Here is a 72,089-nt window from a genome sequence, read left to right as displayed (position 1 = left end):
TATTAAAGGCCATTGTGCTTCCTAATACCTCTAAGTGAGAGGTCAATTTGTTTCTCTGGACCAACTTTGCATCCAGATTCCAGACTGAACAACTCTCATTTTTCACCCAGCACTATCTTTAGTAACTGAGCCACATCTGCCTTTGTCAATATCTTTTACTCAAGAGTGTCTTTCCTCCTTGATGGCATGCTTCTAATGTGCTGTGCCTTACACAGCAAACAGCCTAAAGGGATACCTCTCAGCAGGAAAGTTAAACATGCTACTCTCACTGGTTTGCTTGTTTAATTTTGCTTCACTAGGAGTACCACAGCATATGTTCACATTAACAAAGAGCCAAGGAGCTCTTTGAGATGGTCCCAGACAGAAGCCTATGGAAATTTCTCAGGCTTTATTCTCAACAAGAGAGCTGGAAAGTGCCAAGATAAAATCTGGCTACCATTCCACCTTTTACAAGGTTATTAATTCTGAAGGAAATGAGAATGGTAAATCTTGAAAGAGAAAGGTGGAAAATATATCTAGGTCACTGTCTTGTCCCCATCAGTACTGGAGCTGTAAGGCTCAGAGTCTTCACTGTTAAGACTGGGGACATGTCTACCTGAGTAAAGAGCAAGTTTCAGGAAAAGATTGCTGACAGTAGGGGAGCTGTCCAGCCAGGTATCAGAGCTGGAGTCTGGTGCCAAGGAGCTGGTCCAAAGAGCTATGGCACCCTTCCTAGAGTCTTGGTAGATATCCACACACTACTTGGACCCATGATTCTTTCTCTTGAGTTGGGCTTAGGGACAGAAAGTCTCAAAAAGCCAGTGTGACTAAATGGTATTTTATTTTTTCTTGTTTAGCTGCATATTTGAATGTTTATTTGCACACTCAATGTACTTTGGCATATCATTTCTCTTAAAGGTAATAATAAGCTGTTGTTGTTGGTTGTGGCAGGGGTGAAGTTAGATATTTAATTTTGAATGGTATCTCCTGATATCTCCTGAATGGTATCTACCATTGGCTGTTCTGTTTTCAGTTGGGGAACAGAGAAGAAATAACAGCCACTCTGTTTTCTTTGAAGGAGTTAGATAAGGACTGGCATTCAGAGGAGTGGGATTAGGGCAATTGGGCTCTAGCTTGGAGGGTGATGGTTAGATTTCCCTGGGAGGTGGAGGGAGGGATATTTATTTTACTTTAAAGTATTAATATTAGAAGGGATTGAGTAGATAAGGAAATAATGCAAACTTGAAACCTCAACTGAACAATAACAAACTTGAGCTGTATTGAAACATCACAAACCTTGTAAATAAAGTTTTATTTTTGTTTGGTTCTTTCAAACCATGCCATTCTCAGTCTCATCCTTTACCAACAAAGGGTTACATAAAATTACAGAAGAAATAAGCCAAGTACTATAAATCTGCACCCATACACATACAGGAATGGGAGGTTATCTCTTCATAAAGAGGAGGGTGGTGGCAACATCAAAGTATACAAAAGGTTGAAGATGATGCATACCTTCCACTCACACTTGCTGTAAGATATTACCTCAAGGGGGAGGTAGAGTTTGTACCTGGTGCTGTATTAAAGAGGAGTGGTGGTGATAAAATTGTGGGAAGGGGGATATGTCACAGCCAGCTATTCATTGTGCCTTCTGATCTGAGCTTCAGCTTAGGCTCATTGCTAGATCAACCCTTGCTATCCCCTGGGATGATTGTGGGGAATATGAGATGGAGGACATGACCAGCCATGGTGCATCAAATCCCCCAGCTCTGCAAACACCCCAGGTGGGTTCTTCCCTGGGTCCAGTACCCAGCACATCAGGATGTGTTGACTCCTCCTGGTCCTGCCAGCAAGTGGTCCTCACAGTAACCCCATTAAAATAACCCCATTGATTTAGCCTTTGTTGGGGACATCCTCATGGATGCTCTGTTCCCTGAGGATCCTCTGTTGGGATATGGCACTGACCAACAATATAGTTTCACATAGTTCCAATATAGTTACATGTAGTTTCTGTGTATATAGTTTCAGTATAGTCTCACATAGTGCCTGTGTATATAGTTTCAATTTATTTTTTTATTTTATTAATTAAATTTATTAATCGCCCATCTGGCCAGTCACCCAGCCACTCTGGGCAACGTACAACAATAAAAACAGTTCATACAATAAAATTCAACATTAAAAACATCACATTTCTAAAATTACCCTAGCCCACCCCAAATGCCTGCCTGAACAACCATGTTTTTAATGCGTAGTGGAAGCTCATTAAAGAGGAGGCATGGTGGAGTTCCCTAGGGAGGGAGTTCCACAGAGTGGGGGCCACCACAGAGAAGGCCCTCTCCCTCGTTCTTACCAGCCTAGCTATTGGCTATTGGTTGATGGGACAGAGAGAAGGCCATCTGAGGCTGATCTTGTTGAATTGTATACTGAAACAATATAGTTTCGATATAGTCTCACATAGTTTCTGTGTATATAGTTTCAGTATAGTTTCAATTTAGTTTCACATAGTTTCTGTGTAGTGGCTCAACCATAGCCTAGTCACATCAAAGGAATTGAGGAAGAGGAAACCCTTCTGGGGGTCTGGATCTGACTCCTGAATTGTACGTTACTTATCTCTGTTATTTCATAGAATTAAAACTATAGCCTCCAGAGAAGACAAATGTAATTGCTTGATGAAATCTGTAATCTGTTTCTGTTAACTGTGCAAGTGATATCTAGGCTTGAAAAAGAGTTCTGTCAGATGCAAAAGCTTGTTTTTCAGCATTTAATTCTTAGTTTGTGCCTAAATATTGTCTGTTTTGCCCTACGTGGATTTATTTTTCTACATTCCCTGCAGTCCACATTTTACTCCACTTTTTTTTCTTTTCTTTTTTTGCAATCAGCTTGCTAGTTTTGATTGTTCTCTATGATGGAACATTACAGCAATGGAAATCACCTTCAAAACAAGTTTTGACAACAATTGATCACAGCCTTATCTTTAGCCATTTCTTATTGGACTTTCTGCCAACATGTTGCAGGTGTTTGTTTATCTTGATGAGATAATACTCCATGGACACCATCACACAGGTCTCGCAAATTGGAAGATTGTGTAATTTTCCAAAGAATTCCCCCCTCGAGGCAAACTGCACCAAAACCTGATGGCAAACAGAAACAACTTTAGATGGTTTGATCTATTTTTGGGATTATAAAGAAGCAGTTATGTCTTTCATGTTGCCTATTGAAACAGACTTGCGTTTTTTTTCTTGTTTGTATCTAGGGATGTACGGAAGTGACTTACCTGTTTGCAGATTATGTTGATGGTGGGGGGGGAGGCGTTCCGTTCCTCCCCCCTGGAATCCTCAAATGGCCGGCTGTGCTCCGCGGCAGCTCCGCGGAGCAGCCGGCCAGGCCCAGCCAGCCCAGAGCCGTCCGCAGCCAGATTTCCGGCCGCATAGGGCTCTGGGTAAAAAAAACACAAAAAAACCCTGCGTACACAAATGGTGGCGGCTACGGCCACTGCCATTTGCGTTCCTTATTTTTGGCCATCTTAATCTACATAAATATTTATGTAGACTATGACGGCGAAAATCAAGGGGAACACAAATAGCGTAGCGGGTGCTAAAACGTAGACTAAAACGGAGAATCAAAAGGGACGCAAATACCTTAGCGGACACTATTTGTGTTCCCCTTTATTTTGGCCATCATAGTCTATGTAAATATTTACGTAGACTAAGATGGCCAAAAATAAGGAACGCAAATGGTGGCGGCCGTAGCCGCCGCCATTTGTGTACATGGGTTTTTTTAAAAAAACCCACCCAGCCATGATAGGCTGTGTAAATCTTTATGTAGCGTTTTTTTTTGTTTTTTTTTACCAAGACTGGAAATGGCGGTGGCGGCAGCCAGTCGGAAGACCAGCTGCCGCCGCCGGAGCCACTGCCAGAGCCTCCGCCACCAGGAAGATCCGCCCCAGGTAGGTCTCAACCTGGTGCGGATCCGCGGGGTGGCGGGGGGGTGGCAGGCCGTTCCAACACAGATTTTTAAAAGTAAAATTTCCTTATTTTGGCATGTCTAGTCTACGTAAACATTTACGTAGACTACGGCGAAAATATGGGAAAATAAGGCCACCGCTGCTGCCATTTCCAAGTTTTTTGTTTTTTTTTTGATAAAAGAGTAAATCCATAAAGATTTACGTAGCCTATCATGGCTAGATTTTTAAAAAATACCATGATAGGCTACGTAAATGTTTACGTAGCCTATCACGGCTGAGTTAAAAAAAAAAAAAAATGCACGTCCCTCCACCCTCGAATCCTGGCCGTCCGGGCCGTAAATGGCGGCAGCCGTAGCCGCTGCTGTTTGTGTCCCTGCAGTTAGCTGTGATAGCTACGTAAATGTTTATGGAGCCTATCACAGCTGAGTGGAAAAAACAAAAACTGTGTGTACGCAAATGGCGGTGCCCATGGGCACCGCCATTTGCGTTTCTTATTTTGGCATGTCTAGTTGGCATGTCTAGTCTAAAAAAAATCAGCCGTCCCTGCAGTTCGCGTCCCTGCAGTCAACTGTGATAGGCTACGTAAATGTTTATGTAGCCTATCATGGCTGACTTAAAAAACAACAACAACGTGTGTATGCAAATGGCAGCGCCAGTGGGCGCCACCACTTGCGTTCCTTATTTTGGCATGTCTTAGTCTACGTAAAAATTTACGTAGATTAAAACAATGAAAATAAGGGGAACGCAAATAGCATAGCCGCCATTTGCGTACGCACGTTGTTTTTTTTTAAGTCAGCCATGATTAGGGATGTCAGAGAATTTTGCCACGAATCCTGGGAAGGCTGAATACCAGCACATTCGGCCCCCCTGAAATCGGTAGCGAAACGGTATTCCCCCTGCCCCCCCAGGATGGGACTTACCTTGGGCGAATCTCCCTGGCGACGGTGGCGGTTCGGCGGTGGTTCGGTGGCGGTTCGGCGGCGGTTCAGCGGCCATTCGGCCGCGGTTCGGCGGCGGTTCAGCTGCCACCGCCATTTCCAAGTTTTAAAAAAAAAGTGATAGGCTACGTAAAGATTTACATAGCCTATCACGGCTGAGTTAAAAAAAAAAAAAACTGCACGTCCCTACACCCCCAAATCCTGGCTGTCCGGGCAACAAATGACGGCAGCCGTAGCCGCCGCCATTTGAGTCCCTGCAGTTAGCCGTGATAGGCTATGTAAATGGTTACGGAGCATCTACGCTATTTGTGTTCCCCTTATTTTCGCCGTAGTCTATGCAAATGTTTACGTAGACTAGACGTGCCAAAATAAGGAACTCAAATGGCGGTGCCCATGGGCCGCCGCCATTTGCATACACGCAGTTTTTGTTTTTGTTTTTAACTCAGCCGTGATAGGCTATGTAAACATTAACATAGCCTATCACGGCTGACTGCAGGGACAGAAACAGTGGCGGGTACGGCCGCCACCATTTGCACACCCGGTCGGCCAGAATTTGCAGCGGGAGGGATGGGGCGCCTCCCCCCAGGCCAGAATTTTGGGGGGAGGGATGGAGCACCTCCCCCCACACCGCTAATCAAATTTCGTAAAAGGTAAGTGACTTTTGTACATCCCTAGCCGTGATAGGCTACATAAACATTTACGTAGCCTATCACGGTGTTTTTTTAAAAAGTAAATCTTTAAGTAGCCTATCACTTTTTTTTTTTTTAACTTGGAAATGGCGGCGGTGGTAGCTGGTTGGAAGACCGGCCGCCGAACCGCCGCCGGAGCCGCCGCCGCCAGAAAGATCCGCCCAAGGTAAGTCCCGTCCCGGGGGGGCAGGGGGCGGGCCATTCCGCCACCGATTTCGGGGGGGGCAAATGCACTGGCATTCGGCCTCCCCGAGATCTGTGGTGGAACTTTCATACATCCCTAGTCAATGGCAGCTTTATTCCAAGTCTTCCAATTGATCTGCGGGAGCATTGAGGACCACGGTATGGCTACTTCCAGCCAGGTATGCTGGTCCACCTGCAAATTAACCAAGGCCTGTTTTATCAGGTCTTTGCCAGGCTTATGGCCCATGTTATTCCCTCCAATGTGCAGCACCTGGCCCTGCAGAGGAAGACTGACCAAACCTCGGTGGAACAGGGTGAGGAGTAGGGATGTATGAAAGTCACTTACCTTTTTGATGGGGTGATTCACAGTGTTGGGGATGAGCTCCGCCCTCCCCCCAAAATCCTTATCCGGCCGGCTCCGCTCTGCAGAGATTCCACAGAGCCACCGGCCTGGGCTGCCCGCATCTGGACATTTGGCCACTGGGCAGCCTTCCGGGGGGGGGGAAACGCTTATGCAAATGGCGGCGGCTACAGCGGCCGCCATTTGTGTTCCCTTTTTTTTGCTGTTCTAGCCTTTGCAAATATTTACGTAGGCTAAAACGGCTGAAAACAGGGAATGCAAATGGCAGCCGCCGTAGCCACCGCCATTTGCATACGCTTTTTTTGGGTGGGGGGCTTGCCGTGATAGGCTACGTAAATACTTACGTAGCCTAACATGGCCTCTGCAGGGATGCAAAAGGCGTCCCTGTGTTAGCCGTGATAGGCTACGTAAGTATTTATGTAGCCTATCACGGCTATTATGAAGAAGTGAATGGCGGCTGCAGGGTGGCCGCCATTTGCAAGTCAGCATGGACGGCAGCAGGTAAGTGCTCCATTTCACATGCCTTTCATGGGGGGAGAGCGTGGGCTTCATTCCACCATAGATTTTGGGGGGAATTCTCTGACATCCCTAGTGAGGAGGAAGGACTCCCATCGCATACCCCATCTACCAAGTCACTGGATCGTAATGTGTTGCACTAACTGAAGCTGAGATCCGAAGGCTGATGTAGAAGCCCTTCGTGTATCCCGAAACACCATACTGTGCCCACATAAGAGCACCTGTACCAGGGTACATTGGGTCCGATGGTCTAAGGATTAAGAACATTAGGGCAAGCGAAGGAAAAATTGTATCAGGAAGAAGCAGACAAATTGCAAATGCAAGGCTGTGATGCTTCGAAGCCCCATCTTCCCGCCGCCATAACGTGCCCATGACGGAAACCTAAAGCAGCCGTGGAGACTGCTCCAATGTGAAAAGGGGGGTTCCGAATCAAACATTACCTAGGCCTAGCACACTAGAGCTGATGTGGTGACTGCACAAATTGAAATTTTGTCAATGGTGAATTGTCAGAGTGACAAAACAGGGGTCCCTCCCCAGACCGGTGGCATTCCAGTAAATAACCCATAAGGACCATGATGAGGCACAACCCATCGTCTTTTGCTTGTCCGTGGGCCACTACTATACCCTTGCCGTACTGATCAGTTTTTGACCTCTGAATGCGTATGTGGATTACAGTGGGACAGACCTGTACATCGGAGTATCTCAAGGCCCTCCCTGACAAGTCAGACTTGGGAGCCTGAAACAACCCTGAAATCCCAAGAGCCCTGAAGAAGGCTGTTAAGGCAGCTGCATGGAACAGGGAAATGTCATACTGGGAAGCAAAAATGGAGGTTCATAATCTTGGAACCCAAGAAGGGTGTCTGGAAAGAGAAGGCACGTAGAATCTGTTAAAGCAGGAGACATCCGTGGCAGAACCCTATACTGCACTCCAAACCCTGAATCTGACATGGAGGCAGTAACTCCCCTCGTTGTGGCCCAAAAGGCTAAAATGGCCAGCTTGCCACTTATGGTCCCTGCAGATAGCCCCTTGTTCCTTAAAGAAAAGCAAAATTGCAGCAAACGATCTATAGGTAAGGGCCACGAATTCTGTAACTGAAGTTCACTCCTAAGGCGCAGAACTCCCTAACTGTTCTGTCGTAGGTAGGGATGTCAGAGAATTCTGCTGCAGATTCCAGTGAGGCCGGATTCTTTAGAATCTGCCCCCCCCAAGATTCCATGGCAGAATGGCCTTCTGCCCCCCGCCACTCTGTGGAATGCCCCTGGGACAGAACTTACCTGGGGCGGATGCAGCAGCGGCGGTTCCGGAGGCGGCGGCAGCAGCTCTGGCTGGTCTCCTGGCCAGCTGCGGCTGGGCTGCTGTGGCCACCATTTGCAGCCTTGCAGCCGTGATAGGCTATGTAAGTATTTACGTAACCTACATATCACGGCAAAGAGCAGGGTTGCAAATGGTGGCCACTACACTATTTGCGCCCCTGCTCTTTGCCGTGATAGGCTATGTAAGTATTTACATAGCCAATCACGGTAAAGGCAGCCACACAAATGGCGGCTGCTACTCCATTTACGTGGCTGCCTTTACTGTGATAGGCTACGTAAATATTCATGTAGCCTATCATGGCAAAGAACAGGGGTGCAAATGGCGTAGTGGCCGCCATTTGCATCCCTGCTTTTTCCCATGATAGGCTACGTAAATAGTTACGTAGCCTATCACGGCTGCTTGCAAGGATGCAAATGGCAGCTGCTACGACAGCCGCTATTTGCGGCCACAGCAGCCCAGAGCAGAGTGCTACGCTATTTCTGTTCCCCTTCTTTTTTGCCCTAATAGCCTACGTAAATATTTATGTAGACTTAAACGGTGAAAAATAGAGAACGCAAATGGTGGCCACCATAGCCGCCGCCATTTGCGTATGCCTTTTTTGTGTGTGTTTTTTTAATTGGCTTGCCATGATAGGCTATGTAAATACTTATGTAGCCTATCACGACAAAGACCAGGATGCAAATGGCAGCCACGGCAGCCAGTCGAAAGACCAGCCACTGCTGCCACCACTGCCGCTGGAGCCGCTGCCATCCGGAACATCCGCCCCAGGTAAGCCTCGTCCTGGGGGGAATCCGTGTGGAGTGGGGGGGTGGGGGGCAGGCCGTTCCACCACGGATTTCAGGGGGCCGAATGCCAGTGCATTCAGCCTCACTGAAATCCCTGGCGGAATTCTCCACCATCCCTAATACCTGCAGATCCATGAGCACAGCAGAAGTGACCCTGGTTTGAAGGTATGGCAGTCGCAGTCCCTGCATTACCCAATAGAGCCGGTGCAGGAAGGCACGGCCAAGGGCCACTGCCCTGCATGGGAAATTGAAAAATGCTCTACAACTTCTTGCAGGGCCTCCAAGGGAGACCTTAGGAAGATGTAAAAAACTGTCTGGAGCTGTGCCCGAAGGACCAGACATTTGTCCAGTGGGAGGTGAGAACATTGCTAATTCAATACCCTGGAATGTTAATGTGGTAGATGGGCCCTCTGTCTTTTCATGAGCCAAAGGGACACCGAGGTCAAAGGAAAGGGAAACAAATGCTTGCATTAAGTCAGAACACTGACTACCGTCTTTGGACTCTATTTAGTACATGCTCATCAGGGACCCATGGCTGGGATCCCGGACTGAGACAACTGCCACATCGAAAGTAGTGTATCTAGGGATGGCAGAGAATTCCACCATGGACTCCTGTGATGTTGGATTCTTTAGAATCTGGGCCCCCGGAGTAGGGATGTACGAATCCCTTACCTTGCTCCGCTGAGGGTCTTCCGCGGTGGGGGGGAGGCGCTCTGTCCCTCCCCCTGGAATCCTGCCCGGCTGGCTCCACTCTGCGGCCAAGCCGCAGAGCTACCGGCCGGCTTTGGCCGCCCACAGCCGGACATCTGGCCACTGGGCAGCCCTGCAGGGACGCAAATGGCGGCTTTTGTAGCTGCCACCATTTGCGTCCCTGTATTGAGCTGTGATAGGCTACGTAAATATTTACATACCCTATCATGGCAGAGGGAATTTTTTCCCCCTGCTGTGATAGGCTATGTAAATACTTACGTAGCCGATCACAGCGGGGGGGGGGGAAGCCAGTGTACGCAAATGGCGGTAGCCACCGCCATTTGCGTATGCTGGGTTCCCCTCCCCCGCCATGATAGGCTACGTAAATACTTACATAGTCTCACGGCCTCCACAGGGACACAAATGGCATCCCTGCATTAGCCGTGATAGGCTACGTAAGTATTTACATAGCCTATCACGGCTTGAAGAGGAGAAAGCGAACGGTGGCCGCAGGACGGCCACCATTTGCAAAGTAGCGTGGATGGGAGCAGGTAAGTGCTCCGTTTTGCACGCCTTTCGTGGGGTGGGGGCGGTGAGGACTTCGTCCCATGCACCTTTTGTGTGTGTGGGGGCGGGGGCTTCATTTCACGATGGGTTTCGGGAGGCCAAATGCACTGGCATTTGGCCTCACCGAGATCCGTCACAGAATTCTCTGACATCCCTATCCCGGAGTCCGTGGCGGAAAGGAGCAATCCCTGCTGCCACCCCGTGAAGTCCCCATGGACCGGATCCTACCTGCCTCCGGCGGTCTGGATCCAGCCACTGCTGGATGCTGCTCTGGTGTGCTGACACAAATGCTGTCCTGCATAGGGGACATCATGTGCATCGCTGCTGTAGCCGTGATAGGCTACGTAAATATTTACATATCCTATCACGGATAAAGCAGGGATGCAAATCGTGGCTAAAGCAGGGAGCAGAGCCAGCCGGGGTGGATTCCAGGGAGGAGAATGGATTGCCTCCCCCCCATCAAGGATTCCAGGGGGAGGACCAGATCACCTCCCCCCCATGGACCCCAGTGGAGCAAGGTAAGTGGGGTTTCGTACACCCCTAGGTGTATCGCACTGAGCACCGATGATCAGGGGTCTCATCATTAATGGACTGGGCTTTGAGGAAGGGAGGTTATGAATTAGCCTAAACTCCCCAGATGATTTCTTGGGCCCTATTCTGAGAGGAGAAATCCTTAGATTAGCTATCAGGGGTGTGGAAAAGGTGGGGGCTATAACCTGTCCTGCCAGTATTTCCTTGTCAATTTTTTGTGAACCCGTCTATGGATGGCAAGGACGGATTTTGGACTGTGAGCTAAGTATAGCCAATGCTGACCGAGGAAAAGGGTCCCAAAACCTAGTGTGAAGCCATGTTCCAAGTAGAAAGCGTTCTCCCTGTCAAGGTAGCAACTTAAAAGCCAGAAGAGCAGCAGCATCCTACTTGCGCTGGGGGCCTCTAGGAGGGGGCTGTAGCCCATCACTGGGCTTCCTACTGCCTTGGCCTTCCCTAGGGGGACCCCGCCATACCCAGGCTCTTGGACAAGAGGTGCATGAGTCCGCTACAAAGGGAGCACTCATGATGGAAATGGCACGGGTTCTGGGAGCATGCGCCCTTGGAGCTGTACTCCCAGCACAGCCAGCAGTGTTGAACCAGTGGACCTGCAATAGGCCGAGGGAGAAGAGGCGCAAGACACGTGTGCTGCCTGAGTGAGTGCAAGCACCCCTCCGGCTCAGTGAGCACCAGCGGCTGCAAGGACAGGGTGAGCCTGGGCCGACCACCACATCCGACACATCCCAGCAGAAGGAGCAGTTTCAGGCAGGTCAAGGAGAGGTAGGAGGTGAGGTTGCTGGTTCTCTCTCACTCAGGACAGCAGCGAGAATGAGAGAGTTGGTTTGGGAGGGGGCACAGAGCTTAAAAGGGCTCCACTGGCCTCCCCTCCCCTGGGCCACCTCCCCTGGGCCACCAGCCACCTCTTCTTACCCCACCTGCCCACAATGCCCCCCCTTTGCCAGACAAGCTGGCGCCAGGGTTAGAGCATTTTTAGAGGTTTGGGGGAAAAGAAGGATGAAAGTAATTTCTTTTCAGATAGAAGAGAAGAAGGGTTGAGGATGTTGATGGTGGTGGTTACATTGTAAGAGGGACAAGAGCTCTCTATATGGGGAGCCCTTGAAGCCAAGTAAATATGTCCAGTTGGGTCATATGATGAAGACCATTCTTAGATATGGAAATAGGGACGAACATACATCTAAATAAAATTAGTAAATGGGTTTACCCACCATCAACAACTGCCAACTTATATTTCAATGCAACGTAATATTGGGACGTTTTTGTTGTCATTGTTTTAATATGCAATATATTTGAATGACCCTATATATCAGTTGAAAAGAGGAATCCTGTAATGATGGGTGTGGTTTTGAGATATACATTGAAAATGCACAGCAACAGCACAGTGTGATTGTCAGCTGATCGGTGTTGAGAGCTGATGGGAGTTAGGATGGGATCATAGCTAAAAGCAGGGCCAGAGGCATACTAGGCAATTCATTGTCAATCCCTGGAGCCTTCTGGTCCTGCCCCTCCTTCTTTCTATTTTGGCCTGTTCACCTGCCTTCTCTGAGTGAGTAAGCATTGAGAATAATGAGCAGAAAGAACAATAACCTCTGCATGTCTTGTCCTCTCTCACCAGGAAGTGGTGCAGTCAAGCCTGGAGAGAGAGGCTAGCAAATGTGGAGTGGCAAGGAAGAGCAGGTGGGCGCTAGAGATGGCTGAATTGGTCAATTTGGATTATCTCCATTTCTCTTCTTCTTCCCCCCCCCCAATCTTAAGTGCAGTCCACCCCAAACTTTGAGGTGTGTGTGTATTTAAATTTGCATGAAAATTCATGCATCTTTGCTTGCATTTCTCCTAATACACCCATTTTTGTAGGCAACTTTTCCTAATGTACATATTTTGCAAGCTACTTTCCTAATATAATGCATTTTAATGTTATTTCATGAGCATACACATGTTGTGTTCACTTTTTCCTAATATGCACATTTCTCTATACATTTTCCCCCATTGACAACTCCATTACAAAATCTGAAGAAGTGTGAATTATAAAGGATGGATACGTTTTGCACATATTGATTCAACAATGCAAAATTAGGTAAGCTCACTTTAAAATGAAAGCCTAAATCATGTATTGGCCATTCCTTGGTGCACTCAGGTCCTCCCCAAACTGGAACCGACATTGGCTGGAGGTGTGTGTTGGGGGGGAGGGATTGGTATGAAGTATTTAGTGGGGAAAAAAAATAGGTATTCCGGTTTCTGTCAGTCAGTGGAAATGTTCAAGGACTAACACAGTGGGATTCTGGTTCTCTTAACAGTTCCTCTATGTACCACTGTAGTTTTGCTGACAACTGACTGCTATCTTTGGGAAAACCACGGAACACAGATTTTGGCAGCTGCTTCAGTTTGTCACTTCAAGTGTTGTAAGGATGAAAAAAAGTGGCACCTGACAGAAATGCCCCCATCCATACAACAATTTGAAAACTATAGAAGCCCTCTGTTCTCTCACATCTGGCCACCTTCAGGGCAATTACTTATTGACTTTGTTTCTTGTAGATGAGTGTCTTCACATTAAATAAAAGTTTGTGTTTGCTTGTGTGTGCCCCCCCCCCAGCATTTGAGCTGATTGCATTGTAGGACTTCGCTTAACATTGCTTTCTTTTCTTTTCTTTTCTTTTCTCACAATTAATTTCATGTTGAACCACTGTATCTTAACATTTACAGCTCGTTTCAAGACCTCTCTCTCTCCAGTAACACTCAACATTCTCGGGTTGATGTGAGTGTCCATGTCCCAGCATTTCATCTTGTTTTCACAACCTCCACTACAAAGCCAAGAGCAAATCTTCTGCAACAGCATCTCAACAAAACAAAATTAGAAATCTTCAGAAGCTGAATAGTCAGCATGCAGGGGGCATTTTACTTGTCCTCCATTAGCTAGAGTGTGAAAATAATTGTCTAAGAAATGTCAATTATTTCTTTATGTGATAGCAACTGTGAAATTCTGACTCTTGCCAAACTGCTTTTGTAGAATGTCCTACAGAAGTATTATTAGCGCAAGTATCAGGCTAGGTTTCCGTGTCTTCAAGCCTAAGGATGCATTTTAAATGTTCATCAAGCATGGGCTGAACATAACCTGTAGACATGGTCAAAGACACAACAGAACATGTGGACGGAGTAGTTTCTGATAGCACATCATGACATGTTCAAGCCAGGTAGCTTTTATAATGATCATCTTGATTCAGATGCATATAATGTGTGCGTGTGTGTGTGTGTGTGTGTATACTATATATACATACACACACACACACACACACACACATACACACACACACACACACACACACATATACAGGGTGGCCCAAAAGTAGGTATACAGTTGTTCAGAATGTTGATGGGAGGGGGAGAGAATTTTCAGTCTTCCAGTACTGCTTTAGAATCCATTTTCTTTGTTCTTGACTCAAGTTCTCTGGCATCATTCATAATATCAGTGAAAAAACACACACTAAAGAACTGTGTACTTATTTAAGGGCCTCACTCCCCTCACTCTCTACACTTAACTGATTTAACTGTCACTCCTTGTCACTCACTCTTCCCAACTGTCATTCTGACTCCACCCACACATCTTCTACTCACACATTCTCTGCCCCTCCCATAAACATTCTAAACAACTGGATACCTACTTCTGGGCCAACCTGTATGTGTGTGTGTGTGTGTGTGTGTGTGTGTGTGTATATATATATATATATATATATATATATATATATATATATATAAAAGGTGTCCCCAACCAGTTGTGTCCGACTCTAGGGTGCGGTGCTCATCCCCGTTTCTAAGCCGAAGAGCCAGCGCTGTCCGAAGACGCTTCCGTGGTCATGTGGCCGGCATGACTGAACACCGAGGTGCACGGAACGCTGCTACCTTTCCTGCCGAGGCGGTACCTATTTATCTACTTGCAATTTCTTGCTTTCGAACTGCTAGGTTGGCAGGAGCTGGGACTGAAGATGGGAGCTCACTCCGTCATGCAGCACTCAGGTCTCGAACTGCTGACCTGCTGACCTTCCAGTCTGCAGTTCAGCATCTTAACCACTAAGCCACCACAGCCCCTCATATATATATATATATAACCACTAGTACATTACTTACTAAAAGTTCCAAGAAAATTGCACTTGAAATTTCTCTCTGCTACAGCCAAAGAATCTGCCACAGAGAACAGAACAAGAAAGAGTGTTCCAATTTATTTATAGACAAGCAAATGGCTCTGGGTATTATTATTATGAATGATAAGAAGCAAGTAGTGTGGTGATAGTAGGTCAGTGGTAGAGCACATCCTTTGCATGCAGAACATACCAGGTTCAATTGATGGCATCTCCAGGAAGGTTTTGGAAAGACCTCATCCTGAGACCATGGAATACCACTGTCAGTCGGAGGAGACAACGTATTTGCCTACTTCACATGCACCATTGTTTCGTTTCCCCAACAAATTTAGATGGATCAGTGGTCTGGCTCTGCGTGGAGCAGCTTCATATAGACCTGGTTGCATAAAGGTGGAGGTGTAAACATCTCCCCAATGTGTCTCAGGTGTATGGGGTGCAGTTAGGGATGTCAGAGAATTCTGCCACAGACCCCAGTGAGGCTGGATTCAAAAGAATCTGGCCTTCAGAGTCGGTGGCAGAAAGGACCCCTTACCTCCGCCTCCCTGCGGAATCCTCCCTGGCCAGATCCTCCCTGCCAGTGGCTCTGGAACACCAGCAATACAGCCGCCATTGCCATGCCATATCACTGGCTGAGGCGGACTCTGGATGCAAATGGCATCCACTACACCATTTGCAGCCGTAAAGCTCTTAGATTAAGCTAAATGCAGCTGTAAATGGTTGCATTTAGCTTAAACTAAGGGCTTTAGGGCCACAAATGGCATCTGCTATGCCATTTGTGTCTGTGGTTTTTCATGTGATAGGCTAGCCTATCTATTTAATTTTAATTACAATTTTAATTACGGGCTAGCCTATCGCGTGAAAACCCACAGACGTAAATGGTGTAGCATATGCCATTTGCGACCGTAGAGCCCTTAGTTTAAGCTAAATGCAGCCATTTATGGCCGGAGTCAGCCTCAGCCAGTGATACAGCATGGCAATGGCGGCCGTATTTCTGGTGCTCCAGAGCCAGTGAGGGCTCCGCAGAATCGATGTGGAGCAGAGCTGGCCAGTAAGGATTCTGAGCAGAGGGACTAATCGCCTCCCCCCAAGGGCAGATTCCCCAGTGGAGCAGAAGGTAGGGAATCTGCCCACCCCTAGCTGAAGTACCAATCAAAGCTTGAGAGGTGGGGATGGGGTGGCTGTGTCCTTCAGAAAGATTCCATCTCCTTGATTAGATAACCCCTTTCAGCAATGTTCAGTTCTGTACCTGGTGTTGGGTAACAGAGACAAGCTGGCGATTCTGTTGGTGTACTGCCAACCTGCTCCCTAGCAACCTCCCTACCTGAGCTGAGGGATTTGGTCTTGGAGTTGTTGTTGAGAACCCCCTGCTGTGACCACCTTGAATGGAGTGGCTCCAGACTTCATGGCCATCATGACAACTACAGGCCTGTCTCAAATAGTATCTGCCCCAACAGATGTGGCAAGACACTAGGGATGTCAGAGAATTCCGCCACGAATCTCGGGGAGGGAGAATGCCAGCACATTCGGCCCGCCGAAATCGGTGGTGGAACGGTCTGCCACCCCCCGCGCCCCCCTTGGGACAAGACCTACCTTGAGTGGATCTTCCTGGCAGCGGCGGCAGCGGTTCGGTGGCAGTTCGGCAGCGGCAGCTGCAGAGGCCGGGTCTTCTGACTGGCTGCCGCTGCCGCCATTACCAGTTAAAAAAAAAAAAGTCATAGGCTACGTAAAGATTTACATAGACTATCATGGCTAGTTTTTTAAAAAACACCGTGATAGGCTATGTAAATCTTTATGTAGCCTATCACGGCTGATCTAAAAAATAAATAAATGCGTGTATGCAAATGGCGGCGCCCATGGGCACCGCCATTTGCGTTCCTTATTTTGGCACGTCTTAGTCTACGTAAACATTTACGTAGACTAAGATGGCGAAAATAAGGGGAATGCAAATAGTGTAGATGATACGCTATTTGCGTTCCCCTTATTTTCACCGTCTTAGTCTATGTAAACATTTACGTAAATATTTACGTAGGCTAAAATGGGGAATCAAAAAGGGACGCAAATAGCTCCCACTACGCTATTTGCGTTCCCCTTGATTTTCGCCGTCATAGCCTATGTAAATATTTACGTAGATTAAGAGGGCAAAAAGAATGAACACAAATGGTGGCGGCCGTAGCCGCCGCCAATTTGCATATGCGTTTTTTTTTACCCAGAGCCCTCCGCGGCCGGAAATCCGGCTGAGGAAGCCTCTGGCCTGGCCGGGCCTGGCCGGCTGCTCCACGGAGCTGCTGTGAAGCACAGCCAGCCATGGAGGATTCTGGGGGGGAGGAATGGAGCGCCTCCCCCCTGGCGAGGATTCTGGGGGGAGGGACGGAACGCCTACCCACCACCATCAACGTAATCTGTAAACAGGTAAGTGACTTTCGTACATCCCTGTGCCTTACCTTGTTCCATTGCGGGGCATCCGCGGTGGGGGGGAGGCGCTCCGTCCCTCCCCCTGGAATCCTCTCTGGCCAGCTGCGCTCCACGGCGGCTCCATGGAGCCGCCGGCCAGGGATGTCCACAGCTGGAGTTCCAGCTGCGGCTGGGCTGCTGCGGACGCAAATGGTGGCCGCCGTAGCAGCCGCCATTTGTGTCCAGCCCGGCTGTCATGATAGGCTACATAAGTATTTACGTAGCCTATCATGGCAAAGAGCAGGGACGCAGACAGCGGCCGCTACGCCATTTGCGCCGCTGCTCTTTCTGTGATAGGCTACGTAAGTGTTTACGTAGCCTATCACAGTAAAGGCAGCCATGCAAATGGCGCAGTGGCTGCCATTTGCATGGCTGCCTTTACCGTGATAGGCTATGTAAATAATTGCGTAGCCTATCACGGAAAGAGCAGCAGCAGAAATAGCATAGCGGCCACCATTTGTGTCCCTGCTCTTTGCCGTGATAGGCTACGTAAATACTTACATAGCCTATCACAGCAGCTTGGCAGGATACAAATGGCAGCCGCAGCAGCCAGCCGAAAGACCAGCTGCCTCCGCCACCACCACCGCCGCTGCCGCTGCCACCAGAGCCCCAGGTAAGTTTTGTTCCGGGGGGATTCCATAGGGTGGCGTGGGAGGGGAGGCCGTTCCGCCATGGATTTTGGGGAGCCGAATGCCAGTGCATTCAGCCTCACTGAAATCTGTGGCGAAATTCTCCGCCATCCCTAGCCATTGCAAGGGTAAAGAACTAACTTCAATGGTCTTTCCTCAGTGACTCAAGGATCTGGATGGTTTCCTTACATCACCTGGGGGTTTCTCACTGAACTAATACTGGTCCTGATGAAGTCCTGGTCAACTCCTAGAATCAGGAGGTCTCTAGGGCTATTGATATGATAAGACCTAAATGTTCTATGGCCACACCATAGAATCATATTGTCTCCTTGGTGTTCTGAGGAGCTGAGAGTGATGAAATGGCAAGGTCTATGACTAGTATGCAAATGGTGTAAGACTCAAAGTGAATATGACCAAACTTAGATCGGAGCCCAAAAAAATTGCCTTGATCACTCTGGTTGATGACTGGGGAATGGGTAGGAGGAGGGTGACACTATTAGTTCTTCTGAACATCTCAGTGGGTTTTGATATCATTTACCGTGTTATCCTTTTGGACCATCTCTAGGGATGTCAGAGGATTCTGTCACGGATCTCAGTGAGGCTGAATGCCAGTGCATTCGCCCCCCCCTGAAATCTGTGGCGGAACAAAGCCCCCCTGCCCCACCGCCCCGCGAAAGGCACACGAATCGGAGCACTTACCTGGTGCTGTTTGTGCTGCTTTGCAAATGGCAGCTGCGTCTGCGGCCACCATTCGCTTCCCCATTTTTGCCGTGATAGGCTACGTAAATACTTACGTAGCCTATCACGGCTAACGCAGGGACGCCATTTGTGTCCCTGCAGAGGCCGTGATAGGCTACATAAATATTTACGTAGCCTATCACAGCAAGAAAAGGGAACGCAAATGGTGGCTGTCATAGCCGCCGCCATTTGCGCCCCTGTTTTTTTGCCATGATAGGCTACGTAAATATTCACGTAGCCTATCACGGCAAAAAACCAGGAACACATATGGCAGCCACCGTAGCTGCCATTTGCATCTGCAGGCTCCACACGCCTGTGAATGCACCTGGCTGGCAGCTCCACGGAGTTGCCACGGAGTGGAACTGGCCGAGTTAGGATTTGAGGGGAGATGTGGAGCGCCTCCCCCACACCGCGAATCACCCCTTCGAAAAGGTAAGTGACTTTCACACATCCCTAACTATCTCTGGGATGGGACTTGAGGGTCTGGGCATAGTGGAGCAGTGGCTCCAGTTGTTCCTGTGTGGGGGTTGGACTAAGGTCATGCTATGGAACTTTTGTTCCACCGCTTGGCCACTGACATTTGGGATGCCTCAGTGTTTTCTCTTGTCCCCCCATGCTTTTCAACATCTAAATGAAATCACTAGGAGAAGTCATCCAGGGGTTTGGTCTGAAGTGTCATCAATATGCTGCTGATGACAGGTAGTTCTACCTCTCTTTCCCACCATCTCATCCCAGGGAGGCAGTTGAAACAATGGACAGATGTCTGGGAGCTGTATTGGAATCGATGAGGATTAATCTGGATGATATGCAACAACTGTGGTTTGGGAAATCCACTAACCTGGACAGATATTTAGATTTGACTCTAGATAGAGTCACACTCCCCCTGAAAGGCCAAATTCACAGTCTAGGGGTGCTCCTGGACTCAGCACTCTCTGTGGAGGTGCAAGTATTGTAATATAATGAGTCACCTTGTGACAGCAGTACACCCAAAAGGTAGGTTAAAAATCTTTTAAATATTTAATATGTTCATATATGTACTCATTGCCTTGAAAGAGTTTGGATGGACTGGTGCTATTCAGGAAACACAAGTCTAAAACAAAAGTGTTTGCGGAAATATAGATGCATGATTATTTGGGTCCATCCTCAACCTTTTATGCACACCCTTCTCTTAAGAATTTGTGTGCTGATCACCTGGGATCCAGAAGGCTTTCCTAAAACCAAGTCCCACAGATGAAGATCCACTAATTCCCTGATACAGTGATCCTGTTGGAGATGTGGCAGCTTTCATATGCTGGTAGAGCTTCAAAGCCATCCCTATTCAGTTCAATAGAAAGCTGGCTGCACAACAACAAAAGGATGTGCTCAAGGGACTGTCTTCTTCATGGCACTGAATGGGGACAGTCCACATACTTATAAATCATCTGGGAATATTAGACTTGCAAGCAGGCAATGTGGTGTAGTGGCTAAAGATCCAAACTGTGAGCTGGGAAATCTTAAGTGCAAATCTCACCTCGGCAATTCATTTGTCAGATGGGCTTAGGTTATCCATTTCTTCCAGCCACAGACCTGCCTTCTACCATCTGAAATATGGGGAGAATAATGCCAACCTTCTCGACATGGTTGTTACAATGATACTGAACTACTTGCTGGGGCTCTCAGGATGCTTTGTTGGGCTAGGAATAGTTTTAACAATTGGAAAACCATAAAATTATTTTTATCTTCTTAGTACATTTTTGTTTTACTTTCAGCCACACATACACACATACACACACATACAAAGCCCACACCATGACCCCCCCCTCCCCAACCATGATTATTTGCTTTGGGTATGAATCCAGACTTGTTTTTGACTTGTTATATGATTGCAAGTTATGTAAACAATAAAACTGAAAGTGGAGAGAAGATATGCAACGCCTCAGTGTTATCCATTGTGTGGCTGTTGCCTGAAGACATGGGGAATCTTATTCATTCATTCATTTAAATATTTCTAAGACTCCCCAGAATTGAAGAAGACTGTAATATATTGTAGTTTTTTAATTTAATTTGTTTGGAGAGTATTTATGTCAATAAAGAATGAAATGGCATTTCAGATGCAGCATTGGTTGACTAAGACTGCTCAGATTTAAGTAATTTTCATCACATTGACAAAGAGTACAATTAAACCTAAAATCCATGACTAAATTACCATTGGCTCTAAGTAGAGTGAATCAAATTATGTATTACATTGCATTATACTGTAGGTTTATGTCTGTTTTAACAGCTTGGCTCTTACCCGTTCATCATCAATAGACAATCAGGAGATAAATATGTCATCAACCTACAATGTGCACAATATAAAATTAGCAACCATAGGAGGAAAAAATCTCATTGCTTGGTCAGAAGAAGATTGGGATGATTGCAAATCCATGAATGCTTTAGTTTTCCTTTATGATTTGTTATTCTGCGTATACTCCAGCAGTGCAGTAAGAATGGCAAGGGAGCCTCACAGCCAAACTCATCTGCCAGGAGAAATAAGCCATGCAATCACACCTCGAACAAGGCTCTAACCAGGTGATTCTTTTCTCCTCCCCCCTCTCCTCAATCCTCATTTGAGGAACATTAGTACAATTAATTACAATTATACCCCACCTTTTCTTCAAGAAGGTCAGTGTGCTATGAATGGCTCTCTTCAACCCCATTTTATCCTCACAACAACCCTGTGAGGTAGGTTAGGCTGAGAGAGATTGACTGCTCCAAGCTCACACAGTGAGCTTCATTGCTGATAGGGATGTCAGAGAATTCCGCCACGGATCTCGGTGAGGCCGAATGCCAGTGCATTCGGCCCCCCAAAATCTGTGGCGGAATGGCCTGATGCCCCTCGCCCCCTGCGGTTCCCCCCCGGGACGAGACTTACTTGGGGCTGATCTTCCGGGCGGCGGCGGCTCCGGCGGCGGTGGGCGGTCTTCCGACCGGCTGCCACCGCCACCATTTCCAGGCTTGTGAAAGAAAAAAAAAAAGACATGATAGGCTACGTAAATCTTTACATAGCCTATCATGGTTGGGGGTGGGTTTAAAAAAAAAAACGAGTACGCAAATGGCGGTGGCTATGGCCACCGCCATTTGCATTCCTTCTTTTTACCATCTTAATCTATGTAAATATTTACGTAGACTATGACAGCGAACATCAAGGGGAATGCAAATAGCGTAGCGGGCGCTATTTGCGTCCCCTTTTGATTCGCTGTTTTAGCCTACATAAAGATTTACGTAGGCTAAAACGGTGAATGAAAAAGGGACGCAAATAGCGCTCGCTATGCTATTTGCATTCCCCTTGATTTTCCCCATCATAATCTATGTAAATATTTATGAAGATTAAGACAGCCAAAAAGAAGGAACGCAAATGGTGGTGGCCGTAGCTGCCGCCATTTGCGTAAGTGGGGTTTTTTTGGGTTTTTTTACCCAGAGCCCTCCGCGGCCAGAAATCTGGCTGTGGACGACTCTGGCCTGGCCGGGCTGGGCATGGCCGGCTGCTCCGCGGAGCTGCCGCGGAGCACAGCCAGCCGTTTGAGGATTCCAGGGGGAGGAACAGAGCGCCTCCCCCCCAGCCAGGATTCCAGGGGGAGGGACGGAACACCTCCCCCCTCACCATCAATATAATCCGTGAAAGGTAAGTCACTTTCGTACATTCCTAATTGCTGAGTGGGAGTTCGTCATCTGGCATTCTTACTATGATGCCACACTAGCTCATTGTGAATTCCATATATATATATATATATATATATATATATATATATATATACATACACACACACACACATGTCATATGTATTTCTTTACAAGTTTATTTATTTACTTTTTATTATTCTACTAACCACCCATTTCTAGCCCTCCTAGTGGGGAGCAAATGCATACACAAATCAAAAGCATGAATTGCTGATACCCTGGATTGCTGATACACCTGTACATTTATGTCAATAGGCTCTTTATAGCTACCATTTCCACAAAATGGGCCTTAGCATAAAAGGCCAAGCTGCCATTTTTACACAAAATGGTGTCTTAGCAAGGGATCGGGGATCCCCACGCTTGCCCGATTCGGCATGCTCCGAGTTGGGCAAGCGTGGGGATCCACAGACTGGAATCTGGGGGGCAGAGCTGATGAGACATCGCCAAGCTTCGAGCCCCAACCAGATGCCCGCAACATCCTTAAATGTAACTGGGCTCAGAAATAGTTAAGCTATTTTCTGACTGTTTACAGAAATAGCTCAGCCAGTCCCAATTATGTGTCTATCCCAGGGAGGAGTCCAGGGGAATTCCATCACTATATTTAAGGAAAATCAGCAAGAAGTGGGAAGAAGCAAGAAATTACACCACAAATGTTTAATTTATTCACTCATGGAATTGGAGATAAACCCACCTATTTAACAGACACAAACTATTACAAAGCAAATAGCTGTCTGCACTGGTAAACAGAATTAAGATTTTAAAGAATCTTTCACCATTTTTTTTCTCCTCCTAAGTGTTTGACTTGTTTATGATTATATTATGATTACATTGAGAGCTGAAGAAAAATCTGTTATGCAATTTGTATACCACATCATCAAGCAATTTATGTCTCTCCTTGCTTTTCATTCATTTCTTTGTGACACTGATATCTTGGCACTACACAGAGAAAGAGAAAGAGAAAGAGAAAGAGAAAGAGAAAGAGAAAGAGAGAGAGAGAGAGAGAGAGCACTATGGGAAAAGTGTAATTTCAAACATTTTTTTTAATGAAAATAGCTAGGGAAAGATGATTGCGAGTTTGAAACAGAACCTATGTAGGCACTCCTGGAATTCTCCTTTCTGACCCATCACTTTAAATTCTTTGTTGCATGATCCTGAGCTGTGTTTCAGTTTCTTGCGTTAGAACAGGGTGAGCAGCTTTAGTAACATAATATTCTACAAAGCCATTTGACTGAAACCAACTGGTATGTGAAATCTCAGATGCATCGGGCTTTTTTCTATTACATTTTATTGAAATGTGTGGATGTTGTGAATTCTCTGTTGATTGTACCTATTATCATAATATTTCTGCCTAATGTTTACACTGCAGAGACAAAGGAACAAAAATGGATATTACATGTTTGAACAAAGTCTGCAAAACATATCCTGAGAGACAATCCACCAGGCACATCTCCCATACAAGCTCTCACATCCTCTCAAAATGAATTTTACTCTTACACAGCTTCCATTTCTTGCAATTCTGTATGTAGGGGGTGATAACTTAGTGGACTGTACCCCAAACCTATTTGCACTACTCTCCACAAAGTTACGATTTGTGCAGAATAGCTTTTCAAGCATGGACTTTGCTATACGCTCATTCCCACAGATCTCATGTCATGTGCATTTTCTTATTAGGATGCACAGATGAAAAGCTTGATGAATTTGATCCTTGCCAGTTCCAATATGAAATGTCCTAAATTGCATTCCTTGGGACTAATGTGTAGATCATAATGTAGGGCTCAATCCTACGGGGATAGTCGGCCACCTCTGAACTCGGTGGCAGCCGACTCTCCAATGAAGGGCGGGCAGAGTGTGGAGTGGATCTCTGCACTCTGGCCACCCTGCATTTGTGGCTAGATTTTGGCTGTCTAGCCAGGGTGCCTTAAAGTGGGCAGGTTGGGAGGCCGGATGGCACATAGGAAGCGTCATAGGTACTTCCGCAGTCCCCTCCCCACCCTGAACCCAGGAACACCACCTTTTCAGCTGCTCTGTGCTGCTCTTCTGAGTGGGAGCCATGGATGACCCTGTCAGGATTGATTCTGAGTACAGGGAGATAGTTAGCAGCTCAGATTCAGAAGATGAAGAGCCAGAACCAGGGGACGCATTTTCCCAGGCCAGTTCAGATATGGGTAGGCATGCTTCTCAGGTTACTAACTCCCAGATGGCTGGGCCTGAACCTTCTCCCCACTCTCTGTGAGAAGCAAGGAGGAGGAGGAGGATGACGAGAGTGGGGGCTGTGACCTAAGAGATGTTGTGGTGCAGAGCTAAGAGGGAAATGTCAGGGGAAGAGCTCAGATGGTCGACCCAGTTAGCGATGCATGAGAAGCGACATAGAGAAGCATCATTGGAAGGGCGGGACATCCCTCCCTAAGTTAGTCCAGCCAGCAAGCCTCATTTCAAACTGCAGGTAACATGGGTGTTCCTATTTGAATCCTCTGGAAGCCTTCCTTTGTAGCCTGAGAGTCTTTGAGGATTTGCATTTGTAATGAACTTGTTGATAATGAATTAAAGGCATGAGATTGAAGCCTCTCTATTTGTGTGTGAATGCATAAGGAAAGAGGGGGCCCAAGGGAAACATGACAGACCCATGCCAGGGATGAACCACAAGGTGGTGGGAGAGGGGAGTCAGATTTCTGTGAACCGGGCTTCAGTGCTGGCTCCGAGCTCAGTTGACAGAAAGCGAAAAATCCTATGCCCATCTAGATGCTGTCTAGAGGCCATAGGATTGCACCTTTACCTACCTAATAGATTTTGCACTTCTCTAAATATTGCAATGGAATTCTTGGCAAATGGGCAGAATGAGCCAAATCGGGCAGGAGAGGAAGAATCCATGGCAGAAGAACTGCCAGATCAAAGCCTGCTGGGCTTGTGCTGACAGAAAGGAAGATGGGGTGGATCTTGCCCAATTTCTTTACTTCCTCTTTTTTCTTTCTTTCTTGCAGGTTGCTCCTCTTTAAAAACAAACAAACAAACAACTCTCACATTGGTTTAAATGGAAGGGAAAATAAGTACACCAGCTCCAAAGATGGCATATCCCCTTCACCCCATTCCAGCAGTCTGCCCAGAAAAGGAGAGGACTTTGGATCCAATAGTCATGCCATCTAAATGGCTCCTTTGGGCTCTTACCTCTGTCACTCTTACCTCTAGGGATGTATGGATTGTGTAAATTCCTCTCCATCTGTGTTTTGCATATTGTCAGGTGCCTTTTGCTCCATCGTCCATTCACGGACGGATTCAAATTCCTTTTTCGTTATGTGGAAAAATATGAAAATACTCCTATGAGATAGTTCTCAACGATTTACATAATTTACCTTAGTACGTAACATTGCGAGCAGAGATGGGTTAAAGAAGACACAGACAACAAGCTTGGGTTGAAAACTGGGCCACATTTATTGAAATACCTGCAAAGGGGTAACTAGGATGGGCATCTAACTGTGACAGCAGCTAGCTGGCACTTCTTGGGCGAAAACACACCCAGCCTGAGGGGTGGTGGTGATCTCGCCATCCCTCCGGACTGCCCCTTCTGGGGGAGGTAGACCTTCTGGTATCACCCCCAACCCAGTGCCACACAACACCTGGGTAAGTGAGTAGGGTTGGTCTCCCAGGCAACCCTTATCCCCCTGCCGAGCTGCACAACCCGTTCAGGGGGCCTCAGGCGTCACCTGTCACCATAATATGCCTCTGCATGCACACCATCCCTACTTTCCTGTTTTGCCCGTCCTAGCCGCCAACTGGAATGTGACCGATGATATAGACCGTATTCCCTTACAGGACACACTCGACCCGCACAAAACAGTGTGATGTAGGCAAAAAAGACTCACAGTAATAGGCCAATCGAACTGTGAGCCAAAAAATTCCTACGTGGCTCCCGAAGGGCAGCCGGCAAGAAACCCACACTGCTTAGGGGAGGGTAGGAGGGAGCTGCGTCGAGCCAGAGAGCTGAGATTGGGAGGGGGGCTGAGTTTAAGGCAACTCAGCCTGCCCCTCTTTGCATGGTGGTGCCACTGGGATGCACCAATCAGAGGCCCCTACGTCTTGTCACCCCACCCACCCGCAATGCCCCCCCCTTTCAGCCAGACAAGCTGGTGTCGGGTAGGGCATTTTAGCATATAGTTCCCCTATTCCATTTGATTTTCCCCTGCATATATTTACCAATCTCAGCAGAAATGTGTGCATTTTCCTAACAATAAGTATGCATAAATTTCAGGAAAGTAAAAAAAAAAAAAAAGGGGGGGGGAGAGAGAGAGAGAGAGAGAGAGAGATCTGAAAGTCCACAGTCTCTGCACAACCTGAGAAGTTCAGTCTGCAGTGGATTCCACAGGTCAGATTCTTAGAAATCCAAGCTCATTTTAGTCCATCTCAAATTTCTCCAGCATCCCTACTTACCTCTGTTGGAGCACTGACAACAGGGAAATGATGGCAGGGGAGGTTTCTGCTGTTGCAATGAGGAGGCATCCAAGAGCAGACCTCCCTCTCCATGGGCCATCCTTCCTCTCTACCTCTGTAGCGAGAGATCCACTCTGTGGAGGTTGGTGGCTCCAATTTCAGTGGGGCTGTGAATTCGTTTTGGGTTTCAGTAAGGACCAGCCAGAACCATATTCCCAAAATAGGCTCAGCACCTTGGATAGCTCATTAGAGTTCTGGCTGGTTCCAGCTGAAACCCTGAATGGATTCCCAGCCCCACTGAAATCAGAGCCACCAGGCTCAACTGAGTCCACTGTATCCTTTGATCCCTAGGACACCGCCCCAGGGTCCACAGATTTTCAGCACTGATATTTAAAAATAAGTATTTTAAAATCTAGCTGCTATGGAGTGCTAAAAGAGTCAGATCTCAGACTAATGCAGAAACAGAATGGAATGGAATGGAAATATCAGTAAAAATGACAAGGACTGAAAGGGGTACATTTACCCATCTCTGACTAAACCATGCCCTTGGAGACTGTGCTATACTTCAGAGTGTGCGGGTGAGGTTTCCTTGGACTTTTATGAGAGTTGCAATATTTAATAGATTAATCGATCAGACAAACTGATTAAAAACATTTTAATCAACTAGAAAGGTGTCCCTCATTAATCATTCAGCAAACAGTTTCACAGTTTTGAATCCAAGCATTTCTAAAAAATCTAAAGATGGCAAGTGTCATCTTAAAGGGAGAATCCCTTTTAAAAGGGACAGTTGGTCTGCACATGCAGCAGAATAGTGTGGCAAAGGTGTTTGTTTTTGTGGGGGGGAGCAGGGGCTGTACTACACCAGACAGGTGGGAAATCATATAGGAAAATATGAAGAGCCATGATTGATTAGACCAAAGGTCCATCTAGTCTGGCTTTCTGTTCACACAGTGGCCAACCAGCTGCCACAGGAAACCAAACAAGCAGGACATGAGTCCAATGGCACCCTCTCACCCATGTTCCCCAGGAACTGGTACATAGGCATACTGCCTCTGATACATACAGCCAGCAGGACAAGTAGCCATACATAGCTTTCTCCTCCAGGAATTTGTCTAACCCCCTTTTAAAGTAATCCAAACTAATGGCCATCACTATTTCTTGTGGTAACAAATTTCACAGTTTAACTGTGGTGGTTAAGACGCTGAACTGAAGACGAGAAGGTCGGCAGGACAGCAGTTCGAGACCAGAATGCTGCGTTACAGAGTGAGCTCCCGTCTTCATTCCCAGCTCCTGCCAACCTAGCAGTTCGAAAGCAAGAAATTGCAAGTAGATAAATAGGTACCGCTTCAGCGGGAAAGGTAACAGTGTTCCGTGCACCTCGGTGTTCAGTCATGCCGGCCACATGACCATGGAAGCGTCTTCGGACAGCGCTGGCTCTTCGGCTTAGAAATGGAGATGAGCACCACCCCCTAGAGTCGGACACGACTGGTTGGGGACACCTTTACCTTTTTGTGTGAAGAAGTACTTCATTTTATTTGTCCTGAATCTCCCACTAATCAGCTACTTGGGATGACCCCAAGGTCTTGTATTATGAGAGAGGGAGAAAAAATTACTCCTTATCCTCATTCTTTATGCTATGCATCATTTTGTACACTTCTGACATATCTCTCCTTACTTGCCTTTTTTTCTAAGCTAGACAGTCCCAGATGTTGTAACCTTCCCTCTTAGAGGAGTCACTCCAGTCCCTTGATCATTTTAGTTGCCACTTCCAGCACTTTTCAACTTTTCAATATCATTTATACGAGTGGTGACCAGAACTGTATACAATTTTCCAAGTGTGGTTGTACAATAGATTTATATGACAGCAGTATCATATCGGCAACTCTATTTTCAATTCCTTTCCTAATTATGCCTAAGATGGACCTTGCCTGTTTCACAGCAGCCACATACTATTTTGACATTTTCACCAAGCTTTCCACCACAGCCCAAAGATCTCTTTCTTGATCAGTAACCACTAGCACAGATCCCATTAGCAAATATGTGATATCTAGGAATGTATAATGGAATTTGCTTCAGTTTGCTTTTTTGTTTTGTTTTTTTATTTGAATTACTCAGTTTGCATGGACTCAGACACACTCTGTCATCAAAGTCCATACATTTCCAAACTTGGAATGTGATTTGCAGACCCCACCCCCACCTCCCAAGTGTTCAACAGCATGCATACATTTGAAAAATATGCATGAAAAATACATACTTTTTTGGGGGGAGGGAGTGCACAAAAATGCACTTTATTCAATGGGAGAAGAATGTGTACATTTCAAAAATATGCACAATTAATGCATACATTTGGAAAAAAATGCACATACGGATGGATTTTCATGAAACACACACACACACACACACATACAGCTCACAATCTGTTATGGGCTTGAGTCAGAAAGCGCTTCAGACTGAAATTCTGAGACCTTCAGTGAGCTCACGTTTCACTGATTTGCACATACCAAGTCATGTCACGTCTCTGAATCCACTCCACTAACTTGGAATTGCCTCATCCTGCTGCATGTGTACACAGGTCTAGCTGACCCAACATTCTGTCATTTAGAGATTAGAGAGATGAAGTAGACGTATTAACCACTTAGAGCTATTTCAAAATATAGTGGGCAGTTTCTAAATCAATTAAATGCAGACGGGCACAATCCTATGCATGTTTAGGCAGAAAAAAGTCCTACAGCTCACAGCATTCCACAGCTAGCCACTGGGGAATGTGGCTGGCTGGGGGTCCAGAACTAGGCTATAGACAGAGGCAGACTTGATTCTCATTGGTTAGGCTCAGAAGTTGATGCCTCCATGGTTCCTCAAGTGAATACCATCTGGTACTAAGGACAAAAGAAAAACACAACACTTGGCAACACTACAATGGTGGGTGTGACCAGATGGCCTCATTTTAAACTTCAGTCCTCTTCGAGATCGGGTGCCTTTATTTGTCTGGAATCTTTCCAGGATTCCAGCCGCACAACTCCGAAATGTTGTTGTTGTTGTTTTTCCTTGCTGTGCTCAGGGCTTGTTAGCTTTTGCGTGGCATCAGCTCTACACACCATCAGGTACTAGGGTGGAGGAGGCATAGGGGAAGAGGCGGAGTCAGTGAACAAGTGCTCTCTCAGTAAGCGCAAGGAGCCACAGTCAGAGAAGAGAGCATTGTGGCAGACCACGAAGAAAGCTGCTGCAGTTTTATCCAAACTTTCTTTTGTCTCACAGTTTTTGGCACAGAACAGCAGCAGTGGCCCTTGCTTACTTATCTTTAGGGGTGGACGAAAGTCACTTACCTGTCGTCGAAGCTCGTTCGTGGTGGGGGGAAGGCGCTTTGCTGCTCCCCCTGTGAAGTTCAGGCTGGGGGGGGAGGCTTCCCGCCTCGCCCAGCCGAAATTTAGGCTGGGGGGGAGGCTTCCCGCCTCGCCCGGCCAAAATTCAGGCCGGGGAGGAGGCTTCCCGCCTCGCCCGGCCGCGAACTCCAAAGTTTTTTTTTTTAAAAAAACACACCCCCGTGATAGGCTACGTGACGATTAACGTAGCCTATCACGGCTAGATCTGCAAACTCAGCCGTGATAGGCTACGGTAATCGTCACATAGCCTATCACGGGTGACTTTTTTTAAAAAAAAGCGCGTACGCAAATGGCGGCCCCCATGGGGAGCCGCCATTCGCGTTCCTTATTTGGTCGCTGTAGTCTACGTAAAGATTTACGTAGACTAGAGCGACCAAATAAGGAACGCGAATGGCGGCTCCCTATGGGGGCCGCCATTTGCGTACGTGCTTTTTTTTTTTTTTTAAGTCACCCGTGATAGGCTACGTGACGATTGACGTAGCCTATCACAGCTGACTTTGCAAATCTAGCCGTGATAGGCTACGTTACTTGTCACGTAGCCTATCACGGGGGCGTTTTTTTTTTCTTTTATTGGAATTGCGGCGGCGGCAGCCGGCCCCGCACGAACACCCGCCGAACCGCCGGCTGGAACGGGCAGGACATTCGGCAAAGGTAAGTCCCGTCCCGGGGGGGTGGGGGGCGGGTGTGTGTGGAGAATTTCTCCCCGAAACTTGTTCGGGGGGCCAAACACGTTGGCCCTCGGCCCCCCGAAGTTTCGGGGAGAAATTCTCCGCCATCCCTACTTATCTTGAAAACCAAACCAAACTCAGACCTGTGCTCACACAGGTGCTTACAGACAGTGGCTGGCAAAACAAAAAACAAAAAAAGGAAGAGAGGAAGAAAAAGCCTGTGGTGCAAAGGAGGGTGTGTGCATGTGTGTTGTAGGGGGAGTTTGGAGGCTGGCAGGAGATCAGGAAGCCTAAAGTTGGTTATTTGATTGTAGGGATGGAGGAGAATTCTGCCACGGACCCCAATGAGGCTAAAGAATTCAGGCCCCCAGAGTCCATGGCGGACTGGCACCACTCACCTCCGCCTCCCTGAGGACCCATCCAGAGCAGGAGCCTCCTTGCGGCGATCCTGCAGAGCCACCGGCCAGCTCTGGAGCACCAGCGATACGGCCACCATTGCCATATCACTGGCCGAGCAGGACTGTCTCCGGACACTGTGGTGCTGGAGAAGACTCTAACGAGTCCCCTGGACTGCAGTGAGGTCAAATCAGTCAATCCTAAAGGAAATCAACCCTGACTGCTCATTGAAAGGACAGATACTGAAGCTGAAGCTTAAATATTTTGGCCACCTAATGCGAAGAGAAAACTCTCTGGAAAAGACCCTGATGCTGGGAAGGACTGAAGGCAAAAGGAGACGGGGACGGCAGAGGATGAGATGGCTAGATAGCATCACTTATGCAATGAATACGGACTTGAGCACGCTCCGGGAGAGAGCGCAGGACAGGAAGGCCTGGTGTGCTATGGTCCATTGGGTCACGAAAAGTCGGACACGACTGAACGACTGAACAACAACAATGCCATTTGTGGCTGTAATGGTCTTAGATTAGGGTAAATGCAGCCATAGTGGACACCATTTGCATCCCTGCTTTTTTATCTCATGAAAAAGCAGGGATGCAAATGGCATCCAGTATGCCATTTGAGGCCGTAAAGATCTTAGTTTAAGCTAAATGCAGCCGTAAATGGCTGCACTTAGCTTAAACTAAGATTTTTGTAGCTGCAAATGGCATACTGGATGCCATTTGTGTCTGGAGACAGTCCGCCTTGGCCAGCGATACAGCAATGGCGGCCGTATTGCTGGCACTTTGGAGCTGGCCAGCAGCTCCACGGAATCACCATGAAGCCGGCCGGCTAGGATTCGGGGGGGGGGGGAGAGGAACGGATTGCCTCCCCCTGCCGCGGACACCCCATCAGAATGGCAGGTAAGCATTCCGCCCATCCCTATTTGATCGATGACACAGTCTTGGCTACCCCTGTTATTATTTTTCAGTGAAAGAGGGTAAGAGCTGCAATGCCAGGCCTTCTCCACAGCATCGAAGAGAATTCCCTAGCCTTTATGGCTGTGCACTCAGAGTGCCTGTTTCCTGTGTGTGTTTGTGTGTGTACTGGGTTTCATGAGATACACAGACACACAAGTGAGTGACCATGACCACAGGAAACTGCCTCCACTGTCACTCAAGGAGAGAGGGAGGGATATGCATTTTTGTGCATAGATGATGGACACACAGAGGAGCGTGTCCTTGAAAGCGTGGAAAACTGGGGGTGGAGGTGAAAATATAGACCCATATTATATACTGCAATTTATGGCATATATTTATCTTTGGTCCTCCTTCAGCTATTTTAATTAGAGGGGAGTAGGTTGGTTATATCTTCAATCCTGTATTTCTGAGCTTGTCTACATGTGTCTGTTAATCTGTTGTAACCATTTTCAGTGTCATCACAGAACTGAGATCTGAACACTATACAGGGACTTTTTCCTTTCCTTCTTTCCCACTACATAACCTCTAGGTGGCACTGTGGTATAGCAGAATAGTACAAAAGTAGGAAAAGCATTTTATGTCACTTTCACAAATAATGCCACATCCCCCTTGCTCTTAAAGAAAAGAAAAAAGGGGGGGGGGACCTTGCCAAAATTGCTGTTTAAAAACAGATGTGAAACAGGAGGGTCACAACCTTGTCTAAAGAACCCATAAACAACCGAGGGTAGAGAATGATGAGGACACAATAAATGCCTCATGTAGAAAAGCTCTGTTTTAGGGACGTAAGAATTCCACCACGGATCTCGGTGAGGCCAAATGCCAGTGTATTCAGCCCCGCGAAGTCTGTGGTGGAATGGCCTGCCCCCCCTGCCCACCCACGGATCCCCCCCAGGACGAGACTCACCTGGGGTGGATCTTCTGGCCGGCGGCGGCGGCTCCGGCAGCGGCTCCGGCGTCCGGTCTTCTGACTGGCTGCCGCTGCTGCGGCCATTTCCAGGCTTGCCTTGCGTAAAAAAAAAAAAAAATGTGATAGGTTACGTAAAGATTTATGTAGCCTATCATGGCTAGTTTTTTTTTTAAAAAAAAGATGTGATAGGCTACATAAACCTTTATGTAGCCTATCACGGCTGGGTGGGTAAAAAAAAAAAAACGTGTACGCAAATGGCAGCAGCTACAGCCGCCGCCATTTGCGTTCCTTCTTTTTACCATCTTAATCTACGTAAATATTTACATAGACTATGACGGCAGAAATCAAGGGGAACGCAAATAGTGTAGCAGGCACTATTTACGTCCCCTTTTGATTCACCGTTTTAGCCTACGTAAAGATTTACATAGGCTAAAACGGGGAATCAAAAAGGAACGCAAATAGCGCCCACTACGCTATTTGCGTTCCCCTTGATTTTCGCTGTCATAGTCTACGTAAATATTTACGTAGATTAAGACGGCCAAAAAGAAGGAACGCAAATGGCAGCGGCCGTAGCCGCCACCATCTGCGTACGCGGTTTGTTTGTTTTTTACCTAGAGCCCTCCGCGGCCAGAAATCCGGAGCACAGCCGGCCGTTCGAGGATTCCGGGGGGAGGAACGGAATGCTTCCCCTCCCACCATCAACATAATCCGCAAAAGGTAAGTCACTTTCGTACATCCCTACTCTGTTTTAGGGATGGCGGAGAATTCCGCCACGGATTTCAGTGAGGCTGAATGCATTTACATTCGGCCCCCTAAACCCATGGTGGAATAGCCTCCCACCCCTGCCCCCCCACAGAATCCCCCCCTAGGATGAAAGCTTACCTGGGGCGGATGTTCCGGTGGCGGCGGCTCCAGCGGTGGCCCCGGCGGCGGCAGCTGGTCTCTCAGCCAGCTGCTGCAAACTCAAATCGCGGCCACCACGCCATTTGCGTAGCTGCCTTTGCCATGATAGACTATGTAAACACTTACGTAGCCTATCACAACAAGCAAAAAAAACAACAACACTGCGTATGCAAATGGCAGCGGCTACGGCGGCCGCCATTTGCATTCCCTTTGTTTCGCTGTTTTAGCCTACGTAAATATTTACGTAAGCTATTACGGCAATAAAAGGGGAATGCAAATAGCGTAGTGGGTGCTATTTGTGTTCCTTTCCCCCCCCCCACCATAATAGCTTACGTAAATATTTACATAGGCTAAAACAGCAAAAAAGGGGAATGCAAATGGCAGCCGCCATAGCTGCCGCCAGTTGCGTATGTGGTTTATTTTCTGGAAGGCTGCCCAGCGGCTGGATGTCCAGCTATGGGCGGCCCTGGCCGGCAGCTCCATGGAATCTCCACGGAGCGGAGCCGGCCGGATCAGGATTTTGGAGGGAGGTGCGGAGTGCCTCTCCCCCACCGCGAATCACCCCGTTGAAAAGGTAAGTGACTTTCCTTCATCCCTACTCTGTTTATAGAAATTAGGGCTGTGCACAGATCCCCTGATCAGCATCAGATGCCACTTTGGATCCTCTGAGGTGCCCCCTATCTGCCTTGGGTTGATTCAGACCCCCTCTGCTTCGACTCTGATCTGAATCTAAAGTGAGATTTGGATATCCAGATCACCCATTTTTGGTGTTTTCCTATTGGCTTGGATGGGAAAGCACAAATGGCCATAACTTTTACAGTTTTTATGATACTGGCAAGAAATTTGGGGACCCCTCCAGCACCCTGGCCACCTGCAAAATTTCAGACAGTTTGGCCTAGTGGTTTTTGTGCTGGGTGGAGTTAAATTCTGAAGTTTTCCACAGAAACTCTCAAAGCAAAGAGCTGTAACTTCTCCCTGTTTCCACACATGCACGTGACACCTTGGCCTCTCCCAGCCCGTCTTGAGGGCATTGTGCCCCCCAAAGCCCAGGCAGTTTGGCCCACTGGCTTGTGTGCTAGGTACAGGTGAAATTTGATCTTTTCCACCAAAACACTGAAAGCAAAGAGCTGTAACTTCTCCCTGTTTAAACATATGCACATGACACCTGGGCCGCTCCCAGTCCCCCTTGAGGGTATCCCACCCACCAAGGTCCAGGCAGTTTGGCCCACTGGCTTGTATGCTAGGTGTAGGTTGGTTCTGATATTCCCAGAAACTCAGACCAAACTCAGAAAGGAAAGTGTGCTGAAGCAGGGGTCACTGTCCCTAATCTCTGCCGCAGGTTTCTTTGAAGTGCAAAACAATCTTTCTTCAGAAGACTCACCGACTCAGCCTCTCTATGGTTGAATACACACATTACCTGGAAGAAAGGCTGGAAGAGGTTCTTTTTTATTTGCTTTTGTTTATTTTTAGCACACACTAAATGGGCATGTTGAATGTATCTTGAATGAACTAGGGATGTACGAAACTCCCCTTACCTGGCTCCGCCGGGTTCCACTGGGGGGGAGGAGGTGAGGAGTGCCTCCCCCCCTGAATCCTGGCCAGCCGGCTCTGCTCCGCGGGGATTCCACAGAGCCGACAGACGGCTCTGCCAGCAGCCAGACATCCGGCCGCTGGCTAGCAGGGATGCTAATGGCGGCGGCCATAGCCACCGCCATTTGCATCCCTGTAGTCAGCCGTGATAGGCTATGTAAAGACTTACGTAGCCTATCACGTCTGGCTTAAAAAAAAAAAAAAAACGCATGTACGCAAATGGCAGTGGCTATGGCCACTGGCATTTGCGTTCCCCTTATATTCGCCATCTTAGTCTATGTAAATATTTACGTAGACTAAGACGGCCAAAAATAAGGAACGCAAATGGCGGTGGCCATAGCCGCCGCCATTTGCGTATGCGTTTTTTTTTTAAGCCAGATGTGATAGGCTACGTAAGTCTTTACATAGCCTATCACGTCTTGTAAAAAAAAAAAAAAAACTGACAAGACTGCAAGTGGTGGCTGCAGCAGCCGGTCGGAAGATCAGCCGCCGCAGTTGCTGCTGCTGAAGCCGCCGCTGCCGCAGCCGCTGCCACCTGGAAGATCCACCCCAGGTAAGTCTCGTCCCGGGGGGGGATCTGTGGGGGGGCGGGGAGGGCAGGCCGCTCTTCCACAGATTTCAGGGGGATAAATGCACTGGCATTCGGCCTCACTGAGATCCGTGGTGGAATTCTCTGCCATCCCTAGAATGAACACGGTCAGTGCCTAGCCCAGAAGGGCCACTGATTTTTGAATGCGGGAAACCTCCACCTCATGGACCCATTCTTCCCCCAACCCATTTCCTCCATGGTGGCCAGTCTAAGCCTCTTTTGATGAGAGACGGAGAGCTTGCAGGAGTTCCAGAGCCACTACCAGCCTCATGCTTGCCCCTGCTGCCAGCCTGCTGGGAAGCGGGGGCCTCTTCCCCGAGCAAGACCAATTGGTGCTGCCTCCTTAAGTGCAGGAGCAGGCTGCTGGTGCTGGAGTGCCCTGGCTGTTTCCCCCTGCTCAGAGATGCCTTGCAGTGGTGGCAAACAGCAGTGCTGGGATCTGCTCCCAACTCAAAGTGGTCCCACACAATGCTGCCCTGATGTTTCAGGGGAGGAGGGGAAGCAGACTGCCTGCCTTGAGTCTGCCTTGAGACTGCCTGCCTTGAGTCACCATATGAGCAGGGTGAAAAATGCAAGAGAGGTCAGGTGCTGGAGCCTCTGCCTGCCGCTCCTCCTCCAACATACCCTGGTGGATCTCCTCCTTCTCACCCTCCACCATGCTGAGGACTTCAGACAGTCCTAACATCCATCAGCAGGCTCCCCTCTTCCACTGCAGAAGGAGATGCTGCTCTGCCTTGGGCAAGAGTGCGACTGCTGCACCTGCTCACACCAGCCTCCTCAGTGACCTCCGAGCACTGCAACTGGCCTCCACACTCTGCTGTCCTACTCCACTGGGATGCACTATCCAGACTGGGGGAGAGCCAACTTGCCTAATGGTGCTGCTAGTGACAGCAGCACCTCACCCACCTCTGCCCTGCCAAGATCCTAAAGAAGATGCCTCCTATTGCATTGGATTGCTTTGCCACACAGTGGACTGTTATTGGACTAAGAAGGTAATTAAAATAAATACTATGTGTTTCGTGCTTTTTCAACACTGTCTTAAAATTTGGATGTATAGAGTTGGTGGAACAACAACCTAGCATGCTTACACACACAGACAAAGGCACACAAGAGCTGAAGAAAAGCAGAACTACCTAAGCAAATAACAGGTGTCATTAATGTATTGTTTTATATTTCATGTTCTTTTATGGAAGACAGGTTAACTTCAAGAAATACAGGATGGCAGCAGAGGTGATAAGATAAGAGCCAAGAGCAAGGAAACAATAATAAAAAGCCCCTTCTTTAATTTCTGTTTTAGGAGGATCAACACAGAGGAGACACAGACGGTTCACTTCAGCGGGGGGAAGGGGCACCAAACACTACACACAAAGCCTGCTATAATATGCTTTTTTAAAAGAATTTAGAAAGCAGGATAAAACTAAATGCTTGAATATGACTTAAAGGGGGGGGGGAAGCATGCCCAGAAGTCAATATTTGCTTTTAAAAATCAAAATAAGACTGCTTAAAAAAAAAACTCTAAAAGAGACAGAGTTGACAGACAAAAAATGACAAGGAAATAGAATGGAGAAAATAGGGATGTACGAAAGTGACTTACCTTTTCGCGGATTCTGTTCATGGTGGGGGGGAGGCGTTCCATCCCTCCCCTGGGAATCCTTGACAGGGGGGGAGGTGATCCGGTCTTCCCCCCCGGAATCCTCGACAGCCGGCTGTGCTCGGCGGCAGCTCCACAAAGCAGCCAGCCAGGGCCAGGCCAGGGCCGTCCACAGCCGGATTTCCAGCCGTGGAGGGCTCTGGGTTTAAAAAAAAGAAAAAGCACGTATGCACATGGCAGTGGCTATGGCCGCTGCCATTTGCATTCCTTATTTTTTGCCGTCTTAGTCTACGTCAATATTTACGTAGACTAAGATGAAGAAAAGAAAGGGGAATGCAAATAGCGTAGTGGGTGCTATTTGTGTTCCCCTTTCTTTCCTTCGTCTTAGTCTACGTAAATATTTATGTAGACTAAGACGGCAAAAAATAAGGAACGTGAATGGCAGTGGCTGTAGCCGCCGCCATTTGTGTATGTGTTGTTGTTTTTAAACCCAGATGTGATAGGCTACCTATGTCTTTACGTAACCTATCACGTCTATGGGGGAAAAAAAAGAAAAAGACCAGACTGCAAATGGCAGTGGCGGCAGCCAGTCGGAAGACCAGCCGCTGCTGCCGCTGAAGCTGCCGCTGGAGCTGCCACCATCCAGAACATCTGCCCGAGGTAAGTCTCGTCCCGGGGGGGGATCCGCAGGGGGCGGGGGGTGGCAGGCCGTTCTGTGATGGATTTCGGGGGGCCGAATGCCCTGGCATTCAGCCTCACCGAGATCTGTTGCTGAATTCTCTGACATCCCTAGGAGAAAGACAAAGTGAGGGTCAACCTTAGACAGCAAACGCAGCCTTTTTTGGAGTACAAAAGCGACATAAACAAACACAGGAATGGCGGGGGAAGGGGAGCGTAGCGGCAATGAGAGAGGAAAAGCTATAGTAGTCTGAAAAAATATGGAAAGGAGAGATTAATATATCTAATACAAATAACAAATGAGTTGGAGGTAGAAAGAAATAGGGGAAGGTGGCTGGAAGAGGTGCTGCAAAAAACACCATCCCAAAGGGGACAGTTGAGCAAGGAGCAAGGGAATGATCCCACTAGAACCAAGCTGCTTCCTTTTAATTTACGTAAATATTGATGAAAGCCTAATGGCATTGGCAATCAAAAATGAAGAAATAGAAGGAACAACTCCAAGGAATGCATGTGAACACACACACATGATCAGCTACCCATACACCAGCCCTTTCCCAAAAACATAGCTAGGGCAATAACCAAACACAGCCTTTTGCCAAAGTAAATATACCCCCTTCCTCCACCACACTGTCTGATTGGAGACTGCTGGCATCAGTTATGGCCGAGAGTTCCTATTCGCCAAGGCACACTCCCTCCTCCTCCTGTGCTCGCCTTCCCACCCATCCCACCTTCCCGTGTCTGCTCGCCTTACCCTTCCCTCCTCCTCCTCCTTCCCCTCTGTGTGAGCTTTCAGAAATTGATACTTTTGATACAGACTGTCTGGACTGCTCAGGCATTAAGTAGCACTCCAAATATACAAGTTGGAGGAGGCACTTCGTGGGGAGGGTGGGGGGCTTTGCCCCGGGGCACTTCGGTACTGCTCTGACCTGCTTCGTATCATGAGGATTTTGCTCCAAATAGGCCCGCTTCACCTCATTATTCAGGCTTTGTGAGAAGACAGTGCACAGCCCTAATAGCAACTATTTCTAAATATGCATCTGTACAGATAAATTTGTGTACTGTTATGTTCCCCTTTTCAGTGATGCAAATCTTACAGTATACAGCGGAGAAGGCAATATCTATCCTCAGAATTCCAAAGGAACTATTCATGATGCTGAACCTATTTTGAGGGGTAAGGTTCAGAACCTTGGACAGCTCCCTTTGAGATCCAGCTGGTTCTGACTGAAACCCAGAATGGAATTACAGCCCCACCAAAATCAATGCCACCAGCCTCCACTGGTTGCTATGATAATCACAGCATTGGTTTTCTCCTCCCATCAAGTTGCTGTCTTTGGGTCTCTCTGCCTTCCTAGACCCTTTGAGTGGAATGTCCTAGAAACTGATACAAATGAATTAAATAGAAGTTGCTATGTCGCATAAGACACCTGCACAGAGTAGCACTGAACAGTCCTGAAATGCTAACATTTGATTTTGGGGGAGTTGAAACCAATGATCTGGAAGGGTAGGTGGGTAGATTTCATTTTGCTCTCCCCTGTGTCCTCCCAGCCTACTAAATGTGTAGCTGATGCTCGTTGCCAAAGTGGAAATCACACAAAAGTGTCATCCCATATCTCTCTAAATGCCCAAGTGAACAGCTCTGCTGGCTGATCTCACAGCACAGTTGCAGCCAACAGTCGGATGCCTGCCACTATCCTTGTCCCCAGTGAGCTGCTTTATATACTTCTAATTAAAAATAATCCCACCCTCCCCCAAATGTTGTCTGTGCTACCAAACATCCCAAGTGCCATTTAAATACCTTCTCCTGCCAGCTGAGTCCAGCTATCAAGAGAGTCGGAAGCAGATGATAGCAATAAGATCTTGTTCTCTCACAGGCAGAAATGCCCATACGTAAATCTAATTAGCCATGTACATTTTTGCTTTGTAGAGCACATCTCTCTTGTTTGCATGCCTGGTTGAATTCTCATCCTTCATTGAAAACTAAGTCATCAGCCCCTCCCTGGGTTCTTTTCTCTCCTACTTTTAATTGCTAAATATGCTCTGAGCATAGTGCAGATACGACAAAGTAGGCCTTAGAAAATGTTCTACTATACCCAGTGCCAGGTTCAGATTTGGGGGGAAGCCTTGGGCAAGATGCCCTCAGTGGACCCCACCCTCCTCACAGCAACTCCCTAATTGCCACTTGTTCCCCCTCTGCCCACCCCATGGGAAAAGGAAAGCAAGTAGGGATAGCTGAGAAATTCATGGGGTTCTCATTCTAGTGTGAAAATATCAATTTCACACATCCCAAGACTGCCAACAGAATGGGACGCATCTTGCCTTGGAAATCCGAGACTTGCAATGAGCTTCAAAGGGGTAGAAATGTGCAGGTCTACAAATGCATACTTTTCAGACAAGGTGATCCGTTCCTCCCCTGCCCCCCGCCCCAGAATCCTCCAGAGCGGCTCCAATCCATGAGGATTCTGTGGAGCCACCTGGCTTGAGGGCCACTTACCTGGTCCTGGACCTGTTCACCCAGGCGCTGATCGCCATGTTGCTTAAAAAAATGGTGATCAGCAGGATGTGCCCATAGACTTATAAGCAACATTCATGGCTCTATTTTGTGCACAAGTCTATGGGCACATCCTGCCGATGGCCAATAAAAAAAAAAAGAGAGAGAGAGGCACGGAGGCGAATGGCTCTGGTTAAGCAAGCAGTCAAGAGCCGGCCCACATGGAAGCCTCCTGGAGCGGAGTGGGGCCATCCTGCTGCGGATTCTGGGAGAATCCAGCCTCATTTGAATCTGTGGTGGATGTCTCTAATGTCCCTATCTGCAGCCTCCCAGGCTGCCTGTACTTTCTGATCTGGTGGGAAAAAAAGCCTAGTGAGGGAGGAATTACTTCATGATGCTTCCCCAGATTTTTAATTGATGAGCGGGATGCCAAGACGGGTACAAGGTGCTGGGGAGATGATTGCATAATGAAAGAGAGAACACACATGCACTCTCCTTGGCTGCCTTATAAGTATGACAAGTAGGGATGGTGTGGGCACCCTATTCCATCCAGGAATCCAGCAGAACCCCCACACACACCTGCACCCCCGAGCCCCACTCATTGAGCCTCTGCCCATGCTCAGCAAGTGGCCTGCACTCACACTTGCAGCCTTGTCGAGCACCACAGTCCCCTTAAAACAAACAAAATTAAATTTAAAAAGTGGCTATCGCAAAACGTGCATTTTTGTGAATGTGCATATTCCTGCGTGCAAAAATTAGGGATGTCAGAGAATTCCGCCAGGGATCTCGGTGAGGCTGAATGCCAGTGTATTCGGCCCCCCAAAATCTGTGGCGGAACGGCCTGCCCCCCCACCCCCCAGGCGGATCCCCCCTGGGACGAGACGTACCTGGGGCGGATGTTCAGGGTGGTGGTGGCTGTGGTGGCTGGTCTTCCGACCGGCTGCCGCCACCGCCATTTGCAGGCTTGTTGGGGTTTTTTTGTTTTTTGTTTGCTTACAGAGACATAATAGGCTCTGTAAAGATTTACGTAGCCTATCACGGCTGGTGTTTTTTTAAAAAAAGCATACGCAAATGGCGGCGGCTATAGCCGTAGCCACTGCCATTTGCGTATGTGGTTTTTTGTTTGTTTGTTTTTTACTCAGAACCCTCTGCGGCTGGAAATTCGGCTGCAGACGGCTCTGGTCTGGGCCTGGCCGGCTGTTCCACAGAACCGCCGCGGAGCACAGCCGGCCGTTGAGGATTCCGGGGGGGAAGAACGGATCGCCTCCCCCCCCATCAAGGTTTCCGGCAGAGGGACGGAATGCCTCCCCCCCATGATGAACATAATCCGTGGAAAGGTAAGTGACTTTCATACATCCCTAGCAAAAATGCACATTTTCACGTGTACACAAGTATGCACTTTTGCGATTGCCATTTAATTTTTCAAATGGCAGAGCTCAATGAGGCCTCTGGGGTAAGTGCGGGCTGGTCTCTGAGCATGGGAGTGGCTTGAATGCAGTCTGGGGACCAGAGGGCAGGGGCAGGGGCTGAGCAGGAGCCCACAGAACTCAGATGGGGTTGGGTTCGCCCATCCCTAATGGTAAGCACAAGAATCCAGAAACCAATACATGATAATTTCTACATTTTTTTCTTCAGCTTTATTTTTGAAAGCAATTTATTTTCTATAAAATTGATTTGAGAATGGTTTACACACACACAATACACACACACACACAGAACTATACCAACATGCGCATAATAGAGAATGTCTATAAAAATGTGTAATTTTGTTCAAAAATGTGCAGACATATGCACAAAGCTCTGGGAATCAATAATAAGCATGCTGCAGGGGTGCATGAATCAGCGATTCTCCAAAATGCCTACCCCCTGACATTGGTATTGGGCAGGTGTCCAGCAAGACTGGCCCTTAACGCTGGCCCTAGTTAGTACACTACAAGCTATTCATAGAATCATATAGAATCATAGAATAGTAGGGTTGGAGGGGGCCTACAAGGCCATCGAATCCAACCCCCTGCTCAATGCAGAATCTAAGTCAGAGCATCCCTGACAGATGGCTCTCCAGCCTCGTCTTGAAGGCCTCCAGTGTGGGAGAGCCCACTGCCTCCCCAGGTAATTGGTTCCATTGTCGTATTGCTCTTACAGTCAGGAAGTTTTTCCTGATGTTCAGCCGGAATCTGGCTTCCTGTAACTTGAGCCCATGATTCCGTGTCCTGCACTCTGGGATGATCAAGAAGAGATGCTGGCCTTCTTCTCTGTGACAACCTTTCAAGTACTTGAAGAGTGCTATCATATCTCCCCTCAGTCTTCTCTTCTCAAGGCTAAACATGCCCAGTTCTTTCAGTCTCTCTTCATAGGGCCTTGTTTCCAGTCCCCTGATCATCTTTGTTGCCCTCCTCTGAACCCTCTCCAGTTTGTCTGCATCCTTCTTAAAGTGTGGCGCCCAGAACTGGACACAGTACTCCAGATGAGGCCTAACCAGCGCTGAGTAGAGGGGAACTAGTACTTCCCGGGCTTTGGAAGCGATGCTTCTATGAATGCAGCCCAAAAGAGCATTGGCCTTTTTTGCAGCCACATCACATTGTTGGCTCATATTCAGCTTGTGATCGACAACAATTCCAAGATCCTTCTCACTTATAGTGTGGTTGAGCCACGTGTCCCGCATCTTGTAACTGTGCATTTGGTTTCTTTTTCCTAGGTGCAGAACTTGGCATTTATCCCTATTCAATGTCATTCTGTTGTTTTCTGCCCAGCACTCCAGTCTATCCAGATCACTTTGAATTTTGTTTCTGTCTTCCAAAGCATTAGCTATCCCTCACAATTTTGTGTCATCTGCAAATTTGATCAGCATTCCCTGCACCTCCTCCTCCAAGTAGGGGTGGACGAAAGTCACTTACCTGTCCTCGAAGATTTCCCGCAGTGGGGGGGAGGCGCTTCGTTGCTCCCCCCGCGAAGTTCAGGCCGGGGGGGAGGCTTCCCGCCTCGCCCGGCCGAAATTCAGGCCGGGGGGGAGGCTTCCCACCTCGCCCAGCCAAAATTCAGGCTGGAGGGGAGGCGCCTCGCCCGGCCACGAACTAAACAGTTAAAAAAAAAAAAACGCCCCCGTGATAGGCTACATGACGATTAACGTAGCCTATCACGGCTAGATCTGCAAAGTCAGCCATGATAGGCTACGTAAATCGCCACGTAGCCTATCACGGGTGACTTTAAAAAAAAAAAAAAGCGCGTACGCAAATGGCGGCCCCCATAGGGAGCCACCATTCCCGTTCCTTATTTGTTTGCTGTAGTCTACATAAATGTTTACGTAGACTATGGCGAAAATAAGGGCAACGCAAATAGCGTTGCCCTTATTTTCGCCGTAGTCTACGTAAAGTTTTGAGGAGAAATTCTCCGCACCCCCCCCCACACCCCCCCCCCCCGATGAGCAAACTGATGAGTTTGCTCATCAGGAGATCATGGGGCACTTTGTCGAAAGCTTTGCTGAAGTCGAGGTATATGATGTCTACAACATTCCCACGGTCTACAAGGGAGGTTACTTGATCAAAAAATGAGATCAGATTTGTCTGGCAGGACTTGTTTTTGACAAATCCATGTTGGCTTCGAGGAATCACGGCATTGTTGTCAAGGTGCTTCCAGATGGATTGCTTTATCATCTGCTCCAGAATTTTCCCAGGGATTGATGTCAGACTGACTGGTCTGTAGTTCCCAGGTTCCTCCTTTTTACCCTTTTTGAAGATAGGGACAATGTTAGCCCTCCTCCAGTCATCTGGCACTTCCCCCGTCCTCCATGATTTCTCAAAGAGAATAGACAGCGGTTCTGAGAGTTCTTCTGCCAGTTCCTTTATGACTCTAGGATGCAGTTTATCTGGCCCTGGAGATTTGAACTCATTCAAAGTAATGAGGTGTTCCTTGACCATATGCCTGTCGATCTCAAGCTGCAATCCTGCCCCTTCAACCTGTACTTCGCCTTTGCCAGGGGGGTCATAGACCCTCTTTGGGGAGAAGACTGAGCCAAAGTAGGAAATGAGCACCTCTGCCTTTTCTTTGTCATCTGTTATCATTTTGCCATCCGTATTTAATAGCTGAACCACCATTTCTTTCCTCTGCCTTTTACTATGCACGTAGGTGAAGAAAGCCTTTTTGTTGTTTTTAACATCCCTTGCTAACCTCAGCTCATTCTCAGCTTTAGCCTTCCTGATGCCATCCCTGCAATTCTGTGCTATCTGCCTGTACTATTCCTTTGTTACTTGGCCTTCTTTCCACTTCCTATATGTGTCCTTTTTTGTTTTCAGGTCATCCCTAAGCTTTTTGTGAAGCCACATTGGCTTCTTCTGTTGTCTTCCACCTTTTCTTCTTGTTGGAATTGCTTGTGATTGTGCCTTGAGAATTTCCTTTTTTAAAAGCTCCCACCCATCTTGGACTCCTTTTCTCGCTAGCATCGCTTGCCATGGGACCTTACTGATCATTGTTCTGAGTTTATGAAAATCAGCTTTCCTAAAATCCAGGGTACGCGTTTGACTACACTCGGCTTTTGCTTCCCTTTGAACCAAGAACTCAAGTGCAACATGGTCGCTTTCCTCCAGAGTTCCTGCAACTGCTACTTTATCCTCTAAGTCATCTCTGTTGGTTAAGATCAAGTCAAGGATAGCCGATCCTCTAGTTCCTTCCTCTACTTTCTGTAGGAGGAAGTTATCCGCCGCACAAGTCAGGAATTTCCTGGAGGGGCCATGTTTTGCAGAATTTGTCTCCCAACAAATATCGGGGAAATTGAAGTCCCCCATTACTACAACATCATGCTTCCTTAAAACATTGGCTATTCATGTAAAATGTTTTTCTCTTTGAATAAGGAAGTGAACAGGATCCCGTGATGATTTCCAAGGGCTCTGAAGTCATGAGATCTGGTTAGGGATGTGTGAATCAGCAATTCTCAAGCTCACCAAAGTTCTTCAAAGTCCATCTTGAAGCTCACTCCGACTTGAGTCCATATCAGACTGTGAGGTTTGTTCTTTTTCTTTCTTTCTGCATGAAAATCTGTGTGTTATTTCCATACATGTTTTCCGACATGTATGCATGTGCACATATTTGCAATGTACACATTCCTTTTCCATCGATTGAAATGCATTTGTTCCCCTTTTTCAAATGTAGACATTTTTTCCATGCACATTTTTCAACTGTTTGCATGCTGTCAAATGCATTGTTTTTGGTCTGTGAATGACACTGCGTGCTCAGAAATGTACGGACTTCAACAGCAGATTGCATCAGAGGTGTGAACTGGGTAAATCCTGATAAAAAATGAACTGAATTTATCATATATCCCTAGAGCAGTTGCTATAATGTTTCTCAAGGCCTGCATAAGCCCATTGTGACTAGTCTATTTACATTTCCTCTAGTGACTATAGAATCTGAACGCCAACCTACTTGTATGATTTCACACAGAGTCCTTTTTATTCCAGATGAGTACCATGAACCCTCAGGCCATTCACTTAAGAGGCTGTGGTAGGAGATGGACAAGAGTATCCTCAGGCAGAATTCATCCTTGAAACCTTTCTTCACTCACTCCTGCCCAACTAGCCATTTTTATATCCTGCTGGGGAGTACATCTTTGACAGGTGAAATGGTTTATCTTATCACACCATTTTACTGCTCAAGGCTTTCATCTAGTGATGGTATGAAATGGCTGAACCCTGATAATTGGTCTTTTCTTCCTGGCCAGCTAGCTGTTAAGTAGGGATGTTGGAGAATTCCATCATGGACTCCAGTGAGGCCGGATTCTAAAGAATTTGCGTCCATTTGCATCCGCAGCAGCCCGTCAGTGGCTGGAGGCCCCACTGCTGGTTGTCCTGGCTGGCGGCTCCGCGGACCGGCCACGGAGTGGAGCTGGCTGGGCAGGATTCCGGGGGGGGGGAATGGATCACCTCCCCTGCATCAAGGATTCCAGGGGGGAGGAACAGATCACCTCCCCCCACCTGCGGACCCCAGCGGAGCCAGGTAAGTTGAGCTTCGTACACCCCTAATGCAAGCACAGGTAGGAGCTTCAGGATGGGCTCTTTCCATTTGGTCTGAGGTTTCTTGCATTGCCTTGGTGGTGCAGTAGTGGTTCTACTATCCATGCTATCGGTGTATAATTGAGAGGGGGCCTAATACTGTCATTTATGAGCTGAGGTGAGGGAATACCAGAAGGACAAGCTCCACATCTCAGATCAATGTACCTGAACTGATCAGAAGAACTACATTCATATTTTATTTTGTTTCCCCTTCACTTGCCGCACTTCACTTGCTGCACTTCTTTTCAATAATAAATGCATTGTTAAATTTGATCGGGTGCCCTCAGGTGTGGTGGCAGGCACGCACAACAGCTCCACTTGCCATACTTCGTCATTACCTCATAGCTGTTCCCTGGCCATTTGGCTGGCAGAGGTTCACAATTCTAGGAGCGATGTGCAACAAAACCTGTACTTCAAATCTTCTTTTCAATATTGTTGGCTGTTTTGGTTTCAGCCAATGACCTCTGTCACTGTAAGGGCTTAGTGTTCATAGGGATGGCAGAGAAATCTGCTGCAGATTCAAATAAGGCCAGATTCTCAAGAATCTAGCCTGCAAAGTCTGCAGTGAAATGACCCCATGGACCTATGGGTCCATCAGATTTCCTGTGGGGCGGCTCTGCTCCATTCTAAATGGTACGCTCAGCTAATGGTGGCAGCTATTATCCAATCATGGGAAAAATATGACTGGAAATTGCATAGTGTATGGCATTTGTGGCTGTAAAGCACTTTTTTATGTAAATTGTGGTGTGAACAGCCACAATTTACATAAAAGGAAGTGCTTTACAGCTTCAAATGCCATAAACTACACAATTTACAGCCGTATTTCTACAGCAATTGGCTAATGGCGGCTTCCATTAGCTGATCACACCATTTAGAATGGAGGAGAGCTGCCCCATGAAATCTGACAGATGCAGTAAGGCTCTAGGGAAATCCATGGGGCCCCAAGCAGCCCAGATTTCCCCATTATGGACTTCTTCCCCCCAGAATGGAAGTCACAGGGTTTGTACGTCCTTAAGTGATTGGCACTGTGAGGACTGGGTTACAGGGTGTCCACTATGGTTCTGGTTCAGACCAAAGTCTTGCACAAGTCAGATTTCCCAGAGAGACAGGAACATGAATAGAGAAGTACTACAGATAACTTGTGTGTATGTCACTCCAACAAGCAGCAGATTCAGAATGAGCCTTAAGTGTAGTTTTGGCTTCCTTTAGACTGGTCAACCCCACCTCCATACTGACACCATCTCTCTGTTTCAGAAACATTGGGTTGTGATGACATGGTGGTGTGATCATATCTTCATGGTTGGAATCATCAGAATCTGAGGATGGCAGTGCAAACTCCTCCAGACATGTGTGAGTTTCCCCTGGAACCTTCCTGGGAAACTAGGTCCTAAAGAGAGGGACATCTTGTGATGCCCTTCTGTAGCCAAGCCCTCTCCTTGTTCTGTTAACTCAGGGTCCTTTGAGCGTTAGGGTTGGGATCATGGACCATGACACAGTCCCAGGGCCAGGCATCAGAAGGAGTGAGCATATATGCCTTCATTCATTACTGTAATATGGGAACCACTTTCCCCTGATGTTGTCCATTATATAATTTGAAAGGCTGGGACCATATGGACAGGACTAGTCCCACATGTTCTTCCCACTTAACAGCAGGGGTGTATGAAACCCACTTAGCATGCTCCGCTGGGATCCACTGGGATCCGCTGGGATCTGCTGGGGGAGGTGATCCAGTCCTTCCCCCAGGAATCCTGCTCGGTCGGCTCCGCTCCGCTCCACTCCACGGCAAGGCCGTGGAGCTGCCAGCCGGGATGACCACAGCCGGATTTCCGGCCACTGCTGGGCTGCTGTGGCTGCAAATGGTGGCCATCGTAGCAGCCGCCATTTGCATCCTTGCATTAGGCCATTATAGGCTACACAAGTATTTACATAGCCTATCATAGCAAAGAGCAGGGGCACAAATGGCATAGCGGCTGCCATTTGCGCCTAGGGATGTCAGAGAATTCTGCCACGAATCTAGGGGAGGCTGAATGCCAGCGCATTCGGCCCCCCGAAATCAGTGGTGTAATAGTCTGCCGCCGCCGCCATTTCCAGTAAAAAAACAAAAAAACAAAAAACAAAAAAAATGATAGGCTACAAAAGATTTACATAGATTTACATAGCCGATCACGGTTAGGGTTGGCGGAGAATTTCTCCCCGAAACTTCGGGGGGCCGAGCGCCAACGTGTTCAGCCACCCGAACAAGTTTCAGGGAGAAATTCTCTGCACCCACCCACCCCCCGCACCCCCCCCGGGACGGGACTTACCTTTGGCGAATGTCCCTCCTGGTGGTGGGTCCGGCTGGCGGTTCGTCGGGTGTTCTTCCGGGGCGGGAGCGGCAGCTGGTCTTTCGACCAGCTGCCCCCGCCGCCATTCCAATAAAAGAAAAAAAAAAACGCCCCCGTGATAAGCTACGTGACGATTAACATAGCCTATCATGGCTAGATTTGCAAAGTCAGCTGTGATAGGCTACATGATGATTAACGTAGCCTATCACAGCTGACTTTGCAGATCTAGCCGTGATAGGCTACGTTAATCATCATGTACTCTATCACGGGGGCGTTTTTTTTTTTTTAACTTTTTATTTCGCAGCCGGGCGAGGTGAGGCGCCTCCTCCCCGGCCTGAATTTCGGCCGGGCGAGGTGGGAAGCCTCCCCCCCAGCCTGAATTTCAGCCGGGCGAGGCAGGAAGCCTCCCCCCCGGCCTGAACTTCGCGGGGGGAGCAGCAAAGCGCCTCCCCCCCACTGCGAAAAGCTTCGAGGACAGGTAAGTGACTTTTGTCCATCCTTAATCACGGTGTAAAGATTTACATAGCCTATAACGGCTAGATTTTAAAAAACAGCATGATAGGCTACGTAAATGTTTACGTAGCCTATCATGGCTGATTTAAAAGAAAAAAAAACACGCGCATACGCAAATGGCGGTGCCCATGGGCGCCGCCATTTGCGTTCCTTATTTTGGCACATCTTAGTCTACGTAAACATTTACGTAGACTAAGACAGCAAAAATAAGGGGAACGCAAATAGTGTAGCGTCTACGCTATTTGCGTTCCCCTTATTTTCGCTGTCTTAGTCTATGTAAATGTTTATGTAGACTAAGACATGCCAAAATAAGGAACGCAAATGGAGGCGCCCATGGGCGCCGCCATTTGCATACGCGCATTTATTTTCTTTTAAATCAGCCGTGATAGGCTGCATAAACATTTACGTAGCCTATCATGGCTGACTGTAGGGACGCAAATGGCGGCGGCTACGGCCGCTGCCATTTGCATCCCTGCTAGCCAGCGGCCGGATGTCCAGCCGCTGGCGGAGCCGGCCGGCGGCTGCGCAGAATCCTTGTGGAGCAGAGCCGGCCAGCCAGAATTTCGGGGGGGAGGGACGGAGCGCCTCCCCCCCCGGCCAGAATTTTGGGGAGAGGGTTGGAGCACCTCCCCCCCCATGAATGTCACCCTTTGAAAAGGTAAGTGACTTTCATACATCCCTATTTGCGCCCCTGCTCTTTGCCGTGATAGGCTACAGCAGTATTTACGTAGCCTATCACGGCCTAATGCAGGGTCGCAAATGGCGGCCACTACGATGCCCGCCATTTGTGGCTGCAGCAGCCCAGCAGCGGCTGGAAGACAACCCGCCACCACCACTGCATCCGCTGCCTCTCTGCATCTGCTGCAATGTCCGCAGATCCATTCTGGCGGGAACTTCATGGGGGGGGATTGCTCCGTTCTGCTGTGAACTCTGAGAGTTCAGTAGAAGTCAGGTTTCCCAGAGAGACAGGGACATGAATAGAATAGGCTAGTTGGGCAGGAGTGAGTGAAGAAAGGTTTCAAGGATGAATTCTGCCTGAGGGTACTCCTGTCCATCTCCTACCACAGCCTCTTAAGTGAATGGCCTGCAGGTTCATGGTACTTATCTGGACAGTTCCATTTACAGCTGCATTTACCTTAAACTAAGACCTTTATGGCTGCAAATGGCATCCTGGACGCCATTTCATCTGGAGCCACTCAAGTCCCCTTCAGCCAGAAATACAGCATGGCGGCCGTATCGCTGGTAATCCGGAACCAGAGGTTCCGGCCAAAGAGGATTCCGTGGGGAGGTGGAGGTATGTGTTCCATTCTGCTACAGACTCTGGGGGGCTGGATTCTTTAGACTTCGGCCTCATTGGAGTCCGTGGCAGAATTCTCTGCCATCCCTAAAACAGTGAAAAGCAAATAACAGTAAAACTACCAGTACTTAATAAAACTAAAACTAAAACAAACTACCATCAAAAGGGCCTGTCATATCCCATTACATGCCTGGGAATTAAGACTTAATATAGCACTGAATATATGACAATATTGGTGCCAGGTGGATCACACTGGGGAGATCATTCCTTAAGGGGGTGGGGATCACCAAGAAGGCCCCTGGTGCCATTCTTTGAAACCCTATCTGATTAGGAGCTTGGAGGAAAGACTCAGATGTTGATCATAGTGTATGGGTAGGTTTATACTGGGAGAGGCGCTCTGTCAGGTATTGTAGTCCCAAGTAATTGCAAGATTTTATATGTCAAGAAGACCATCACCTTGAATTGGGCTTGGAAACAGGCAGTCGTTGCAGTCGGGCCAGAATTGGTATATGCTCAGACCTTCTGGTCCCCACTCTTAATCTGGCTGCGACATAGAATCATAGAATCATAGAACAGTAGGGCCATCTACTGTTCTATGGCCATCGAGTCCAACCCCCTGCTCAATGCAGGAATCCAAGTCAGAGCATCCCTGACAGATGGCTGTCCAGCCTCGTCTTGAGTGCCTTCAGTGTGGGAGAGCCCACCACCTCCCTAGGGAATTGGTTCCATTGTTGTATTGCTCTAACAGTCAGGAAGTTTTTCCTGATGTTCAGCTGGAATCTAGCTTCCTATAACTTGAGCCCATTATTCCGTGTCCTGCACTCTGGCATGATCAAGAAGATATCCTGGCCTTCTTCTCTGACATTTTGCACAAGCTGCAGTTTCTAAACCATCTTCAAAGGCAGCCCCACAGGGCACATTGCATCAACCCAACGTGGTATTTACTAGAGCACAGACAGCTGAAACTAGCTTTTCCCTGTCCAAATAGGGGGCATAGGGTGGGCTACCAGCTGAAGGTGGTAAAAGGCACTCTTCCACTTCTTGGAAGATCATTGACAACAACTATCCAGAAACTCTGTGGAAGAATGTTCCCAAAGGGTACCAGGCTTGAGAAGTTTAAAGAGATAGTTTTATAACAAATAGTCATGGGGCAACAAGATCTGAGGTATATATGCAGTACTGGCCAAGAACTAGGGATGTAAGGATTGTGTAAAATCGGTTCTGTCTGTGTTTTGTGGGTTGTCAGGCACCTTCATTCTGTTGTCTGCCCATATACAGGATTGGACGGGCGGGTTGGGTGTGCTTTATTTTATTTTTTTTTAGTTTCTGAAGATGTGTAAAGTTGCATTTGCATGAATACAAATTTGGGCAAATTCACATATGCAAAAATGTGCAAATTCCCACAAAATATGAACACACACCCTGTTAATTTTCATGCTTTACCCTATGGGGGAAATCTGCATTTTTGGCTGTTTTCTTTTCTTTTTCATGCGTATTCTTCTGCAATGAAATGCAACATTCCCAAAGGATAGAAAAATGGTCTGGAAGTCTGTGTAATCCACTAGACAGGGGAAAAGCCTTTCCGCTGCGGAATCCATGGGTCACATTCACAAAAATTAAAACTCATTTAGTTCCATTGCATCCCTACCAAGAACACTACCATTCCATTACAACATCAAGAACCCAGGGAGGTAAAGACTTGGAGATATGACCATTAGCATCCTCAGATTGTTGTAACCTAAGTGGGACTTCAGATGTTTCCCACAATCTTAGCTTACCTAGAATGTAAACCTGTTCTTCAAGGTGATGCCACCACCTTCAGCTACAGGGGAAGTGTTGTCATTTACCTTTTCCTTATTTCATTTTGTGTGTTGTAGTTTCAAGATGCCCCAAGTCAAACAGAACTAAATCAAACCTGAGAACTACAGGCCAGTCAGTCTGACACCAGTCCCTGGGAAAATTCTGGAGCAGATTATAAAGCAGCCAGTCTATAAGCACCTTGACAACAATGCAGTCATTACTCAAAGCCAAAATAGATGTAAAGAACAAATCCTGCCAGACCAATTTGATCTCATTTTTTGATGAGGTAACCTCCCTTGTGGACTGTGGGAATGCTGTGGACATAATACACCTCAACTTTCGACAAACTGCCCCATTATCTCCTGATGAGTAAACTAGCTCAAAGTGGGCTAGATGAAACAACTATAAGGTGGATCCACATTTGGCTACAGAATAAGACTCAAAGAGTGCCTATCAGTGGGATCTTCTCAAACTGGGGAGCGGTAATGAGCAGTGTACCGCAGGGCTCAGTCCTGGGCCCAGTGCTCTTCAACATTTTTATTAATGACTTGGAGGAGGAGGTGCAGGGAATGCTTATAAAATTTGCAGATGACACAAAATTGGGCAGGATAGCTAATACTTTGGAAGACAGAAACAAAATTCAAAGTGATCTGGTTAGACTGGAGCGCTGGGCAGAAAACAACAGAATGACATTTAATAGGGATAAATGCCAAGTTCTGCACCTAGGGAAAACGAAACCAAATGCACAGTTACAAGATGGGGGATACTTGCCTCAACAATACTACAACCAAGAAGGATTTTGGAATTGTTGTCGATCACAAGCTGAATATGAGCCAACAATGTGATGTGGCTGCAAAAAAGGCCAATGCTGTTTTGGGCTGCATTCATAGAAGCATCGCTTCCAAAGCCCGGGAAGTACTAGTTCCCCTCTACTCAGCCCTGGTTAGGCCTCATCTGGAGTACTGTGTCCAGTTCTGGGCACCACACTTTAAGAAGGATGCAGACAAACTGGAGAGGGTTCAGAGGAGGGCAACAAAGATGATCAGGGGACTGGAAACAAAGCCCTGTGAAGAGAGACTGAAACAACTGGGCATGTTTAGCCTTGAGAACAGAAGACTGAGGGGAGATATGATAGCACTCTTCAAGTACTTGAAAGGTTGTCACAGAGAAGAAGGCCAGCATCTCTTCTTGATCATCCCAGAGTGCAGGACACGGAATCATGGGCTCAAGTGACAGGAAGCCAGATTCTGGCTGAACATCAGGAAAAACTTCCTGACTGTTAGAGCAAAAAGACAATGGAACCAACTACCTAGGTAGTTTGTGGACTCTCCCACACTGGACTGGAGGCATTCAAGACAAGGCTGGACAGCCATCTGTCAGGGATGCTCTGACTTGGATTCCTGCATTGAGCAGGGGGTTGGACTCGATGGTCTTATAGCCCCCTTCCAACCCTATGGTTCTACAAAAAGTGCAAAACACCATTTTCATTTTAATGAGTTCACAAAAAGTCTACAGGTAAGAAACTTCAGGAAATGTTAAAAAGAATTATGTTCAAACCAAAAGAAACAACAACAACAACGATGGGGGAAAAAAGAGTGCAGATTTGTGTGACTTCAATAAAGAAATCTTAGCACGGTGACCTCGGAGGGGTGCATAGTAGTTTCTCTCATTTTTTAAATATATTTTATTTGTTTTATCGTTATAAATGAAATAATACCAAAAATACCAACAACCTGATCAATACTACAATTTCCCAATACTACAATATCCTGATGAGGACACCACAATAACAAAAAGAGAAGGAAAAAAAAAAAAGAAGGAAAAGGGAGCAAGAAAGTAAGTGAAGAAAAAAGAAGAATCTTTCCCCTTCCCTCCTCCTCTCCCTCCCCTTTAAAGAATTATGTTTCAACTCCAATACCCCCTGGCCTCCGATGCCAGTCTATTTAAAAAACTGTATCTATAACCTGAACAATCTTACAGTTTAATAAACAACCTTACATTTCAATATCATATCATCAATCTTATATCAAAGAAACAGGTCTACAATTCATTCCCAGTAGCCTATATTATTGTTGTTGTTGTTGTTGTTGTTGTTGTTGTTGTTATTATTATTATTAGTAACAACAATAAATATAGTGTTATATAATAATAAAACTTAAAATTAACCTTCAACAGTGAATAATATATTTTATACTAAATATATAAGTACACAATATACCCTCAAACAATAAATTTAAATACAGCATACCATATCTATTTTGAAATAAAAAATATGAAGAGAAGCAAGAAAAAAACAAAAGATGAAAGAGAATAAATGAATATATGTATAATCATTTATCTTCTGACATAGTCTGGATCATGTAGACTAAACACAAACATTTAACAAGTTTGCGTAAAGATTCCAGTTCAGTAGGGTTGTACGAAAGACACTTACCTTTTCGCGGATTGTGTTCATGGTGGGGGAGAGGTGCTCTGTCCCTCCCCCCGGAATCCTCGATGGGAGGGAGACGATCCGGTCCTCCCCCCCAGAATCCTGCCCAGCCAGCTCCACTCCGCAGCCGGCCAGGCCCATCTGCAGCTGGAGTTCCGGCCGTGGACGGGCTGCTGTGGACGTAAATGGCGGCCACCGTAGCGGCCACCAGTTGCATCCAGCCAGGCAGCCATAATATGCTATGTAAGTATTTATGTAGTCTATCACGGCTGGGCAAAAAGAAAAAAAAAAAAACAGCGTACGCAAATGGCAGCGGCTCCGGCAGTCGCCATTTGCATTCCTGATTTTTCGCTGCTTTAGCCTAAGTAAATATTTACCTAGGCTAGTACGGCGAAAAAAATGGGAACGCAAACAGCACAGTGGGCGCTATTTGCGTTCCTTTTTTTTCTCACCGTAATAGCTTACGTAAATATTTATGTAGGCTAAACAGCAAAAATAGGGAACGCAAATGCATTTGCGTATGCCATTTGCGTACATTTTTTTTTTTTGCTTGGCTTGCCGTGATAGGCTACGTAAATACTTACGTAGCCTATCACGGCAAAGACCAGAACGACGATGGCAGATATGGCAGCCAGTCGAAAGACCAGCCGCCGCCACCACCGCCAGACCCACCATCGGAGTCGCTGCCATCCGGATCATCCACCACAGGTAAACCTCGTCCCGGGGGGAATCTGCGGGGGGGGGGGGAGGGGCGGGCAGGCCATTCCACCAAGGATTTCGGGGAGTCGAATGCCAGTGCATTCGGCCTCACTGAAATCCGTGGTGGAATTCTCTTCCATCCCTAAGTTCATGGGTTTGTAACAGAAATCTCATGCATTTTTATGTTCAGCCATGCCTTTGCCATTTCATGATTGAGAAACTTCTTCATCTGACCTTCAGACACAATACAAAGTGTAGCAGGATATTTTAAGTAATACTGTAAGTTCATTTGTTTTGCCATAATTTTTGCTTTGATAAATTGCCTTATTTTATTCACCATCTTTTTGATATAATCTGGAAATAACATAACTTTATCTTGTTTCCAGGAAAGGCTTCCACCCTCTCTTGCCAAACGCAGGTAGGGATGTACAAAAGTCATTTACCATTTCGAAGGGTGACATTCGCGGTGGGGGGGAGGTGCTTCGTCCCTCCCCCCAAAATTTTCCCCAGCCAGCTCCGCTCCACAGTGATTCCACGGAGCCGAAAGCTGGGGCCGCCCGCAGCCGGACATCTGGCCGCTGGGCAGCCTGCACAGGGAGGCAAATGGCAGCCGTCATAGCCACCACTATTTGCGTCCCTGTATTTTGCTGTGATAGGCTACGTAAATACTTACGTAGCCTATCATGGCAAAAAAAAAAAAAAGGAATGAAAATGGTGGCAGTATGGATGCTGCCATTTGCGTTCCTGTTTTTTGTTGTGATAGGCTATGTGAATATTTACGTAGCCTATTACAGCAAAAGACAGAGGCACAAATGGCGTATTGGCCGCCATTTGCACCCCTGTCTTTTGCAATAATAGGCTACGTAAATATTTACGTAGCGTATCACGGCAAAAAAAAAGGGGGACGCAAATGGCGGCCCTCATAGCTGCCGCCATTTGCATTCCTTTTTTTTTTTTGCCGTGATAGGCTACATAAATACTTACATAGCCTATCACGGCCTCTGCAGGGACACAAATGGCATCCCTGCGTTAGCTGTGATAGACTACCTAAGTATTTACATAGCATATCACGGCTATAATGAAAAAGCGAATTGCGGCCGCAGACATGGCCATTATTCACAAAGCAGCACAAACGGCAGCAGGTAAGTGCTCCGTTCCACGCGCCTTTCGCAGGGCGGGGGGGCGGGGGGCTTCATTCCGCCACAGATTTCAGGGGGCCAAATGCACTTGCATTCGGCCTCACTGAGATCCGTGGCGGAATTCTCTGACATCCCGAAACACAGGATATAATTCTTTGTGGAGACTTTTGCAAATTGGACTATGATCATATATTCAGTCCCTTTAGCATTTGGCACACGAAATGCCTGCTCAATATCAAGTAAATAATCAGATGGGATAGGGAGTATCTCATGCAAAATTCATCCACAAAACTGGCAATTTTATATCATTAGATAGATTTTTAATCCCCATAATATGTACATCGGAGCTTCTCGTGAAGGCCTCCAGTTGAGAAATTCTATCAGAGGCATTTTTAAAACAAATTTGTGTTGAAGTTTCATTTCCTGCCACTCAGTCTTCTTGCTCGTTAATTTTCATCTCCATTTTTTGCCATGATGCATTAATTAAATCCACAGCTCCTTGCAAGGTGGTGATTGAATTTTGGATTAAATCCAATCTTTTGGCTTGCTCTGTAAATTGCGAAGATAAAGTCTTTATCAGAGTAAATAATTCCCCTATATCTTCTGTTTTTGAAACTTTTGACACGGGGGTGCAGGTAGGGGTGTCAGGGAATTCCGCCACAGATCTCGATGAGGCTGAATGCCAGTGCATTCAGCCCCCCGAACTCCATGGTAGAACGGCCTGCCACCCCCCCAACCCCCCGCGGATCCCCCCTGGGATGAGACTTATCTGTGGTGGATCTTCCAGGCAGCGGAGGCTGCAGAGGTGGCGGCGGCGGCGGCAGCCGGTCTTCCAACCGGCTGCTGCCGCCACCATTTCTAGGCTTGTGTAAAAAAAAGATTTACATAGCCTATCATGGCTAGGTTTAAAAAAAAAAAAATGTGATAGGCTACCTAAATCTTTACATAGCCTATCATGGTTGGGTGGGTTTAAAAAAAAAAAAACCACATATGCAAATGGTAGCAGCTACGGCCGCCGCCATTTGCGTTCCTTCTTTTTACCATCTTAATCTACGTAAATATTTACATAGACTATAACGGCAAAAATAAAGGGGAATGCAAATAGCGTAGCGGGAGCTATTTGCATCCCCCTTTGATTCACCATTTTAGCCTACGTAAATATTTACGTAGATTAAGATGGCCAAAAAGAAGGAACCCAAGGTGGCTTACATTATCCTCCTCTTCTCCATTTTATCCTCACAACAACAACCCTGTGAGGTAGGTTGAGCTGAGAGTCTGTGACTGGCCCAAAGTCACCCAGTGAGCTTCCATGGTTGAGTGAGGACTAGAACCCGGCTCCCCCGGCTCCCAGCTCAACACTCTAGTTGATATTTCTTAAATCATATATTATTATGGAACATGTCAGCCCTGTTTTCTCCTATGAAATAGGAGTCTCAGAACAGCTTTTTGCATTGGTAAAGCTCTGGAGAGATAATCCTGGAATCCAGCCCCCCCACTATCTCAAGGGGGGTACTTTTCTCCAAGATGTTATCCATATGTTGCCTTGCCCCCCTTTTAATTCCAGGGGGAATGAAAAGGTTTTTCAACCTTTTAAGAAGCTATTTAAGAAAGCTCCCACAGAGAGCCAGTGGGATGCTACCAGAGCGACCTTGGTTCCAACCAGAAGTCGAGTGCGTTTCTCAAAAGATGTATGCGCTCTGCCAGAATACAGATACAGCTATTGACACTTTAAAAGACACTTTCAGGTGAAAGGATCCCCTGTGTAGATTATATTGTTTTAGGACTCTGATGAAGAACCCCGACGGCATCCATAAGAGCTGGAGGAGTGCTCAGAAGCACCTTCTGCATATGTTCAGCGTTGGCTGTGTTTTGTGCCCACCATTCAGCCCATGTATGAAAAGGAGGTAGCTTTGGCATGCATTAGCGTCATCCTGCCACAGTGAAGAAGTGCATGGCCTGTTGTCTGCTGTGTGAGTGCTAGGGATCGGGAAGAAATTCATTTGGTTTGCATTTTATTGCAAACCTATCTAATTTTGTAGTCCCGAACCACTAGATAAAATGAAACTGTTATCCTTCTGAATTTTCACTTCTCCAAATTTTGCAGTGAAGTTATCCAATCAGAAAATGCATCCAACAATGCAGATGTTTGGGAAAATGACATTTAAAAATGCATTATTCCAGGAAAATGCTTGCAAAATGTGTATATTAGGAAATAAAGCATGCCAAAGGGCATGTATTAGGATTCTTAAAAAAATATGAGTTTTCATGCAAACATATATCTTAAAAAAAAAGTCTTGAAGTTCAGGATGAGCCAAATTTAATACTAGAGAAATTCTCAAAATTTGAGATGAACTGAACTTAAGACTGGGAAAATGAAAAACAGAGAAAGCAAAATTGACTGCTTCATCCAACCCTAGAGAGTGCAAGCATGAAAACAGCAATACATGCTACATTGCAATGTTGGAACAATTTTGAAATAAGGGAGTAGTGGAAGTTGGCTACAGGTATTTGGCTAAGACTTGCATGAAGGCATACCTTTGTGTTCATGTCAGGAGCTGCTAATGTTAGAAATGGGAACTGATCATTCTATGTTCTGCTGCTTCTGGGCTGTGAAGTGTTCTGGGTTCCAAAATGGCCCCACTTACATAGGGTGACCATTGGTTTTTCCTGATGTCGAAGGACTATTTAGTGTCAAGCTAGGGCTCTCCGTGGAGAGAGAGAGAGAGAGATACACCCACTGGCTTCTACTTTGTGGCTGACTAGGGATGTACAAAAGTCACTTACCTGTCCCGCAGCTTGCTTTGCGGTGGGGGGGAGGTGCTTCGGTTCTCCCCCTGAAGTTCAGGCTGGGGGGGAGGCACCCCACCTCGCCCGGCCGAAATTCAGGCCGGGGAGAAGCGCCCCGTCTCCCTGGCCGCGAAATAAAAAAGTGAATGTTTAAAAAAACACACACACACACACGTGATAGGTTACATAACGATTTACGTAGCCTGTCACAGCTAGATTTCCAAAGTCAGCTGTGATAGGCTACGTAAAACATTACGTAGCCTATCATGGGTGACTTTGGGAAAAAAAATAAAGCGCGTACACAAATGGCAGGGCCCATGCTTCCAGGTAGGTAATGTTGCATAATTGGAGGCCATAAAGGGCCCATTTATGCAACATTAGAGGCATGAATGGAGCGGCATTACCCACCTGGAAGCATGTGAGTTGCGTGGATTCTGCAGATTTGTTTTGTTTCTGTTTTTACTTTCCAGAATTCTACACTAATTAAGTCATAGAAAAATACATAAAATAATTTTTAGAAAGCACCAGCTAAAATGCATATTTCCCCCATAGGCTAAAGCATGAAAATGTACATGGGGGGATTTGCACAGGGGGGGGGGGATTTTGTTCATTTTTGCCAGTGCAAATGCCTGTTTAGGCTGCAGGGTGTTTATTATTATTTTAAATAATTATTATGATATTTCTGCTTTAAACTTGTATTTAGTCTATTGTTTGAATGTTGTATTTGTATAATTTGTGAGCCACTTTGGGGGCCTTTTGGCCAAACAGAGGCATAGGAATACAGTATAGCATAACATAACATTTGCACAAATGCACTTTTCTGCAAATTCTGGAAATTGGGGGGAAAAAATACAGTTCTGACAAACCATGAAACACAGATGGAACAGATTTCACAAAATCCATCCATCCTAGGTAAGACCCACTTACTACCTTTTGGACTAGAACATGCTAATTAAAAGGAAGGTGCTAATTGAAAAGGAAGGTGCTAATTAACTAGGCGGTAGCTCTCACTTCCTGTTTTGTGGAGCAGGAAATACATGTGCTAGACTACGGGGAGCCATAGGTTCTCTCTTGTAGTTTTCTTAAAGTGACAGACCACAGCATGTACATGGCTCTACTCTGTCTGCTGCATTCATTTATCTTGAACTACCCTGTTCTCCACTGAATTAAATGCCAGAATGATATTTTTTTCCTTGGGGGGGGGATAATTATATGCAAGTAGTTCATATTTCAGAGTTCAAACAGAGTTGTGACCTGTCAGGCTGTGCAACACATGGTGTCTCAATTAGGGAAGTCAGAGAGTTCCGCCACAGATCTCGGGGAGGCCGAATGCACCACCGAAATCGGTGGTGGAACAGCCTGCCGCTCCCGTCCCCTTGGGATGAGACTTGCCTGGGGTGGATCTTCTGGGCGGCGGCGGCTCCGGCGGCGGTTCAGCGGCGGTTTGGCAGCGGTGCGGCGGTGGCGGCTGGTCTTCCGACCGGCTGCTGCTGCCGCCGCCATTTCCAGTTTTTTTTAAAAAAGACGTGATAGGCATAGGCTACATAAAGATTTACGTAGCCTATCATGGCTAGGTTTAAAAAAAAAACACCTTGATAGGCTACGTAAATCTTTACGTAGCCTATCACGTCTGACTTAAAAAAAAAAAAATGCGTGTTTGCTGCCGCCATTTGCATTCCTTATTTTGGCATGTCTTAGTCTACGTCAAGATTTACGTAGACTAAGACGGTGAAAATAAGGGGAACGCCAATAGCGTAGAGTCCACTATGCTATTTGTGTTCCCCTTATTTTTCCCATCTTAGTCTACATAAATCTTGACGTAGACTAAGACGTGCCAAAAATAAGGAACGCAAATGGTGGCAGCCATGGCCACGACCATTTGCGTACGCGCGTTGTTGTTTTTTTTAAAGTCAGACATGATAGGCTACATACACATTTACATAGCCTATCACGACTGACTGCAGGGACGCAAACGTCGGCGGCTATGGCCGCCGCCATTTGCGTCCCTGCTAGCCAGTGGCCAGATGTCCGGCTGCTAGCAGAGCTGGCCGGTGGCTCCGCAGAATCCCTGCGGAGCGGAGTCGGCTGGCCAGGATTCTGGGGGGGAGGCGAAGAGCACCTCCCCCCTGGCAAGTATTCTGGGGGGAGGGACGGAATGCCTCCCCCCCACCATCAACATAATCGGCGAACAGGTAAGTGACTTTCGTACATCCCTATTGTGCCTGTATTTGCATGCATGCACATTCAGGATGACTTGCACTCCCTACTCCCCACTCGGAGATTAAACTTACAGAGGCTCAGGGGATGCAGCTGAACCCTGAACAATGATTACTGCAGTGATTTGCACTAAAATATTTTTCTTTTCCCCCAGGCATACCCTGTATTGCCTGAGGACTGTAGAACTGAAGGGAAACACATTCTAGCCTCTGACTAAGAAGGGATAGGTAAATGAGTGATGTTCCAGATGGCTAAGATTCGTCACACATCGTCTTGCTGCTTGTCTCGTGTCTGATTCCCATTCATGTTTGTGACCGCTGCTCACTCTGTACAAGTGGAAAACATGACTAAATCGAGCAGTGACTGAAAGAGAGATTTGTGCAAGTTTCCCCAAATTTGCATGAATTTCCTAATGTTCACCGCTTCCCTCCATAGACTAAAATGGGGCCGATTCAGTCTACATAGGAAATATGTACAAATTCAGAAATTTGCACAAATTGTACTGGGAATAGTGAGCGAGACAAACGTGAGCCTGTGTTTGACAAGTTACGATTATTTTTGGTGGACAGGTGCTTGCATTTGGCATTTCAGGGCATTTTCACATGTTTTGCAACCAATAATGAAATGTTCATATATCCCTAGGACAAAGATCTGCTGGGAGATTGCTGTCTCTGCCTCCTGGAAGAACATCATTGCAAGGGGGTTGTGAGAAAGAATGGTTCAAATAGCCAGTTGCCCTGGATCTGCAAAGCTGAAGCTGTGCCACTATTCATTGACCAGGAGACTAAGGGGTGCTGGGTTGTGTGGGTTTGGTGTGTGTGTGTTATTAATACTCCCTTTTAAGCTGCCTTGAGAATCACTCAGTTGAAAGGCGGGATATAAATCTTCTAAACAAACAAACACCCAAGAAGGAAAATCAGGACAAGACAGGACTGATTTAATGTGGTATTACTAGGGATGGATGCATGCACCTCCATCTGCTCCCTTCGGGTGGTTGCTGAGACATCCTTCTAGGGATGGCAGAGAATTCCGCCACGGATCTCAGTGAGGCCGAATGCCAGTGCATTCGGCCCCCTGAAATCTGTAGCGGAACAGCCTGCCACCCCGCCATGGATCCCTCCCGGGACGAGACTTACCTCTGGGTGGATCTTCCGGGCTGTGGCGGTGGCGATGGCAGCCGGTCTTCCGACCAGCTGCCGCCGCCGCCATTTGCAGTTTTTTTTTTTTACAAAGTCGTGATAGGCTGCCGCCATTTGCGTATGCTTTTTTTTTTACCCAGACATTTTAGGCTACGTAAAAACTTACATTGGGCCGTCTTAGTCTACATAAATAATTACGTAGACTAAGATGGCAAAAATAAGAGGAACGCAAATAGCATCCGCTACGCTATTTGCATTCCCCTTATTTTCACCTTCTTAGTCTACATAAATATTTACATAGATTAAGATGGCAAAAATAAGGAAAGCAAATGGCGGTGGCCGTAGCCGCCGCCATTTGTGTATGCGGTTTTTTTTTTTCCCCAGAGCCCTCTGCGGCCGGAAATCCGGCTGCGGACAGCTCTGGCCTGGCTGGGCCTGGCCGGCTGCTCCGCGGAGCTGCCACGGAGCACAGCTGGCCATGGAGGATTCCGGGGGGGAGGAACGGAGCACCTCCCCCCTGTCCAGGATTCCGGCGGGAGGGACGGAACGCCTCCCCCCCCACCATCAACATAATCTGCGAAAGATAAGTGACTTTCGTACATCCCTACATCCTTCAAGGTGTCTCGGTGATGTCCCCAAAAGTACTGCGGGGCCATCCATCCCCTTACTGAGCCATGATTGTGCACAGAAACATGGCTAGAGTTAGTTCCACATAGTTAAAGTTGAGTCTACGTTAGAGAGTCTAAAGTTGAGTCTATGCCTTAAAGGAAGCCATAGACTCAACTTTAAATATGTGGAAGTAATGGAGCCATGATTTTGTGCACAATCATGACTCGATAAGGGGATGCACGGCCCCTCAGTACTTCCCACCAGTCACCAAGCAGGGAAGTGAGCCCCCTGTCCCCTAGCGAGTGGGGTCTGGGAGGCCAGATGGGGAGTGGAGAGTCTGTCAGACTCCTGTGCCATCCCCAGGTATTACAGAATAGAGGCAGTCCCTGACGAATATGGGACACATGAACTATTTGGTGTTGTACTGATGCAAAGGAAGACAGGTCAATTGCATCTAGATTTGCAAAGGATGGCCATGTTAAAAAAAATGGAACCACATTTCAAAGTTGTCACAGCATCACATATTAGGTTTATTACCCACTCACTGGTCTCAGGCCCCTGTCTATAGCATGCTTAGCCAATTGGTTAATTGGGCCCCACAAGGCAGTGACCAGGCTTCACTGTTGTTTGAAAGTGATAGAGATGGACTGATGCTCAAAGACAGGGCAGTGAATTGAAAGTGATGTAGAGTCCTTTCTGGTCTAGCTGCCTGTTTGCTGCCTTGCCTATGAGTTTAGGTTAGACACAGGCAATCATTTAAAGCCGGCAATAAGGATTTATATGCCTGTTACTGAGAATAAAAAATGGCATCCTTGTTGCAATGGAGTTTGTTGTAGCATTTTCCAGCAATATGTCATAAACTGTATCTTTCTGAATTGAAGTGCACCCTTTTTTATTGTCATCAGGGATATTAAGGGCTTCATAAGGGGCTCTACTTAAAACAGGCTCAGTGCATCTTGGTTGTGGGGTTATGTCCATCTTGTAACATCTTGATCTGTTTTATGACTCAGATCTTACTAATTGAAAGTTCTGATTCCGTATTTTTTCTGCCTTTATTTGTGTAGGTATGGGTAGGGGATAGACAGAATAGAACAGAAGAAAGAAGGTACACTATGCCCCTCTGTATCTCATTCGGGCCTACTGCAGATCAAATAAAGATAAAATTGAATACTGGTTCATGAAGCATTGAATGTCTGTGCATTTCAAGCACTTAAAATGCTTCATACATGCATGCAAGATCAGGCAAGCAGTGGAATTACAAGCAGGTTGCAGGTCTTCCCATACACATTACCATAGTGATATTAAAAGAATATTACTTCCTCTTCAGTTTAGCCATTTTCTTGGTTATGTTTTGTTTCTCAGTATCATTTCAAAATCAATATCCATTCCTTATCTGTTCCCTGTCTAAGTTATGCAAGCAGAGCTCCCTCTTTATATCACACCATTTCACCCCCCACACACACTCATTCAGCCATTCATCCCACATGTGCAAATACTTCATTCCTCCTATCACTCATACCACTCTCACTCTGGATCCACTTACCAGAAAAAGAAGAAAACATGAAGGAATAACATTTATTGTTGTTGTTCAGTCGTTCAGTCATGTCCAACTCTGCGTGACCCCATCGACCATAGCATGCCAGGCCTTCCTGTCCTCCGCTCTCTCCTGGAGTGAGCTCAAGTTCACATTCATTGCAGCATCGGTGATGCTATCCAGCCATCTCATCCTCTGCCATCCCCTTCTCCTTTTGCCTTCAATCTTTCCCAGCATCAGGGTCTTTTCCAGGGAATTTTCTCTTCGCATTAGGTGGACAAAATAGTTGAGCTTCAGCTTCAGTATCTGTCCTTCCAATGAGTAGTCAGGGTTGAATTCCTTTAGGATGGAATGATTTGACCTCCTTGCAGTCCAGGGGACTCGTAACAGTCTTCTCCAGCACCACAGTTCGAAAGCCTTGATTCTTCAGCGCTCAGCCTTCCTTATAGTCCAGCTTTCACTGCCATATGTTGCTATGGGGAAAACCATAGCTTTGATTATTTGAAACTTTGTCGGCAAGGTGATGTCTCTGCTTCTTACTATGTTGTCTAGGTTTGCCATAGCTTTCCTCCCAAGGAGCAAGCGTCTTTTAATTTCATGGCTACAGTCACCGTCTGCAGTGATCTTGGAGCCCAAGAAAATAAAATCTGTCACTGCTTCCATTTCTTCCCCTCCTATATGCCAGGAAGTGATGGGGCCAGATGCCATGATCTTAGTTTTTTGAATGTTGAGTTTCAAACCAGCTTTTGCACTCTCCACTTTCATCCTCAACAAGAGGCTCTTTAGATCCTCTTCACTTTCTGCCATTAGGGTGGTATCATCTGCGTATCTGAGGTTGTTGATAATTCTCCCAGCAATCTTAATTCCGACCTGTGATTCATCCAACCCAGAGTTTCTCATGATGTACTCTGCATGTAAATTAAATAAGCAGGATGACAATATACAGCCTTGTCGTGCTCCTTTCCCAATTTTGAACCAATCGGTTGTTCCATGTCCAGTTCTTACTGTTGTTTCCTGACCCTCGTACAGGTTTCTCAGGAGACAGGTAAGGTGGTCTGGTACTTCCATCTCTTTAATTCGGCAGCGGCTTTGGTGGCGGCGGTGGCTGCGGCGGCTGGTCTTCCAACCGGCTGCCGCTGCTGCCATTTGCAGTTGTTGTTTTTGTTTTTACAGTGACGTGATAGGCTATGTAAGCTTTTATGTAGCCTAAAATGTCTGGGTAAAAAAGAAAAAAGGCGTATGCAAATGGCAGCGGCTACAGCCACCGCCATTTACGTACGCATTTTTTTTTTGTTACCCAGACATTTTAGGCTATGTAAAAACTTACGTAGCCTGAAACGACTGGGGGAAAAAAAGAAAAAAAAAACCCACGGACGCAAATGGCGGCAGCTATGGCCACCGCCATTTGCGTTCCTTATTTTGGGCCCTCTTAGTCTATGAAAATAATTACGTAGACTAAGTAGGGATGTCAGAGAATTCCACCATGGATCTCGGGGAGGCCGAATGCCAGCGCATTCGGTCCCTCGAAATCAGTGGCGGAATGGTCTGCCCCCCTGCCCCCGCAGGGATGAGACTTACCTGGGGCGGATCTTCCTGGCGGCGGCAGTTCAGCGGCGGTTCGGCGGTGGTTCGGCAGTGGTTCGGCGGTGGCAGCCGGTCTTCCAACTGGCTGCTGCCGCCGCCATTTCCAGTTAAAAAAAAAAAAACGTTATAGGCTACATAAAGATTTACGTAGCCTATCACGGCTAAGTTTTTTTTAAAAAAAGTGATAGGCTACGTAAATGTTTACATAGCCTATCACGGCTGACTTAAAAAAACAACAACAACGCGCGTACGCAAATGTACGCAATTGTACGCAACGTGCGTCCGCTACGCTATTTACGTTCCCCTTATTTTCAACATCTTAATCTACATAAATCTTGATGTAGACTAAGATGTGCCAAAATAAGGAATGCAAATGGTGGCAGGCCGTGGCCGCTGCCATTTGCGTACGCGCGTTGTTGTTTTTTTAAGTCAGCCATGATAGGCTACGTAGACATTTACGTAGCCTATCACGGCTGACTGCAGGGACGCAAATGGCGGCAGCTACAGCCACCACCATTTGCGTCCCTGCTAGCCAGCGGCTGGATGTCCGGCTGCTGGCAGAGCCGGCTGGTGGCTCCGCAGAATTGCTGCGGAGCACAGCCGGCCGGCCAGGATTCTGGGGGCGGGGAGGAATGGAGCACCTCCCCCCCCATCCTGGATTCCAGGGGGAGGGATGGAGCGCCTCCCCCCCACCATCAGCATAATCCGCGAAAGGTAAGTGCCTTTCGTACATCCCTACTTCCTACTTTAGCATTCCAATCCCCTATGATGAAAAGGACATTTTTTTTGGTGTTAGTTCTGGAAAGTGTTGTAGGTCTTCATAGAACCGATCAACCTCAGCTTCTTCAGCCTCAGTGGTTGTGGCATAGACTTGAATTATTGTGATGTTGAATGGTTTGCCTTGGATTCGTACTGAGATCATTCTATCGTTTTTGAGATTGTACCCCAATACTGCTTTTCCCACCCTTTTATTGACTACGAGTGATACTCCATTTCTTCTAAGGGATTCTTGCCCACAGTAGTAGATATAATGGTCACCTGAATTAAATTCACCCATGCTTGTCCATTTCAGTTCGCTGATTCCCAAGATGTCGATGTTCAATCTTGCCATCTCATGTTTGACCACCTTCATCTTACCTTGATTCATTGACCTTACATTCCAGCTTCCTAAAGAATATTGTTCTTTACAGCATTGGACTTTCTTTTCACCACCAGGCACATCCACAGCTGAGTGTCCTTTCAGCTTTGGCCCAGCCGCTTCACTCTTTCTGGTGCTACTTGGAAATACCCTCTGCTCTTCCCCAGTAGTATATTGGACACCTTCCGACCTGAGGGGCTCATCTTCCAGCGTCTTATCTTTTAGCCTTCTTATACGTTCCATGGGGTTTTCTTAGCAAGAATACTGGAGTGAGTTGCCATTTCCTTCTCCAGTGGACCACATTTTGTCAGAACTCTCCGCCATGACCTGTCCATCTTGGGTGGCCCTGCACAGCATAGCTTATGGCTTCACTGAGTTACACAAGCCCCTTCACCACAACAAGGCAGTGACCCATGAAAGGGCATAACATTGATACACATATATAAACCCAGATTCATAACATATATACATGTGACATCACAGGTGCATTGGTTGCTTATTCTTCATCGCTACCATCATCAACAAAAGCAGCTTGTATAATTCTGTTGTTGCTGCCACCACTGTCATCATTTCCACTTCTGTCCCCACCACAAATGTGTCTGTGGGGAGACAGGGAGAAGGGTGTGTGTGTGTGTGTGTATAAGGATGGGGAAGAAATGTCCCCAGTCTACATATTTATGCAAAGTTACCAAATGTGTCTTACCTGAACTCATCCACAAACTGGAACATTGTTAAATGTTGATGTCCACACTTCGTCAAAGTTTGTGATCAAAGTTTGCACATCAAAGCATGCATGCAAAAATAGGTATAGTACAGCAAAGTGCATGTGTGTGTGCGTGCGCGCACACACACATAAATGTGTACATTACAGAGAATTGCACATAAAAATAATCAGGGGGAAATTACCTGTGAAACATGTGTATAATTTCTTTAATGTGTTCAAAATGCTCCCAATAGCCCACTAAACGTCTGTTTGGCAGGCTGTTGGGATGGACGTAGGGGTGGACGAAAGTCACTTACCTGTCCTCGAAGCTTGTTCGCGGTGGGAGGGAGGTGCTTCGCTGCTCCCCCCGTGAAGTTCAGGCCGGGGGGGGAGGCTTCCCACCTCGCCTGGCCGAAATTCAGGCTGGGGGGGAGGCTTCCCACCTCGCCCGGACGAAATTCAGGCCGGGGAGGAGGCACCTCACCTCGCCCGGCCGCGAACTCAAAAGTTTAAAAAAAAACAAAAACGCCCCCGTGATAGGCTACGTGATGATTAATGTAGCCTATGACGGCTAGATCTGCAAAGTCAGCCATGATAGGCTACGTTAATCGTCACGTAGCCTATCACGGGTGACTTAAAAAAAAAAAAAGCACATACACAAATGGCGGCCCCCATAGGGAGCCGCCATTCGCGTTCCTTATTTGGTCGCTGTAGTCTACATAAATCTTTACGTAGACTACGGCGAAAATAAGGGCAACGCAAATAGCATTGCCCTTATTTTCACCATAGTCTTCGTAAATCTTTACGTAGACTACAGCGACCAAATAAGGAACGGGAATGGCGGCTCCCTATGGGGGCCGCCATTATCCGTACGCGCTTTTTTTTTTTTTTAAGTCACCCGTGATAGGCTACGTGACAATTTACGTAGCCTATCACGGCTGACTTTGCAAGTCTAGCCATGACAGGCTACGTTAATCGTCACGTAGCCTATCACGGGGGTGTTTTTTTTTTCTTTTATTGGAATGGCGGGGGCGGCAGCCCGTCGAAAGACCGGCTGCCGCTCCCGCCCCGGATGAACACCCACCGAACTGCCGGCCGGACCCGCCGCCGGGAGGGACATTCGGCAAAGGTAAGTCCCGTCCTGGGGGGGGGTGCGGGGGCGGGGGGGCACGGAGAATTTCTCCCCAAAACTTGTTCGGGGGGCCGAACACATTGGTGCTCGGCCCCCCGAAGTTTCGGGGAGAAATTCTCCTCCATCCCTAGATGGACGATTGCAATGGAGAAGAAGGTGCAAGGGGAGAGTCTACCATGTGTGGATTCTTCCCCAATTGCATTCCATGCCCCATCCCAGAATATTGGTGCTGGATATGAGAGACAAAGTGATGGCAGCGTGCACTCTGTGAGAGGTAGGAGTGTACAGATTCCCACCTTCTGTTCCAGTGGGGAATCTGTCGTGGGGTTTGTGTGATCCATTCCTCCCCCTGGAATCTTCCAGAGCGGTTCTGCTCTGCTCAGATACTGGGGGGGGGACTGGCTTGGGGGCGCTTACCTTCCCTCCTGCCAGCCAGAGCCATTTGCCTTCTCCCTGTCCCCGCCAATTCCCTTAAAAAAAAGTCTTTTTTTTAAAAAAAAATGGTGATCGGGGGGGATGTGCCCATAGACTTATACGCAAATACAGTCATGAATCTTGCACATAGGTCTATGTGTCCATAGGCTTATACACAAGATTCACTGCTCTATTTTGCGTATAAGTCTATGGGCACATCCCCCCCCCAATTGTCTTTAAAAAAAAGAGACTATTTTTTAAAGGCAATCGGCAGGGACAAGGAGGAGGTGAACAGCTCTGGCTGGAAGAAGCAGCCGAGTGCCGTTCCACCTCCAATCCTCCTGGAGCAGAGGTAAGTGATCCCGATCTGCTGCGGAATGCTCATTTGAATCCTCATTTGAATCAAATTCCTCATTTGAATCCGTAGCGGATTTCTCTGACATCCCTAGTGAGAGGTGCGGAGAGATCTCAGTATGCATGTTTATGTGGGAGGAGGAAGTGTGTGTGTATGTGTGTGCATGATGTATTACAGGGGGTGAGGAGGAAGACTGCACTGGCATGTTCTGCATATGTGTGCATGTGTGTCTTCGCAAGGTTGGGCCCTGGAGGACCTAGGATTGGGCCAGTCAGTTGGGTGCTCAAGTTAGGGATGGGGGAGATTTTCTCCCCGAAACTTCGGGGGGCCGAGTGCCAACGCATTCGGTCCTCCGAAGGTTGTTCGGGGAGAAATTCTCCGCCCCCCCGCCCCCCCGGGATGGGACTTACCTTTCTCGAATGTCCCTCCCGGTGGCGGGTCCCGGCGGCAGTTCGGCAGGTCTTCATCAGGGGTGGGGGCGGCAGCCGGTCTTTCAACCGGCTGCCACCGCCGCCATTACAAGAAAAGTAAAAAAAAAAAAAAACGCCCCTGTGATAGGCTACGTAACGATTAACATAGCCTATCATGGCTAGATTTGCAAAGTCAGCCATGATAGGCTACGTTAATCATCACGTAGCCTATCATGGGTGACTTTGAAAGAAAAAAAAAAGGCGCGTACGGCTAATGGCGGCCCCCATAGAGAGCCGCCATTCGCGTTCCTTATTTGGTCCCTGTAGTCTACGTAAAGATTTACGTAGACTACGGCGAAAATAAGGGCAACGCTATTTGCGTTGCCCTTATTTTCGCCGTAGTCTACGTAAATCTTTACGTAGACTACAGGGATCAAATAAGGAACACGAATGGCGGCTCCCTATGGGGGCCGCCATTTGCGTACGCGCTTTTTTTTTTTTTCAAAGTCACCCGTGATAGGATATGTGACGATTAACGTAGCCTATCATGGCTGACTTTGCAGATCTAGCCGTGATAGGCTATGTTAATCGTTACGTAGCCTATCACAGGGGCGTGGTTTTTTTTTCTTTTGAAGTTCACGGCCGGGGAGACGGGGCGCTTCTCCCCAGCCTGAATTTCGGCCGGGCGAGGCGGGAAGCCTCCCCCCCAGCCTGAACTTTGGGGGGAGCAGCGAAGTGCCTCCCCCCCACCGCCAAGCAAGCTGCGAGACCAGGTAAGTGACTTTCGTGCATCCCTAGCTCAAGTAGGCTCTGGCAGAAGGAGGCTATGTCTGGTGGGTCATGCTCATTCAACAATTATGCGGGGTAAACAAGAACAAAGCAAACATGACATTAATACTAATAGCACCTTGGTCAGCACTCTTCAGCAGCTATTAGGCTGGGGTAAGTCAAAGAAGAATTTGGAAGACCTCAACAAACTCAAACATTGCATGTTCACCCATCCCTACCCTTAGTGGGGTGACCAGTATCCCATTGGTCTAAGAGTACTATTTGGGGGTGATGTCAAGTCTCCACG

The 72,089-nt window shown here is 47.3% G+C and overlaps 1 long non-coding RNA gene across 1 annotated transcript; it reads right to left on the bottom strand.

Moving 5' to 3' along the window:
- Positions 1 to 28,703: 28,703 nt before the first annotated feature.
- LOC146338462 (uncharacterized) lies at positions 28,704 to 49,227 on the bottom strand. The gene is made up of 3 exons (XR_014784754.1): positions 49,093 to 49,227; positions 32,907 to 33,005; positions 28,704 to 29,703 (listed from the first exon to the last, which is right to left on the bottom strand). It is a non-coding gene; the product is annotated as an uncharacterized LOC146338462 (long non-coding RNA).
- Positions 49,228 to 72,089: the final 22,862 nt, after the last annotated feature.

This window comes from Heloderma suspectum, chromosome 9, assembly GCF_057233095.1.
Source record: "Heloderma suspectum isolate Gila_16-S chromosome 9, 16-S_ref, whole genome shotgun sequence".
In the NCBI taxonomy this organism is placed as follows: Eukaryota; Metazoa; Chordata; class Lepidosauria; order Squamata; family Helodermatidae; genus Heloderma; species Heloderma suspectum.
Note: the sequence above shows the minus strand (reverse complement) of the source record. Positions and strands in the feature narration are given on the sequence as shown.